The following is a 71,389-nucleotide window of genomic DNA, read 5'->3' as shown; positions in this document are numbered from 1 at the left end:
CTGCCCCCCCCCCACACACACACACAACTGCAGCTCGGGAGGAGGAGTTACCACGGAGAGGGGTCCTGTTTAAATGCATTTTTAAAAGGCATAACACCAGACAATTGCTGCAAGCCACAAATGGAGAGGGGGTGGCCAGGGAAGAGCCGGAGTTCTGCTTAATGCAAGAAGCGGAAGTTGGGGTAGCAAGTAGAATGGAAATTGTGGAAGCAAGCCAAAACCCCTCTTTGCCCAGGATTACAGCATTTCCTAGGGGACACCACTCAAGTTCCATTCCCAGCCACAGACATTTACTGAGAATCTGCCTTGAAGTCAAGGTCACACAGGCGGCTGCCGGGATTCCCTTGCAGCTTTGAGGGTCAAATGACATTAAGTCTGACCCATCTCACCTTGCAGGTCAGAGACCTAAAGTCCCCCCAGCCTCCCTCTGGGCTTCCTGAACGTGGAATTTCAATTTCCTCCAGTCTGCTCTGGCTCCCAGGGTGCTTTTCCGCTGCAGTGACCATGCCTATCACCTGTAAGCACTGTCCCTTTTCCACGCTGCCTCACCCGCAGTGGACACAGCCCACCAGCACCCTTGCCCCCAAGATAACAGGAAAGGCAGACTTTGCTGCAGATGTCTTGGCACCTGGCAGAATTCCTAATACCCTTCTGCAGCCACATGTCCATCCAAGGGACCATCTTAGTCCCAGGAACCCTCTTGTCTTCCCGCGTGGTCTGACTCTTGCCTCTCCCTTTAGCTTCGACTCCGTCACCCGCCTTCTTGCGCCCCGAGATCTCATAGTCTTCACTTTATTGAATGTACCACACTCCTTCCTGCCTCGGGCCCTTTGCACAAGCTGTGTGCTCTGTCTGCAATCCTCCTTCTCTGTCCTTTCCCAGGGGAAGTAGGAGAGGACCCCTACTCAGGTCTCAGCACAAATGTCCCTTACTCGGTGAGTGCTCCCATGACTCCTCAAGCTAACTATCCACCAGTACATTCTATTCTTCATTATTCTTTGACTTTTATTGCACAGATCACAGTTTGCAAGAGTGTTACATGTCAAACTCTCCTACCAGATTGCAAGCTTTAGGAGGGCAGGGATCAAATGTTTAGCAGATAGTCAACAAATATTAGTTGAGAAAACGTATATATGAGTTGAATTAATGAATGACTGGTGTTTCTGATAGAGAAGTAGTTTAAGAGGAATGGTCAATATCTCTGTCGTGTTGAGGGAGAGCTTCAAAGAGAAGGCAATACCTAAGTAGGATTTTGAGGTACAAAAAGTGTTCACCAGAGGGCTCAGATCAGGGACAGGGCCCACATTCTTCAGAAAGAGCACAGCCTGGGTTTACTGAACAGAATGGGTGTCTGGGGAAATCACACATGGTTTCATCTGAACTGGGAGTTAAATGCAAGAGAAAAGGGGGTTAGGGATGCAGCTGGAAGGATGGGCAGGAGACGGAGTTAGAATTTAATAAAAAGGTAGCAGGGAGCCACTGAAGGACTACGAGCAGGAACGATGTGGTCAGAGCTGATTTCAGAGCCAGGACGTGGGTGCTAGTGGGGAGGGAAGTGCCAGGTTAGGGGAGGGGGTGGAGAGCAATCAGATGGCTGTCGCGGTGGCAGGGGCAGTGGGTGGTTGGGGGACTGGGGTGTGTGCAGTGAAACGTGGACTCACCCAGGAGGACTGTGGGTGGAAAGAGTCTGGGACATACTGAGTGGGAAGGGCCTGCAGTCGCCCAGATGGAAGTGTCCGTGGGGCTGCGGGATCTGTGATCAGCAGCACCTAGGTTGAAGGTGCCAGTCTTGGAGGCCAGCTTGGAGGTGGCACCTGAGGCCAAGGGCATGGATGAGAGAGCCCAGGAAGACTAGCTGGAGGGAGAAGAGCTCCTAGCTCCTTGCAGTCCTGGCGTCGTGGTTTCACGGGAGAGGGAACCTTCATTTGCTGGGTGAGGCGGGGCGGGCGGCGCTGGAGTTCAGGCTTCAGCCCCAGATGCAGGAGGTGGGAATCAGAGGCAGCGGGAGAGACGGAAGGGCTCATCATCCTCTGCGCCCTGCCATCGGGCGTCCCTCAGGTTGGCCTCTGACTGCCGGCACTGATGAAACGGCGGGCTGTCGGCTGGCAGCTGTCATCAGGGGCTCGCGAGGCTGGGCTGAGCTGCCCAAGGCTGTGTCCCTTCCCCCCCCAGCCCCCGGAGCCCAGTGTGTCCTCAGGGGCACACAGCTGGTCTTTGGCACCGTGGATTTCCGCCCTAGATGCCGGCCTTGCAGAGGGATGTGGACCAGCGGAGTGGTCACTAGCAAAGGTCAGAATCCGTTTCTCGGGGGGACAAGCAAGGGACTGGAGAAAGGAAAGCCACAAATCCCAGGATGGAAGCTGCCCTGGGCCAGGCAAAGTATGCGATCTGGGGGTGATGGTAGTGAGCTCTCTGTCCCAGGGAGCACAGTCTGAACATCCCTGCAGAGCTCACGTTATAGAGAGAGCTCAAATCTCAAAGAACGGGTCAAGCAAGGTGACTCTGACCTTAACAATTCACATGCAAGCTCTTCTCTGGGTGCTCCTTCTCACGTCTCACAGGCCCCAAGTCTAGAGAGTTCTACCGAGCATCTCACCTCAAACCCTCTGGCTGCGGTCTCAGCTACATTTGCCCGTATTAAGTAGCTACAAGCATTCTGGAGCCACGTCTTCCCTTGGACCAGATCCCGCCAGCGCCTCCCCCTCTGCCAAAGACCAGCCTCCCCACCTCCTCACGCAGCCCTGCCGGGGGTCCTGTGAGCGCCGGATACAGACGCCAGCAAGAGGGGAGGTGAGAGCCGGGTGTCAACAGTGGGCACATGGAAATCCAGCTTCCGGCCATGGTTTTCAGCTCACTGTTGTCAGCAACCCTCTGGGAAGATCGCTTAGCCGTGACTGCACTCCTTCCAGCCATCTTGAAGGATCTTTACTGGGGGGAGCTTTGTGGAGCCTCATCCCCGCCTTCCCGAGGGGGATCCTGTCACCGCAGTGCTCCACCTACACGGCTGGAGGGGTGTCTTGTGTTGCTTGTGGGTTTGACCCGACAGCACCACTCACCCCCGTCCCCTCCCCGTGGCCACGGACGTACTGATGAGACGTGCTCAGGGACCTCACAGGAGCACCGGCTCACCCCCCCCCCAGGACCCCAGCTGCGGGATGCACAGACAGGGGGAGCGCGCTGCCGGCTCATGTCCACTCACTGGCCCTCCTAGGGTTTAGCTCCCCAGGGGCCACTGATGGGGTACAGTTGTAACAACCTGGACATACAGGGGAGCTGACAGCTCCTAAGAGCCAAGGTGGCCCGGTAGGAAAAGGGAGCCACTAGCCACATTCCCCCGCCTTCCTCCCTTGGACAGACTGGAGACACAGCACCTTCCACAGCCCCTGCCGCACAAGATGGTCACCTCAGCCACGGGCTGCCTTGGGTCTGCACAACTTCTTCCCGGCCGCACTGCCCCCGACCCCACGCTTGCTTCCTTGGGACTGTCTTCTCCAGGACCGATCACCTGGGAGGCTGTGCCTCAGGTCCTATTTTCTGGGGAACATGAGCTGATCAATCACAACGTGGCCCTGAGTTCGTGAAGCCTCCGGTTGCAGGCCCGCGAAGACCCGGCGCTTCTCCTCCTCGCCTCCCTGGGCTGCTCCACCAGGGGGCGCTGCGGAGGCGCGCTTTCCTGACCTCACGGGACCACCCCGGGACGTCCTGGGCCCCGGTCTGCGTGCTCGGAAGGGCAGAGGACAGGGACAGCGCTTGCCAGCAGGGCAGCAGCAACAACTCCTGGGCTGCAGAGGTCCTCGGAGCGGGGTTGGCAAGCAGGGGACGAGGCCCGCCCCGGGCAGGTGCAGCCCACCCCGGAGGAGCCAGGGGCTCCTGGGGTCTTCAGACCTCCCTGCAAGGGGCGCGCTCGGTCCTGGTGTCCCCGAGGCAGCTGTAACGGAAGTCCCCAGGATTCGGGAACTTCTTAGCTGGCCAAGGCGGGGCGCAGGACTGCCGGTCCGCCCGTTTGGGCCGCGGAGAAGCGACGCGGCTCCAGCCTCCGCAGCGGCCGGGACGTCCCGGTTTAGCAGGTACCTTCCTGGTCCACCGCATCATCGTAGCTGCGGCCGGAGCTCCCGGTTCTGGCTGTGGTTCTGGGAGACGCCGCTGACATTCCAACCTAGCATCTGTTTCTTCGGTGCCACCAGGGATTCCGCAAGCACGAGATACTCTGCAGTAAAACCCCTGGGGACGTGGCCCCTGACCCCCAGCCAGTACAAACGCCAACATCTCTCCCGATGCCCTCCTCCAACCTGGGGAGACCCACCCCGAGAGGGCGAGGGACTAAGTCAAGGTCACCGGAGGGTCGGTAAGTCTCAGGCCTTCTGATTCCAACCCCGTGCCCTTCTCACCCGACTCCAGTAACAGAGAGAGGGTAAAAGCTGGGGAACGTTGAGCCGGGAACCAGGGTTCCCTTCAAACAATGGTCCTGTTGGTCTGGAGGTGTTTTTTCTTAATTTAGGAAACAGTGTGCCATTTGGCCTGACCCTCCAAGGAAGGTGTCAGGCCTCAGCCACTTCCTCCCCAGGAAGTCCCTACCAGCCCCCAGCTTACCTGCCTCAAAAACCCCTGTTCGCTGTGCCAAAAACAGGCATTAGTAAAGAAAAACAGTAAAAGTCTGACATACCATTTAAATAAAATAAATGCAAGTTCTAGAAGACGCACACTCCCCAAAAGAAACCAGATTTGTCAAAATTAAAAACCATCCCAGTGAGGATGAGAAGTGTTTGCCCTTGGTGAGACGCATCGTGGGGGTCCTACTGTTTCTCTTTTTCAGTCCTATCATTTCATTTTTAAAGCCTGGGCATGTATTATGTTTATTAAGCAATGTTTAGTTATTAAAATGGTGACTAATACATATAGAAATGATTATGTATTATTATGCATTAAATATTATATGCTTGGACATATATATTAGATACTGTTTTCTATATGTTATGTATTATATACATTCGGAAAGTCCTAGTTTCATGACACAGGGTAGTCATATGTGTTGAACAAATTCAGCTTTAATGAAAAATTGAGTTTTTAAAAATGCCTGCTACGGGAGGTAACTTTGCTCCTGAATTATACTCGTCAGGATTCAAAAACACATTTTCTCTTACGCCAATGATATCCCTTTGTAAGTTTTTATGCTAGCCCTGGTTTACAACGTGATGTCCTTTTCCCCCCTTAATATCCTCCTTTGTTTTATTTTTGCAAGACTTGGTAAAGTGTTTGTGCAGTGGCCTTTCCATAGATTATCATGACTTTAAAGGCACATTTTTCTCGGTCTGTTCTAAGGAACGCTGCACTAAACAGAGCTCTTTTGTCCCACAAATTTTGACTTTTTGGAGTATAACTGTCAAGCTCCCATTTCACTAAATATGGCAAATGCCACCACAGTTGCTGAGATGCATGTGCATCCAACTATGAGAGAGCACACCTACCCTCCTCTCATCCCATGATCTTGGTGACATCCACCCCAAGACTGGTGTTGGCATTCAAGGCCCCACTGAAAGTAGGGCATCCTCAGACCTCTGAAGTCTGGCCCTCACCAGCTCCTGAAAACGTATCACATACCTCATTGCAGCCAAATGCACCTTCCCTGTGCACTCCTCCACCACACCTTTATGCACTCCACCGTCTCCCCCAGAATGCCATCCCCTGATAGCCTCACATGTCCACATCCCTGCAGGTAAGCTGCAACAGTACAAAGAGCCAAGAAGTCGGGCAGTGACTATGTGCATGAGAATACATTCCAGCATCCTAAAGTAGCCAGCACTTCCTGAATGACTCCTACGTACAAAGTCCTTCGTACCCATTTCCGTGTAATCTGCACAGCCATCCTACAAAACCCACCTCAGGAAAATGAGCACCGGAGTTCAGTAACTTGCCCGGGGTCCTCCAGATGGCGTGAAGGCAGGATGTGGGCCGGGCAGTTCGTCACCAGAGTCAAACTGTCCACTACAACACGACACCAGGCTCTGGGGAGGCAGGAGGCACGCCGTAAATACTTGTGGTCACAGAAAAAGGCTATAAACACGTCCAAAAGTTAACCATTGGGTTTCCATACGACCCAGCCATTCCACCCACAGGTGTCTATCCCAGAGAAATGAAAACATATATCCACACAGAAACGTGTACTCAGGAGCTGAAAGGTGGGGGCAACATAAATGTCCATCCACACGTGGACAAACTATGAGGCAGCCATGCGATGGAATATTCTCCCACCATAAAAAGAACAGAAGTGGCCTCTGCCTCTCCCGCCTCCATGTTGCTGGTCGGAGGGAGAAGGCAGCAAACAAAGCCCCGATCTCCAGGAAAGGTGCTCCAGGCTCCGGGCCCACGACACCCACGGATCACAGCCAGAAAAGGCGCTAGAGCCGGAGTGTGGCGGCCGAAGAGCAGCACTGCAGGTGGACCTCTCAACTTTTACTGAAACGATATCTGAATGATGTCATGCCTTTGGGGGAAGTCACACCCATTTCATGTAAAATCAGCTACAATAGAGTCCGAGGATGGTGTAATGGTTAAAAGGGTATTCTGGAATCAGACCTCCTGGATTTGATCCCATTTCTACAACACTGCTACCTTGAGAAGTTTCTTCACACTGCTGTGCCTCAGTTTCCTCATCTATAACATCTTCAATTTTTATGTCAGTATTTTGAGTTTTAAAAATATAGGTCTTGGGAGCAAGATGGTGGAGGAGTAGGAGACCTGGATTTCATCTGGTCCCAGGAATTCACCTGGATAGGGATCAAACCATTCTGAACACCTACAAACTCAACAGGAGATCGAAGAAAAGAAGAGCAACAACTCTCTCATCAGAAAAGCGACCACTTTCTGGAAGGTAGGACGTGCGGAGAAGTGAATCGGAAGCGATATTCGGGAGGATAGACGGCGGGGGAGGGGCCTCCGTCGGCCGCTTCTGGCAAGTGATAGAACCACGGAGCACAAAATCGGAACTTTTAAAAGTCTGCTCCGCCGAGAGACGTCGCTCTGGTGGCTAAGCGGGGGGTGGAAACCTCCGGGACAGTGTGGTCTCAGGACCCTCGGGGTCACAGAAAGACGGGGGGTGCCTGAGGGCGGCAGAGCTCCCAGGTATCGGAGCGGGGAAGCCGGCTGCAGAGGCGGAGCCCAGGCGCGGGCTCTCAGCTCGGGGTGGCCCTAAACCGTGATCCGCGGCACAGTCGGGCCACTGCTCCTCCAGCAGGGACCCGACAAGCGGCAGATCCGGGGAGACTCACCTTCCTCCCCTGGGAGGAGCCGCGCGGGAGCGCACCGCAGGGATCTGCTGGGTTTGGAGACTCCACCCGGGGTCGGGTGCCAGAGATGGAAACGCGCGGTCACAGGCTGGGTGAGCACGGAGTGCAGCTGCAGACCGGGGAGACGGGAGTGACTGACGGCCTTTCTCTGGGGGCGCACTGAGGAGCGGGGCCCCGAGTTCTCGGCTCCTCCGGGGCGGAGATTGGGAGGCCGCCATTTTCACTCTCCACCTCCAAAGCTGTACGGAAAGCTCGCAGGGAACAAAAGCCCGGAGAGCAAACCCGAGCAGATTACTCAGCCGGGAGGGGGCAAGGGCGGGGCAATTCCGCCTCCGGCAGAGACATTTGGAAACCACAGCAACAGGCCCCTCCCCAGAAGATCAGCGAGAACAGCCAGCCAAGACCAAGTTTACCGATCAATGAGAACGGCAGAACTCCAGCGCTAGGGGAATAATGCACATAGAATTCATGGCTTTTTTACCATGATTCTTTAGTCTTTCAAAGTTAATTTTTTTAACTGTCTTTTTTTCTCTTTTTTTCTTTTTGAATTTTTCTTTTTCCCTTTTTCAACCAACATCTTATCAATCCCTTTTTTTAAAAAAAACATTTTTATTTTTCATTTTTAGAGTCATATTCTATCCCTTCATAGTAGTTACCCGTATTTTTGGCTTATATATATAAGTTGTTCTCTCTTTAAAATTTTGAGATAGTTTCTTCTAACAGATTAAAATATACTCTAAATCTCTAGTATATGGTGTTTTCTATTCCCCTGCCTGATCACATCTTCTCCCTTTTTTTTTTCTTTTTTCTTTTTTTAAATCCTCTTCTTTCTTTTTTCAAACAACTTCTTATCAATTCCTTTTATAAAATTTTTTATAATTTCCATCTTTACAGTCATATTCCATCCCTTCATCATATCAACCCTTATTTTTGTACATATATAAGTTTTTCTTTCTTTAAAATTTTGGGAGGCACTTTCTTCTAAAAGACCAAAATACACCCCAAATCTAGTGTGTGGCACTGACCTATATACCAGCCTGATCATATTTGATCACATTCTGGTTTTTTTGTTGTTGTTGTTGTTTTGTTTTGTTTGTTTTTGTTTTTATCTTTCTCTTTTTCTTTTTTTTCTTTTTCTTTTTTCTTTCTTTCCCTTTCTTTTTCCCCCAGCTTCCGGTCTTTTCTGATTTGTTTAGAGTATATTTTCTGGGGACGTTGTTACTCTGCTAGCATTTTGTTCTCTCATTAATCTATTCTCCTCTGCACAAAATGACAAGACGGAAAAAATCACCTCAACAAAAGAACAAGAGGTAGTACCGACTGCCAGGGACCTACTCAATACGGACATTAGTACGATGTCAGATCTAGAGTTCAGAATCATCACTTTAAAGATACTAGCTGGGCTTGAAAAAAATATGGAAGTTATTAGAGAAACCCTTTCTGGAGAAGTAAAAGAGCTAAAATCGAACCAAGTAGAAATCAAAAAGGCTATTAATGAGGTGCAATAAAAAAATGGGGGCGCTAACTGCTAGAATAAATGAGGCAGAAGAGAGAATCAGTAATATAGAAGATGAAATGATGGAAAATAAAGAAGCTGAGAAAAAGAGAGATAAACAACTACTGGATCACGAGGGCAGAATTCGAGAGATAGGCGATACCATAAGACGAAACAACATTAGAATAATTGGGATCCCAGAAGAAGAAGAAAGAGAGAGAGGGGCAGAAGGTATAATGGAGCAAATTATAGCAGAGAACTTCCCTAATTTGGGGAAGGAAACAGGCATGAAAATCCAGGAAGCACAGAGAACCCCTCTCAAAATCAATAAAAATAGGTCAACACCCCAACATCTAATAGTAAAACTTACGAGTCTCATACACAAAGAGAAAATCCTGAAAGCAGCTCGGGAGAAGAGATATGTAACCTACAAGGGTAGAAACATTAGACTGGCAACAGACCTATCCACAGAGACCTGGCAGGCCAGAAAGGACTGGCAGGATATATTCAGAGCACTAAATGAGAAAAATATGCAGCCAAGAATACTCTATCCAGCTAGGCTGTCATTGAAAATTGAAGGAGAGATAAAAAGCTTCCAGGACAAACAAAAACTAAAGGAATTTGCAAACACAAAACCAGCCCTACAGGAAATCTTGAAAGGGGTCCTCTAAGCAAAGAGAGACCCTAAAAGCAACATAGACCAGAAAGGAACACAGACAATATACGGTAACAGTCACCTTACAGGCAATACAATGGCACTAAATTCCTATCTTTAAATAGTTACTCTGAATGTAAATGGGCTAAATGCCCCAATCAAAAGACACAGGCTATCAGACTGGATTAAAAAACAAGACCCATCGATATGCTGTCTGCAAGAGACTCATTTTAGAACCAAACACACCCCCAGATTGAAAGTGAGGGGGTGGAAAACCATTTACCATGCTAATGGACACCAAAAGAAAGCTGGGGTGGCAATCCTTATATCAGACAAATTAGATTTTAAACCAAAGACTGTAATAAGAGATGAGGAAGGACATTATATCCTACTTAAAGGATCTATCCAACAAGAAGATCTAACAATTGTAAATATCTATGCCCCTAACATGGGAGCAGCCAATTATATAGGGCAATTAATAACAAAAGCAAAGAAACACATCGACAACAATACAATAATAGTGGGGGACTTTAACACCCCCCTCACTGAAATGGACAGATCGTCTAAGCAAAAGATCAACAAGGAAATAAAGACTTTAAATGACACACTGGACCAAATGGACTTCACAGACTTATTCAGAACATTCCACCCCAAAGCAACAGAATACACATTCTTCTCTAGCGCCCATGGAACATTCTCCAGAATAGATCACATCCTAGGTCATAAATCAGGTCTCAACCGGTACCAAAAGATTGGGATCATTCCCTGCCTATTTTCAGACCACAATGCTTTGAAACTAGAACTCAATCACAAGAGGAAAGTCGGAAAGAACTCAAATACATGGAGGCTAAAGAGCATCCTACTGAAGAACGAATGGGTCAACCAGGAAATTAAAGAAGAATTAAAAAAATACATGGAAACCAATGAAAATGAAAACACAACTGTTCAAAATCTTTGGGATGCAGCAAAGGCAGTCCTAAGAGGAAAGTATATAGCAATACAAGCCTTTCTCAAGAAACAAGAAAGGTCTCAAGTACACAACCTAACCCTCCACCTAAAGGAGCTGGAGAATGAACAGCAAATAAAGCCTAAACCCAGCAGGAGAAGAGAAATCATAAAGATCAGAGCAGAAATCAATGAAATAGAAACTAAAAGAACAGTAGAACAGATCAACGAAACTAGGAGATGGTTCTTTGAAAGAATTAAGAAGATTGATAAACCCCTGGCCAGACTTATCAAAAAGAGAAGAGAAATGACCCAAATCAACAAAATCATGAATGAAAGAGGAGAGATTACAACCAACACCAAAGAAATACAAACAATTATAAGAACATATTATGAGCAACTCTATGCCAGCAAATTAGATAACCTGGAAGAAATGGAGGCATTCCTAGAGATGTATCAACTACCAAAACGGAACCAGGATGAAATAGAAAACCTGAACAGACCTATAACCACTAAGGAAGTTGAAGCAGTCATCAAAAATCTCCCAAAAAACAAAAACCCAGGGCCAGATGGCTTCCCAGGGGAATTCTACCAAACATTTCAAGAAGAATTAATACCTATTCTTCTGAAACTGTTCCAAAAAATAGAAATGGAAGGAAAACTTCCAGACTCATTTTATGAGGCCAGCATTACCTTGATCCCCAAACCAGACAAAGACCCCATCAAAAAGGAGAATTACAGACCAATATCCCTGATGAACATGGATGCAAAAATTCTCACCAAAATACTAGCCAATAGGATCCACAGTACATTAAAAGGATTATTCACCATGACCAAGTGGGATTTATCCCTGGGCTGCAAGGTTGGTTCAACATCCGCAAATCAATCAATGTGATACAATACATTAACAAAAGAAAGAACAAGAATCATATGATCCTCTCCATAGATGCAGAAAAAGCTTTTGACAAAGTACAGCATCCTTTCTTGATCAAAACTCTTCAGAGTATAGGGATTGAGGGTACATACCTCAATATCATAAAAGCCATCTATGAAAAACCTACAGCGAATATCATTCTCAATGGGGAAAAACTGAGAGCTTTCCCCCTAAGGTCAGGAACGCGGCAGGGATATCCACTATCACCACTGCTATTCAACATAGTATTGGAAGTCCTAGCCACAGCAATCAGACAACAAAAAGAAATCAAAGGCATCCAAATTGTCAAAGAAGAAGTCAAACTCTCACTCTTTGCAGATGATATGATACTTTATGTGGAAAACCCAAAAGACTCCACCCCAAAACTGCTAGAACTCATACAGGAATTCAGTAAAGTGGCAGGATATAAAATCAATGCACAGAAGTCAGTGGCATTCCTATACACCAACAACAAGACAGAAGAAAGAGAAATTAAGGAGTCCATCCCATTTACAATTGCACCCAAAACCATAAGATACCTAGGAATAAATCTAACCAAAGAGACAAAGGATCTTTACTCAGAAAACTATAAAATACTCATGAAAGAAATTGAGGAAGACACAAAGAAATGGAAAAACATTCCATGCTCATGGATTGGAAGAACAAATATTGTGAAGATGTCAATGCTACCTAGAGCAATCTACACATTCAATGCAATCCCCATCAAAATACCATCCACTTTTTTCAAAGAAATGGAACAAATCATCCTAAAATTTGTATGGAACCAGAAAAGACCCCACATAGCCGGAGGAATGTTGAAAAAGAAAAGCAAAGCCGGCGGCATCACAATTCCGGACTTCCAGCTCTATTACAAAGCTGTCATCATCAAGACAGCATGGTACTGGCACAAAAACAGACACATACACATAGATCAATGGAACAGAATAGAGAGCCCAGAAATGGACCCTCAACTCTATGGTCAACTCATCTTCGACAAAGCAGGAAAGAATGTCCAATGGAACAAAGACAGTCTCTTCAACAAATGGTGTTGGGAAAATTGGATAGCCACATGCAGAAGAATGAAACTGGACCATTTCCTTACACCACACACAAAAATAGACTCCAAATGGTTGAAAGACCTCAGTGTGAGACAGGAGTCCATCAAAATCCTAAAGGAGAACACACGCAGCAACCTCTTTGACCTCAGCCGAAGCAACTTCTTCCTAGAAACATCGCCAAAGGCAAGGGAAGCAAGGGCAAAAGTGAACTATTGGGTCTTCATCAAGATAAAAAGCTTTTGCAAAGCAAAGGAAACAGTCAACAAAACCAAAAGACAACTGACAGAATGGGAGAAGATATTTGCAAATGACATATCAGATAAAGGGCTAGTATCCAAAATCTATAAAGAACTCATCAAACTCAACACCCAAAGAACAAAGAATCCAATCAAGAAATGGGCAGAAGACATGAACAGACATTTTTCCAAAGAAGACATCCAAATGGCCAACAGACACATGAAAAAGTGCTCAATATCGCTCGACATCAGGGAAATCCAAATCAAAACCTCAATGAGATACCACCTCACACCAGTCAGAATGGCTAAAATTAACAAGTCAGGAAACGACAGATGTTGGCGGGGATGCGGAGAAAGGGGAACCCTCCTACACTGTTGGTGGGAATGCAAGCTGGTGCAGCCACTCTGGAAAACTGTATGGAGGTTCCTCAAAAAGTTGAAAATAGAGCTACCATATGATCCAGCAATTGCACTACTGGGTATTTACCCCAAAGATACAAAAGTAGGGATCCGAAGGGGTACGTGCACCCCGATGTTTATAGCAGCAATGTCCACAATAGCCAAACTGTGGAAAGAGCCAAGATGTCCATCGACAGATGAATGGATAAAGAAGAAGTGGTATATATATACAATGGAATATTATGCAGCCATCAAAAGGAATGAGATCTTGCCATTTGCAACGACGTGGATGGAACTGGAGGGTATTATGTTGAGTGAAATAAGTCAAACAGAGAAAGACATGTATCATATGATCTCACTGATATGAGGAATTCTTAATTGTAGGAAACAAACTGAGGGTTGCTGGAGTGGGGGGTGGGGTGGGAGGGATGGGGTGACTGGGTGATAGACACTGGGGAGGGTATGTGCTATGGTGAGCGCTGTGAATTGTGTGAGACTGTTGAATCACAGATCTGTACCTCTGAAACAAATAATGCAATATATGTTAAGAGAAAAAAAAGAAGAAGAAGAAGGTAGCAGGAGGGGAAGAATGAAGCAGGGGAAATCGGAGGGGGAGATGAACCATGAGAGACGATGGACTCTGAAAAACAAACTGAGGGTTCTAGAGGGGAGGGGGGTGGGAGGATGGGTTAGCCTGGTGGTGGGTATTGAGGAGGGCACATTCTGCATGGAGCACTGGGTGTTATGCACAAACAATGAATCATGGAACACTTCATCTAAAACTAATGTAATGTATGGGGATTAACATAAGAATAAAAAAAATAAAAATAAAAAAAAAAAGAAGTAATGACACTTGCTGCTACGTGGATGAACCTCGAAAACACTGTGCTAAGCGAAAGAAGCCAAGCACAGAAAGCTACCGCAAGACGTCAATAGTGACAAAGGCCTTGTGCGTGCCTAAGTGGGGCCCGGGGGGCGTACAGGAACCCTGTGCCTTCTGCTCAATCTTGCTATGAACCTAAATCTGCCCTAAAAAAGAAAGCCTATTTTTTTTTAAAAAAGGATCTCTGTGTTGGTTTGCTAAAGCTACTGTAACAAAATAGGACAGACTAGATGATACTTTACAGCAGAAATCTTAAACAGCAGAAATTTATCCTCGTACCATTCAGGAGACCGGGAGTCTTGAGATCAAGGGATCAGGGGGTGGGTTTCTTCAGACGCCTCTCTCCTTGGTTTGGAGATGGCCATCTTCTTCCTGAGACTTTGCATGGTCTTCCCTGTGTGAGTGCCCGTGTCCTAAGCTCCTCTTCTTATAAGAAGACCAATTCTATCAGATGAGAGCCCACCCTAAGGACCTCAGTTTAACTTAATGACCTCTGTAAAGACCCCACCTCCAAATACAGTCACAGTCCGAGGGGCTGGGGGTTAGGACACCAGCACGTGAATTTTGAGGGACATATTTCAGCCCCTAACAGTCACATATTGCACGATCCCTTTTATATGCAATATGCAGGGTAGACAAATCCATAGAGACAGAAAGAGAGGAGTGGTTGCCAGGGCCAGGGGGAGGGAGAATGGGGCATGATTAGTTCATGGGTACAGGGTTTGCTTTCGGGGCGAGGAGAATGTTTTGAAAGCAGAAAGAGGTGGTGTCTGCCTCCATGCAGTGCATGAATGTACTACAAGGCACAGCATCATGTGCTTGAAATGGTTAACTGTATGCTACATGAATTTCATCTCAATTTTTTTTAAAGCTTAAAAAGAAGGCTATAAACATAGGCCTCCCTCAGGATTCCCGTCCCCCTCTCTTCCCTCCCAGCCACGCTTTGCGATCTCTGCCTCTTTTTACCCAGGGGAGAGTAGGACTGGGGGCTGATGGGCCCCTGCGTTTTCCTAAGTATGACATAAGATGAAGTCAAGTTTGCCAAAGGAAGAAGAGAATGGCCCCCATTTCAGGTGAATGTAAATGAACCAATGCTCCAAGCAAAATATCAATCCCAAGAACCCACCGCCACGTGTCTGAGACAGGCCAGGTGTGAAGTTTATTGCTCTGCTCTGGGCCCCGCGCCAACACGCTCTGTAGAAACTCCACAAATGCTATTTGCTGGGAGCGACGTCCCAGACTGGGCCTGAGGATGTGGAGTCAGAACGACGGGACAGCTAAATCGGGGGACAGCGGCAGGCTGTATTGATACCTCCCTGCGGCTGAGACCTGGGCCCCACCTCTTCTGGGGGGCCCCTGGGACTCCCCAGGTCTCTGGGTCGGCCCTGGGTTTCCTCCACCCCAGGCCTTCCCATGGTACCTCGTAGGTGTCTCCCACTGGGGACTGGGAGGGCAGGGACAGTGTTGCATCCCAGTCCAGACGCTCATTATACCGGGCGTAGGGCCCGAACCAAAAGAGCATTTCGGCTGAAGCTGGGGACAAGAGCGAGGGAAGGAGGGACGAGGGGAGCCACAGCCCGGCTCAAAACAACTTATCTCATCTTGGGATCTGATCACTTCTGGCCTCGCTTTCACCAAAGAGACCTGTCTCCAGACAACCAAAGAAAAACTATTCTGGAAATGCTATAGGTTCAAACAAGCACAGATTTTGAAGACTCCACGTTGAACAAGACTCGTCCTTGCTCTGTCTCTGCCAAGTCCAAGTCCAGACCAACAGCCCCAACAGCATCACCCACCATCTCAGAAACTGAAGATCTGTGGCCTAAACCCCTGGGCACGATGACGGTGTCACGTCATTCTGGGCTCCTGGGCAACACCCATCACTCGAGCTACAGGTTTCTTTGCTATCTGAAAGCATCACGTTCCTCTGAAAGCTTCCTACACCGAAATGTCGTAAGGCGAAGTAGCAATTACCAGCAACTTACGTGGAAAAAATGTGCGCGTGCCCAGACCCCAAAAATCACCTCTTTTAGGCTTTTAAGATACCAGGGGACACATCTTGCTGACAGAGGCACAAGCTCCATGACAATGAAGCAAATGCTCACGCGGCTCAGAGCTCCGGTGGCAGATGCTGAGATACTGTGACTTAGGGAGACCTAAATCACCTCCACTCCCAGCCACTAACTAGCGTTGAGAGGTAGCTGAACACATCCTCTGTGTTGTACAGTTTCCAAACCTGTGTTTGTACCCACACTTAAGTGCCGCGTCCAAATACCCGTTATTTTTTTTTTCTTTAAAGATTTTACTTATTTATTTGACAGAGAGAGCTAGAGAGCACAAGCAGGGAGAACAGTAGAGGGAGAAGGAGAAGCAGGCTCCCCGCCAAGCAGGGAGCCTGATGTGGGGCTCGATCCCAGGACCCTGAGATCATGACCTGAGCTGAAGGCAGACGCTTAACCACCTGAGCCACCCAGGCACCCCCCAAATACCCATTATTAACTAACGCATAATCATTCATATGGGTGTGCTTTCCACATTCTGACGCACTGAATCCACACAAGATTGAAGGACTCCTCCTAACTGGAAGGAAGAGAAATCTCTTTAAGGTCAGTTACTTTTGTTTGCTGTGTGTGAGCTCAAATGCTTTTCAACGGCGACTCTGTTTTCTCTCGGTGGTGGCTTTGCAAACACCTTAGTTTGTAAAATGATGGGGGCGGGCCTGCTGTGTGTTAATTCGTGCTCATCTTTAGATTGTTTGCACTAAAATTTCCGATGCCTATTACCTGTTGAATCTGTGCTTTTATGTTGGAGTAAAAAAAAAAAAATCTGGGAATGGGCCAAAAATATCTAGGAATTACTTGGTCTTTGGAGATATCTAAACATAATGTGAAAATGGAATTGGATCTGGAATGTGCCATAATCCAGTTGTACTTTGATCTTTTATGGCTGGTTCATGGAGAGCCCAGCTCATCTGATAGCATGGCAGCTCCGTGGCATCATGAGTATTGCTCTTTCTGGATGGGAGTTTGTAGGCTTTCATGTCTTAGGCCAATCTTTGTGAATAACTTTGGTAAAAATGGGAACATAGAACCCGGATTTTAAAAGTTATGTACCAGAGGGCCATAAAAAATTGGAGGGTGAGAAGCAATGGGGTTAACAAGGGAAGGGGAGGGGTGCCTTGGTGTCTCAGTTGATTGAGCATCTGCCTTGGCTCAGGTTATGATCCCAGGGTCCCAGGATCAAGCCCCACATTCTTTCTCTCCTTCTGCCCCACACTCGTGCTTGCTCTCTCTCTAGTGCTCTCTCTCTCTCAAATAAATAAATAAATTCCTTAAAATAAAAAAATAAAACAATGGAAGGGGGAAGGAAACAGATCAAAAAGGAAGCACCCACCTTGTATACTGCAGGTGGAAATGCAAAATGGCACCACCATCATGGAACATAGAGTTACCCTAGAGCCAGGTGTTCCGGTCCTGGGAGTCTAGCCAAAAGAACTTGGAAAAGACTCAGCCCCTGGCGTTCCAATGTTGACTGCAGCATTATCACAACAGCCGAAAAGTGCGAACAACCCAAGTGCCCATCAATAGATGAATAGATAAATAAAATGTGGTATATTCAGGACAAAGGATTACTGTGCAGCCATAAACAGTACAAATTTTGTATGATTCCACTTACATGACTACCTGGAATAGGCCAATTCATAGGGACCGAAAGGAGATTAAAAGTTACCAAGGAGGGGCGCCTGGGTGGCTCAGTCGGTGAAGCATCTGCCTTCGGCTCAGGTCATGAGCCCAGGGTCCTGGGATCGAGCCCCGCATCGGGCTCCCTGCTCAGCGGGGAACCTGCTTCTCCCCCACATTCATGCTTGCTCTTGACTTTTTCTTCCAACTCTCTAAAAAAATGCGTTAAGTGGGGTTCCAGTGGGAGCCCCCGAGTTTCCAAAAAAAAGATTTTTTTAAAAATTCTTATTTATTTATTTGAGAGAGAGAAAGAGCATGAGCTGGGGCGGGGGGGAAGGGCAGAGAGGGAGGGAGAGAGAGAGGGGAAGAATCTCAAGCAGACTCCACAATGAGCACAGAGCCCAACTTGGGGCTCAGTCTCACAACCCTGAGATCATGACCTGAGCAGAAACCAAGAGTCACATGCCTAACTGACTGAGTCACCCAGGCGTCTCCCGACCCCAGCAAAGGATTTTAAATAAAACTTTCAGCCTCAGTACATGTCAGTGGGCAGCCCGTGATTGTCATCTTTCTTAGGCATGTGGAGTTTCCGCCTGTGATATTGAAGGTGCCCATTCCGCATGTGAACTTCAACCTGAGGGCAATTTGCAACAATCACCCCCCACCTCGGGAATGCAGCATTTGGTGAAACTACACAGGAAAAGAATGTTCTGTACTGGAGGAGCAGAAAGTAGAATTAAAAGAGCCAGGGCAGGTGGGTTCTCCTCCCTCCCAGGATACAGACCCTCTTTAATGGTTTTGGTCTGAACTTTACTCTTGATCTTCCAGAAGGCAGTGAAATGAAATAGAAACAAAGGAGTTTGTCAGCTTCCAGGTAGCCAAGTGGTGAGAAAGTTTAAATTCAGAGGATGTGACAGGATAGTTAAAAATACACTGAGAGCTGGCAACACCCAGAATGAGATGATAACAAAGTAGGTCAGGGCTATTCGCAGTGGTCAGAGGATGCTGCTCTGCATCCGACAGAGAGGGAGCCCATACGGGATACTGGAAGAGTTAATATTGTCTGTTGCTTAACATACGGAATTATGTATTTCACAGTATTGTCACTCATCCATAGCAAATAGCAAAGGAATAAGGAAGGAAGAAAGGAAGAGAAATAGGGAGAGAAGGAGGTAGAGAGAGGGAGAGAAGAGAAAGGAAAGAGGAAGGAAGGAAGGAAGGAAGGAAGGAAGGAAGGAAGGAAGGAAGGAAGGAAGGAAGGAAGGAAGGAAGGGAGGGAGGGAGGGAGGGAGGGAGGGAGGGAGGGAGGGAGGGGGAGGGAGGGGGAAGGAAGAGCGGAGGGGAGGGGGGGAGGAAGGAAGGGGGAGGGAGGAAGGAGGAAAGGGAGGGAAGAAAGGAAGATGCTAGATGAGGAAACTCACAAATGAATTCCTATTAATAGGGAGATAAAAATATAAAGCAACACTTGGGGAAAGTGGAGGAATATTAAATGTAAGGTATTGATCAGAGAAAATCTATGGTTTGGGGGGATGGGAAAGTATCAGAGCAGCTAAGAAAGAGCCAGAACAGTACTTGGTAAATTCCAGAGAAATGCAGAGCTGCCAGACCTTGATGGAGCAGGGAGGGGAAACAAGGAGGGAGAACAGACAGACTGTGTGATAGTTACCCTTTTTTTCAATCTCAAGAGGAGAGCCCACTTGGGAAAGACAAAAATCTCCATCAAAGCCACCTGCTTCTAGGCCATTCCAAGGTGCCTTGAAAGCAGAAAGTCTAGGGGGCACCTGGGTGGCTCAGTCGTTAAGCGTCTGCCTTCAGCTCAGGTCATGATCCCAGGGTCCTGGGATCGAACCCCGCATCGGGCTCCCTGCTCAGCGGGAAGCCTGCTTCTCCTTCTCCCACTCCCCCTGCTTGTGTTTCCTCTCTGCTGTGTCTCTCTCCGTCAAATAAATAAATAAAATCTTAAAAAAAAAAAAAAAAAGAAAGCAGAAAGTCTACTTTATGTTACTGACATGATAATAAGGGGGAAGACACAGAAGGGAAGAAACAGCAAGTGTGTGGTATATGAATTTCCTTCGGCCTCTAATAAATTACCACGAACTCAGTGGCTTAGAACAACAGAATTATCTTACAGTTCTGGATGAAAGAGGTCCAAAATGGGTGTCCCTGGGCTAAAATCGAAGCGTCTGCAGGGCAGCCTTTCTTCTGGAGGCTCTAGGGGAGAATCCATGTCCTTGCCTTTCCCAGATGCTGGAGGCCAGCAGTCCTGTGCTCCCCGCAGCCCCTTCCTCTGCCCGCAGAGCCCACCGCACCACCTCTTTCCCTCTGTCACCAACTTCTCTTATGCCCTCTTCCTGCACTTGTGAGGACCCTGTGCTTATCAGGGGGCCAGCTGAGTAGCCTGCCTCTTTAAAGGTCATCTGAATAACAGCATTAATTCCATGGGCAACCTGAACTCCTCTTTGCCCTGTAACGTGACATACTCCCAGGTTAGGACAAAAACGTGTCTTTGGCGGGGGCCGTTACTCGGCTTCCCACAGACTGGAACCACCACGATACAGTTAATGCCATCCCAAGAGAAGGTCTGAAGAGAGGTCTGGGATGGGCTGTGCCACAGACTGAAAGTGATATCTAGGGAGAGACTTGTGGCCAACTTGAACCTCCAGCGCAAGGAGAGAGACCTTCCAAGTCTGGCCCCCTGTGTCTCTCCGCAGTTCTAGTCAGAGTCCGTGTCGAAGGATCAACCACGCAGCTGCGTATCCCAGGTATCTCGCCAGGCCGACTCATCAGCATCACTGCCCAGAAGCAAATCCCAAAATCTCCTCAGCCAAGACTGGAGAAAGGCAGATGTCTGTTCATCATCTGGAGTTCCTTTCAGGAAGAAGTGGGGAAGCCCCCTGCTTAGATCACTCCCCTGTCCTCCCCATCTCCCTGGCAGGTTGGACGCACACAGACAAGTCCACAGTAGGCTTCATTCTTAGATCCATGCTACAGGTGAAAAACTAAAGCCTAGAGACGTTAAGTGGCTTGTCCATGGCTTGTCTTGACTAGTAAACAGTGGAACCGGGATTCAGCTCCTGATCCATCTGACCCCCAAAGCTCGGCTGTCCCTTCAACAAGCACGAGTATGCCATTATATTGGATTGTAGGTACACAGATGCAAGACACAGTACCTATTTTCAGTGCATTTGATTTAAAGGACAAACTGACATGGGTGCCTGGGTGGCTCAGTTGGTTGGGCGACTGCCTTCAGCTCAGGTCTCAGGTCATGATCCTGGGGTCCCGGGATCGAGTCCCACATCGGGCTCCCTGTTCGGCGGGGAGTCTGCTTCTCCCTCTGACCCTTCCCCCTCTCATGCTCTCCCTATCTCATTCTCTCTCTCAAATAAATAAATAAAAAATCTTAAAAAAAAAAGGACAAGCTGACAAAATATATTATAAATAGATGAATATATATATGATATATATTCCATTCTGAATATAATCGTATTCATATGATTATGATTATATGATTATATTACATAATCATATGATATATCATGTATATAATGGAATATTATTCGGCCATAAAAAAGAATGAAACCTTGCCCTTTGCAACAGTGTGGATGGATCTAGAAAGTATAATGCGAAGTCAGTCAGAGAAAGACAAATACATGACTTCACTCATATGTGTAACTTAAGAAACAAAACAAACAAACAAAAAGAGAGGCCAAAAAACAGACTCTTAACAGGCAGAGTGGGTGCCCAGGTGAGGAGCGCTGCGGCCTGTACAGACCTGCTGAATCACCTGCAACTAATATCACACTGTATGGTAACTATCCTGGCATTATTTTTTTTTAAAGGACACACTGGCATTTATTCCGTTAGCGATAACGGCCCTGGGGTCTGCAGACCAGAAAGCCAGGGAGGCTGTGGGAGCTCACAGGCCTGACAACTCACCCCACCATGCTGGCCAGGGGATGGTTTCCGCAGAAAGGGACGGCTAAGCCGAGTCACAAGAATCGGGGAGGATTTATCCGGGTGAAGATGTCATTAATAGGAGACCTTACCAGCAGCTGTGGCTCTGCTCCCCACTGTCTTACTCCGGGTCCCAGAGCAGCCTCTGTCTGCCTGGGTTATTGTCAGTCAGAACAGCAGAGAAGATCACGCAAACCATGTGCTGCCTCTGGAAGCTTCTTCCTTGAAGTCGCACACATCATTTTCCCTCCGTTTATTGGCTCGAGAAGGTCACATGGCCAGCGCTGGCGGAAATGGGGAAGACCAGCAAGGGGTGATCCGTAGACGTGAGTAAGATGTAATCCGTCGTACACGGGTGCAAGCTCAAAGCCTGCATTTCACACGCCTCCCCAGTCACGAAGGACTGGATCTTTCTTTCCCCGAGGCGTGAAGTCATCAAAGGCAGGGAAAATTTGGGAGTCCACCACACCGCATCACATGGACCAGTTCCTGGCTGTGGGAGCAAGCATCCCTCCCAAGGTTTTCCTAATAGATGAATAATAAACATTCCACTGAAATCTTTAAACGGATAGAGGAGTTTAATTATAAGAACTTAATTTTTCAGAAGCAAAAGCTGCTTTTATACAATTACAGTGAGACAACTTTTAATTAACCTTGGAAACTTTCTTTTGCTTGGGAAATCTAATTTAAAATACTTAGGGAACTATTAACATAACACAAGATTCAGGAGGGGTTGGAAATAATATTAAGAAGGCATGGGAAAGAGACTTGGGAGAGGTGTCCCCGGGAGGTTAGCAGGTGAGCGTCACCTAATTTCCCTGAGCGTTCAACATTTCCTGGCCCTCCCCAAGCTCTGGGGACATCAGGGAGGGATTTTGCCAGCAGTGGTTCTCTGGGATTCCTCTCAGCAATGGAGTCTGACCAGACTTCTTTCTTTCTTCTACTTTCGGGGGTCCCCCACCTCTGATGTATGGAATACAGAAGAAGGGGCTACAGGGTCCCCTGGGAGGGGGCAGCCGAGTGGATGTTGTTGACTTTGCAACCTCTCTACCCCTGGTGTGTGCCCAGGGGGATGAGTGCACGGTCTCAACCACAGTGGGTCTCCGAGAGGGGTCCCCGATCCCACAGCAGCAATATCAGCAGGAAGCTGGTTAGATAGAGCATCCTACAGACCCTCGGGCCCCCCCTGAGAGCCACTGGATCTGAATGGGCGTTGGAACACAATGCCCAGGTAGGATATGTATATGCATCAAAGTCCTAGAAGCCCTGAACTTGGCCACAGGGATCTCCAAGGGTAAGCTGCCAACAGTCTGCTTCAGAACTCCTTGGGGGAGTTTGTTTAGAAAGGTCCTGCCCCAAATCTCACGTATCAGAATGCCTGGAAGTGGGGTTCAGGAATTCATATTTCAAAGAAGCTCTCCCAAGAATTTCTGATGTTCATGGAGTTTGGGGAGCATTGGCATACTCTACAGAACCCCAAGTTCGAGACCAGGAAGTCTGACCTCCACCTGCTCGCTGAGGCGCCCCTCAACCGTCCTGGCTTCTCTCCTCACCTGTGACTTGAAGAGAGCAATGCCCACCCTTGCAGGTTGGCCGAGAACATGGCTGGGGAGCGCTGAGCCAGTGACAGCCGCCGCTAGTCCCAGAGTTCTTGGCCAATGACGTCATCACCCGAGGCTGGTCCCATGAAATCAGAGAGCCCCTTGGGGGTGAGCCCACCGAGAGTCCAACCTGGCTCTGCCGCTAAGTCACCAAAGACCTGGGGCAAATCAGACCACCTCTCTGGTCTCCGTTTCTCGACATTCTCAACAACCAAGCAGAAAGTCGCAAAATGTGCAGGCTCAGCTGAGATCTAAGGTCATCTCTGAGACTCTGGAGGGCTCTGGCACCTGTCATTTGAATAGAGCTGCCCTGTAGGCGGACCCCACCTTCCCAGGCGAAAGCCGACTGAGGCAGAAGGTGTTTCTGGCAAGGGCGGCTGCCGGCCCCCTGGGGGCTTCAGGAGGGAAGGGATAGGACCTCTGCGTGTTACAGAAACGTGGCTTTCTCCGGAAGTTCCCTCTGCAACTCTGAAGTCAAAACCAAAAAGGAAACAAACAAACAAAACTGATTCTCAAGTGGCTCTGCAGCCCCCAGCCCACCTGGCCTCGCACCTGCCCACCAGGGGTTCCAAATATAACCAGCTGACCCAGATTCCTGAACCCAAGGGCCTCTGTCAGGTAGTGCAGGCCAGCGCAGTCAGGAGGAACTTTAATGTTACACTGACCCCCTGTGGAAGTCAGAGGCGGCAGACATGGCTCCCACCTCCAGCATCCCCCCACCCGGGCCCCCACCCCATCCGCCCAGCAGGACCCTCCCGAGGGCAGTCCCGGACGCTCTCAAGGAGGGCCATCCACCAGCTGGACTTCTGAGGCAGAGACCACTGGCAAACCTGATTGCATCCGGGGGGAGCCCGCCAAGGTCAGACAGAGGACAACGGGAGGGGGCGTGCCCTCTGCCCCAGCCTGAGGTCACCCACCAGCCCCCCTCCACCACCTCCTGTCTGGATCTGGCTACAATCTTCTCGGTGGCTTCCCCGCCCCCACATTCACCCTTCTCTGCAGTGAAACCTCTTCCCTGCTCCCAAGCCTTTGCCAGCTCCTTGCAGCATCCGGGATGGGGTTCATTCCTTGGTCTGGCTCCCAGAGGTCCGCGTGATCTAGCGCAGCCTGCCTCAGTGAGCCCAGGAGCATAGAACTCCTTTTCCCTTTGCTCAGGCTGTTCCCTCCACCTGGAAGCCTCCCCAGCCTCCTCAAATGACCGAGTCTTGCCCAGAAGCACAGCAGAAACTCCCCCTCCTCACGAAGCCTTCCCTACTGGGGTTGCACCTGCTCCTGCCTCGACCCAGACGTGTGGCAGGTCACATGCCCTCTTTGTGCCTCTGTTTTCTCAAATATAAGATAGAGGTACTAACTCCAGCCAGCGTCACTTGCAGGAGAGGCACGGGGGTGTGACGAGATCACAGAGGCCGTGGAGACTGGTAGGTCTGTGACCGGGTCACGTTGCAGTCTGGCGGTTTCTGCCACACTGTGTCTTGCATCGCATCGAGGTTTTGTCTCACACGCTAACCCCGGAATGACGGAGATGGGCCATCGGAACCAGTGGGTGGCAGAGTCGGGCCTGGAACCCCGAGGTCCAACTCTGTGCTGAATGCCAAAGACACCAAGAGGCCCTCAAAGAGCCCCTGGCTAGTGAAGGGGTCAGCCGGGAGGATTACAGTTCAGGCTGATGAGGGCTGATTCAGAGGCGGCACATAGTAGGGCCCTTGACCCAGTCCTGAAGGTCAGGGAAGGCTTCCTGAAGGAGGTGACATGTGAATTGAAACCTGGCCAATGTGTGCTAGCCAGACAGATCATGAGGGTGGGCAGGGAAGTGCGGCGGGTGTGGGCGATGACCCCCGCGGGGGAGGGACTGTGAGAGGCCAGTGTGGCTGGCATAGAGATTGGGAGGGAAAAGCAGCAAGACTGGAGGGGCCACATCAGGCAAAAGACTCTAAATGTGAGCACAGTGGAAAGCTTCTGCCAGTGTTAAGCATCTGACGTGGTCAGATTATTACCGGAAAACCGTTCCTCTGACTTCAGGGTGTAGAATAAAGAGAATTCGGGGGGAGATTAGGGACGGGGAGGAGGCAGAGAGGGTCAGGCAGTCACTCCAGCAGACCCATCCCCTATCTTTGGACTCTGCCCAGCAAAAGAAAGCCCCACATAAAGCTGCAAGCATAAGGGTCTGTAAAACTGAGGGGACCACAGGTACACCCATGAGGACCGTAGACCCACGTCACTGCTTCCAGACTGAACCCCCAGCACATGACTCTCGGGTTCATCTTTCCACTTGGTCTCGCCTAGTGTCAGCGAGCTCACTATGTGCCAGTGTGAACCATTTCCCAGGGAAAAAAATGGAAATCTCGCGGTATCAGTGACCCGGGCTCTATGAGCCTGATTTGGACCCCAAAAGGCCAGAGGGCATTTTCTGGGCCAGGGTCCTGGGAAGGTGGCAGTTATGAGAGCCCAGAGCCCAGAGCCCAGAACAGAGAGTACACACTGCTTGCCCAGCCACTGCTCCGTCTTGCTTGGTTACTCTCCGGGTGAGAGTCGCTGGCGTGAAACGTCAATGAGAAGGAAGAATAAAACCCACCAGGGTGAGGACCCAAGCCAAAGGCCATGGCACCTGCCAGGGGTCAGCCCCTGATAGGACAGGCACTTGGGGGGCAGGAATGGGACATCCTAGGGGCAGCTTCCCTGCTTCCTTCACCCACCTCCCCCCGAGGGATTTCTTTCTACTTGTGACTTTCTGGGAGGTGGGGGAGGGTGCGCACGGTGGATGCAGGATTTCATGCATACGTTCGAGACCCTCTGCATGTCTGTGTTGGAGTATTCTGTGCGCTTGCGTGGAAGTGCTCTGTGGGTGATTTTGTTTGTTTCCTTATGGGTACACTCCATCTCAGCATTCAGATGTGTGGGGTTCCATCTGCCCCTTGGGGGGTGTTTGTGGAGGAACCCATGCATGCATGCTGCAAGGTGTGTGGAGGTGTGAGTTCAGTCAGGCATCTGTTACCTACACCCCAGGCACCAAGTAAATTTCCGAAAATGTCGATCTCATCCCCATATCCTCCCTCACCTTCCTCTCACTTTGGTTTCTATGACGGCCCATCTGTCCCTCTCCCAACACAGAAGCAGGAAGGGCTCCTGGGGGTTCCCACGACCTGGTGTCAGACACCTGGGTGCAACGGCCGGCCCACCTCTCGCTAGCTGGTGAGCTCAGGCAGGTGACATAACCAACTCTCAAGTGCTGGGAATAGTCTAGCCCACGGCCTGGATTAAACAGTGTGTGTGCTGTACCCTCAGAGGGGTGCATGGTCAGCCCTCATTCTGTGCCCCGAGCATGCCGGGCCTTTGCCAGCCTGGCCTTCTCCCACCACCAAGCCCTACTCTATCTCCAGCCACTCACCAGATATTCCCCTGGCCCCTGTGTGTCAAACACTCCGTGAGTCACAGACAAGCTGCCCTCCACATGCAAGGCAGTAGGAGATGCCGGACGGGAGCAGACCACACCCAGGCCATGTGGGAGGAGCATGGGCGCACAGCAGAGGGCTGGGGAATCAGGGAAGGCTTCCTGGAGGAGGTAACATCTAAGCCATAACCCGAAAGATAAGAAGGCATCGGCTGAGTGAAGGGAGGAAGGAGAGAGAGCCAAGCAGAGGGCACAGCCGAGGGAGGTGAGAAAGAGGCATAGGAAAGACACAGGAAGACCAGGGAGTGTTGGCTGTGGCCTCGGTGCTGCCCTCAGCCCCTTCCACATCTACCAACGCATTCCTTCTCACCGGGACGAGGAAGGCTGGCGTCCCCACTTTCCAAATGAAGAAGTCGAGGCCCAGAGACAGTGAGTAACTTGTCCCAGGTCACACGACTGTAAGGCTGCAGAGGGAGGGGAGAAGAGCCAGGCCAGCCTCGAGAAGCAGAGGCAGGGCACGCCAGGGCCTCGGGGACGGGCTGCTGGGGTCCCGGTGTAGGGTCCCAAGAGCCCCGGCTTTGGGACAGCAAGACCAGGGAACACTCTCCTGCTCTGCTCACTCAGCTGGGGCCACTGGTGTCCCCTCCTGGCTTCCTGGGCTGCAGAATGAGCAGGAGGAGCCCCCTCAGGCTAATGTCTCATAAGTCGGAGGAAGAGAAAGAGTGCCTGACCCAGAGCAGGCACCCAGGAGGGCTCCTTTCTCCTCTCCCTCCCCTGCAGGGCAGCATGCTGAGCCCCACAGGCTCACACTGCAAACATTAGGAGCTGCCAGTGGAGAACAACTCCCCTGCCCTGCTTCCTTTCACCTCTGCCCCTCGGAGGCTCACTTCTCAGCCTGCACAAGGCAGACACGGTGGCCAGCATTTAGGAGTCTCTCTCTTGCGCATACTGAGAGGGGACATCCTGGAGAGTGTGTTGTTCGTCCCAGCGGGGAGCCGTAGCTCCCTGAGACTCACGAAGAGAGGCTCTGTCAGCCTTTCTCAGAAATAGCTATGGCTTCTCTAGGCAACAACAAACAAGCTGTAGATGCTGCTTTCCCTCTTTGCTTTGGCTGCTGGGGAGCTCCGAGCCAAACATAAGTCTGATCATCCAGCCTTAGCAGTTTCCTAGTGCTCATTGAGAGGGAGCAACGGGGGCCCTTTCCACAAATGCAGACAACTTCCCGGCATACAGTAGGGGATCAAACATTCTCTGAGGTGTGTGTTTGATATGCCTTAAGGTATATCTTATATTGCTACTTTGTTTAGTCCTAGCCTCAACTTCCTTACTCCTTTTCCCCCCAAAATAAAAATGCACACATCCCATTGGAAATTCCACCCCTCAGAGATAATGCTCATGTGTATATTGTGGTGACCATCCTTCCAGACAGGCGGTGAAACGAAAGTATAATTTTCATAAAAATGGCATCGTACAATTGACTCAACTATATGTTGCAGATGCTTTTCACATCAATGGATGTAAGCCCACAGGGCTGCACCGTGGGCCCTAACATGGATTACCCCGATTTATTTAGCCAGATCCCGATTTCTGTGCACTGAGGCTCTTTCTCATTTTGGCAATTATAAAACAGCCTTGAAGTTGCTGGGGCATCATTTCTCCCATTTGTGTAATCTTTCTCTAATGAAAACTTCTCAGAAATTGTCTCTTACTTTTGTTTTTAACCTGTCAGTATTCCCTGAGTTGTGTGACTGGTAAATCCTTTTGGGAACTAGAAAAAATATATAGATTTATAAAGTGAAATAAATGATGGTATATTATCCAATTAGCAAAATAAAATAAAACAAAATAAAACAAACACTGTGAACGGATCCCAGGAGCCTGAGAGGAGACAAGAGGTCTTTTGGAGAACAGGGAGCAAAGGAGTTGACATCATGGGGCTCCTTATCTGGAGAAGAAACCAGGAGGCAGTGTCTCACCCCGACCCCAGGCCGGGAGATGGTGGCAAAAGACTCCCCGAGGTTTGGGGGCACACAGGAGATGTTCTCAGACCTGCAGGGCCTCCAGGCAGCTGGCTCCCACCAGCTAAGAAGGTCGGGAACTGGAGCCTCCTCGGGGCTCACGTCCTCAACATGATGGCGCGAAGCTCTCTGATTACAACCACCTCTTATCATTTGCCAAGCAAACCTACTCCCTTGAAGTTTGCTAATAAAAGACAAGAAGCAGCAAACTGAGAAGAAGAAGAGAGAAAGAGCCCTCAGAGTCCAAGCAGCTGGGAAGGGCTGGAGAAGGAAGTGGCCCCTCGGGGCCCATTTCTTCCCTTTCTTTCTTTTTCTTTAAGGATTTATTTATTTATTTTAGAGAGAAAGAGAGGGCATGAGCAGGAAGGGCAGAGGCAGAGGGAGAGGGAGAGTGAACGTGGAGCAGGTTCCACGCTGAGTGTGGAGCTTGATGTGGGGCTCGATCTCAGGACCCGGAGATTATGACCTGAGCCGAAACCAAGAGTCAGGCGCTTAACTGACTGAGCCACCCAGGCGCCCCTCTGGGCCCATTTCTTGCCCCATTTTATTGGGCTGGATCGTTGGGGTCGTCTGGGGGACCGTGGGTATGGCACGAGTCCCACCACGGCGCCACGTGACATCAGCCTCCAGGCGCCTGGCAGAGAACGCGCCATGGGGACACTCCCAGAGGCTGAGGGCACAGCTGGTGGCCACAAGCTACCAGGTGGCCTCGGACTCTTCAGGAATATTCCTCCTTTCCTGTCACCCTCCCCCGAGGGCCCTGCCAGTCCGCTCAGTGGGGCACTGGAGTGGCACAGGGGCTCAGAGTCAGACCGAGGCTTCAATACCACTCCCTAGTTCCAGGACCCTGAGCAAGTGACCTCCTCCTCTGAGCCTCCGTTTCCTTATCTGTAAAATGGGGATGATGGCCACAGTCTCCATTTTTGTCTCCTTCCCTGGGTGGTGTGAAGATCATGTGACCCACTGGACAAGGATGAAGGGACTTAGGGCAGCAGATCCTGAATACCAGACTGACTGCCCCCGGATCCCTGTGGACACGTATGAAAATACGGATTCCCATGTCCCCTCTCAGGAGAGAAATGGTTCGTTGGATATGGGGTGGGGCCCAGGCATCTGTATTTGGAAAAAGCCCCTTGGCACTTTCAGTGGGTGGCCAGGCCCGGGGAACCTCTGCTTTACAAACCAACGTGGTGCAGCCTCTCAGTTTGAGGGCAGGTGCCGGACGGCAAAGACAGGCGGCTCGCCGACCCCGGGGAGCTGCTCTCAGCTGGCCAGTTACTTTTCTATTCTGGGCCTCAGTTTCCTCCCCTGGGAAATGGGGGATCCCACCCATCTTTCAGGTATGGTAGATGCAGGAGGTGAAGTATTCAGCACATAATGAGTCCTCGATGAAGAGTGGCTATTACCATTTTTATATTAGTTTATACTTTGTATTGTTTTTAGAAGCTATTAGCAAGTTCTTCAGATGACTTAAAACCTAAAAGCCATCATTTTTTTATGTTCTTTGCCTAAAATTTTTTTGTTTTTTGTTTTTTTCTTGTTCCATTCCACAAGTAATGTATGTTCATTGTAAAGATTCAAACAGTCAAGAAGGATTGAATGCTATTACTTATAGTTTGGGGCATAGCTTTCCAAACATTTCTTTTTTTTTTTTTTTTTTAAGATTTTATTTATTTATTTGACAGAGAGAGACACAGCGAGAGAGGGAACACAAGCAGGGGGAGTGGGAGAGGGAGAAGCAGGCTTCCTGCAGAGCAGGGAGCCCGATGCGGGGCTTAGTCCCAGGACCCTGGGATCATGACCTGAGCCGAAGGCAGATGCCTAACAACTGAGCCACCCAGGGGCCCCTTTCCAGACATTTCTATAAACGGGAACAAACCTCCGGCTGCCATGTCATTCACACACACACACACACACACACACACACAATGGTATCATACATTGTAAGTTGTGCTGAAATGTGCTTTTTTTTTCTCCACTCAGCAATCTATCATGAACTTCCTTCCATGCCAGTATATTGATCTATTGACCTAAGGTCTAAAAAAAACGTTTTATTAAGTGGGTGTGCCATGATTTATTTAACTAGGCACCTTCTAATGGACATTTGGGTAGGTAGTATTTTTCTGATTTTCCATTCTTACAAACAAACCCACAGTGCTCATCTTTGGACGTTTATCCTTGAACCTTCGTAAGCCTTCATAGCAGCCACCATGGATCCGGTACCAAATACTTAAAATGCATTTATCTCATTTAAACTTCACTGCATCTCTGCCCGATTTGACAGGTGAAGAGGCTGAGATGGAGAGTTTCAAGTCCTGTGCCTCTGTTCCCAGACCTAGTAAGTGGCAGGGCCAGGATGAAGCCCATGGTAGACTGCTTGCATCACTGGCCCTAACTTTTGCTGCCTCCCTGTATCCGTCCCCGGAGGTGGTGCCCCCCACATTGACTCTAGGCGTGGCTGCATCCACGACTTTGGCCAATGACACACCAGCAAACCAGATGCAAGGAGAAGCCTGAAAAGGCATTTGCATATTTCTGCAAACTCAACTCCTTTTCTCAAACTCCTGTTCTGCCATGAGAACAAGCCTGGGTGAGTTGGCCAGAGAATGAGCAAATCCACGAAGCATCCCACTCAAGGCCATTCTAGACTAGCAAGCCCCCAGCCCACTTGCCAGCTGACCTAAGATCTGTGAACAAGCCCAGCCAAGACTAGTCAATCCAGCCCAGATCAGCAGAATAACATAGGTGAGCTGCAGAGTTTGAAAAAGAATAGACAGTTCTCATTTTAAGCCACTAAGTTTTGGTAAGACTTGCTATGATTTGTTATGCAGCAGTAACTAACTGATACAAAGCCAAACTCTGACTCACAATCCCTACTATCCCCAAGAGCCCACTGCCCTTGTTAGGGGTCAAAGCCCTACCCATAGCCTGTATGTAGCAGATGCTGTACTGACCAGTCTAGAGGTCAAGACTACGTAAGAAAGGCCCTGCTACTGAGGAGCTGACAGTCCAGTGAGAAAGAACCTAGTGAGTGACTACTGTTCGCAGATCAGAACTGGGGCTCAGAAGGGACCTGTAATTGGTCACGATCACACAGCACTTTAGTGACAAAGAGAAACCTCAGGCTCCTGACCCTAAATCAAGAGTTCCTGGGGCCACTCAGAACTTGCAGCATCCTTGAGTGCCAATAAAAATTACCTTATTGGCCGAGATGCCACCGATGACGACAGCAGGCAGCCACCCCAGGGACAGCCTTTTCCCTATTTGGTGAGTCAAGTAAAAGAGCTCCAGTTTCCATCTGAAGGCATTAACTGCAAATTTATATTTGAGGTCCTGTGTGCAGTTTTTTATGCATCTTTAAATACCAAAACATAATTACCAATGTCAATACATAATGTTTATTTCTTTCAGTTCCGACATTTTAATTTTCCCGAGCAGGCGGGAAAAATGATATGCATAAAAATAATGACAAATAGTAAAAGTCTCCCAAATAAGGGACCGGGATCACCCGCGTAATCCTAAATTTAAATGCATTCACGATCACAGCCATATTAAAGGTCTGATAAGCCAAATTAGGTTCCATGTAAGCATAATTAATCTTCCTTTTCGATGAAGATATTACAAGGGCGTTAATTTGAATCCCAAAGGCCTTTGGGAAATTGAATTATATAGATAAAGCAAATATTTGACCTTTTATAGATAATTACTACTCAAAAAAAAAATTCACAATGCAAATGAACAGCAGCAAGTAAACCTTGGGTGTTCCTGGGCCCTACCGAAATAAAGTTCTTTCTAAATATTCAGCAAAAGAAAAGGCAGCTAGTGTGCTCTCTTCGGCCTCCCGGTTTTTTCATTTCAAATTTGGAAGCATAAAACTCCAGCCAGGGGTCCTCGTGTTTATTAACAAATAATTGAACGCAATTGGCCAGTGCTGATTATGTCAAATTTGCAAATTATCTGTTGTCGGACATAGGTCATTAAATTTCAAAAGACACAGCAATGAAGCTACAGCGATGATCCCAGGGCCAGCACTCAGCGGGGTTAATGCTCATCCCCAGGAATGACTCGGCACTGGAACGGTGCTCCTGACACCTCTGAGTCAGGTCCCCAGGTCCCCAGGGAGAGTGGGAAGGAGGAGCCTGCGTCAACACCCTGCACTTCCCTGCAGAAAGAAAGAACAGGTGCCTAGGGCCATGCGAGGAGCTGAATGACACGACCCCCTCTAGCCTCCGGTTCCTCAACAGTAAATGAGTAGAAGGGCACCTGCAGTCACGGCCCCTTGGGATCTGAAAGGAGATCGTGGAGCGCTAATGCCCGAGGCACTTTGCCCTTGGACAGGCCTGCCTTTGCGTCCTGGTCCCACCCCCCTGCCGCCCCATCCCCTCCCATTGGGTGCCCTGAGTTTCCCAATCTGCAAAAGGGGTCTCTAGCACTCCCTCAATATCCTGAGGTTCTAGCGAAGAGGAAGTAAGGAAGGGCTTACAGGCACCTTGCAGAGAGTAAGCACTCCTGGATGTCACCTTGGCTTCAACATGCTGAGTCCGTCCCCCATACTCCCAAACAGCAGTCCCCTCCCCGACTCCAGAGCATTTCTCGTCTCTGGGCCCAGGATCTCACACATTCCCTGCAGCTTCTGGCTCTAGAACCTTCGCAGAATGAGGCCCGAACAACCATGGCTGCTCATGGCCAACCTCACTAAGCACCAGGTGCTCGCCTCACCCCTGGACCCACAGCGGCTGGCTGGATGCAAAGCCGTACCAGCTCAGAGCGGAGCAGACGGATGAGTGTCCCCATCAACACTATTCACCATCGTGTTCTAAGCTCGCCCAAGGCACCATTCAGAGGCCTCACAAGGGCTCTACAGGAAAGGAGGGTATTGACATATGGAGATCAGATAAGGAAGCTCCATCAAACCCTCACCCTTCCCACAGCCCCAGCAGAGCAAGTCGAGAGGCCTCAGCATCCCCGGGAAATGTTTGCAAGGGGACACACTGAAATAGCCAGAAACAAAGTCATGTCCCCTCCACTGTCATACTGGAGTCTTCTCTCTGTCTCTCTGATTAGAGCAGAATTGAATCTGGCCAGGCAAAATTGAATTTGTACATTTCCCTAATCATACAATCTCCAAACACTGAACGTCCTAGTCCCAATTAGTCTGCCTTCATCTGGAAGGAGAGGGGAGTCGTCCTTATTGACAAGAGGGGAGTGAAAAATCAAGAGCCTGGAGTTATTGGTGATTGATCAGCTGAGTCCCCAGTAAAAGTCAGGGCCCAAGCCCATGCTCCCAGGCAGGGGATGGGCTTACAGGGAGGTCTGTCTGCAGTAGGCAATTTGGTACCCCCACGATTTGGGGCAGTTTCTGGGCTTTTCCGGAAAAGGAGATATTTGATTGCCAGGTGGGCTCCACAGCCAAGAACAGAATCCCCATTAAACCTCAGATTGGAGGGGCGCCTGGGTGGCTCAGTTGGTTAAGCGACTGCCTTCGGCTCAGGTCATGATCCTGGAGTCCCTGGATCGAGTCCCGCATCGGGCTCCCTGCTCGGCAGGGAGCCTGCTTCTCCCTCTCCCACTCCCCCCTGCTTGTGTTCCCTCTCTCGCTGTGTCTTTCTCTGTCAAATAAATAAATAAAATCTTTAAAAAAAAAACCTCAGATTGGGCTCAGACCCTCCCCAGGTCCCCCTCCGTCCACTTCCCAATGGTGGTCTCCTCCTGCAATCTCTTCTTGCACTGAACACACTTTCCTGGTGGTTTAATCAATCCCCTTGGCTTTGGTCACCATCTCCACCCTAGACCTCTCTCTTGAGCTCCAAATGCAGAGATCCAGAAGCCCTCTGGGCCCCTCCACTCAATGTGGCCCAAATGAGGTTGACATCTTCATTTATCAAAAGCCCCAAAGCCATCAGAATGAACGGAAACCCCAATGCCAGGGAATATTCTAAAGATTGAAACACATGCATATTTCATTTAGCTCTCTCATAATCCTGTAAGGAAGTACTCTTCTTAGCCCTATCTCACAGACACAAACAGTTTGCCTATCTATGTTGTAAGAGTCTTTGGAAGAACAGAAAAGAACTTGGCCGCGACTCTGTAGACATTGGTCTGTTGCTGCAAAGGAAGGAAGTCTGAAGCCAAGCCTGACTTGTTCCTTGCTGGGTCACCTGTTAGATACTTTGCTTTTTCCTTCCTGGATCCTTGCAGGTTATTTGGTTTGCTCTTTTCCCGTGTAATTCAACACATTATCCAGAATTTATTGAAGTCACCACTTAGATAGTCTTCCATTGGCTTGGTCAGGAAGGAAGGGGCCTTTGGACCTACACAGTGTGGCTTTAATTTCTGCCTTGGTGCCAACTGTTTCCCTCTCTCTTCAAGACCCACCATCGTGTCCACTATTGTCCCATATTTTCTGTCTTTATCCTTTTCTTCTGCCTTCTGAGGAAGCTTTTTAAGATTGTCCTCCCTATGGCTGATTTGATTTTCCATAAAGTCAGTTCCACCATGGAGGCTTCCAGAGACATTGTAATGATTCTATTGTCTTCTAGGTCCCTTGTCAATCTTCCTTGTCTCCTCCATCTCTCTTAATATTTCATCGAGATATCCATTCATCTCCACTTCCTCTCCTCATAGCTTTCTTGTGTTTTTTTTTTTAACTTTTTTTTAAAGATTTTATTTATTTATTAGAGAGAGAGCACAAGCAGGGAAAGTGGCAGGCAGAGGGGGAAACAGGATCCCTGCTGAGCGGGAAGCCTGATGCAGGACTGGATCCCAGGCCCCTGGGATCATGACCTGAGCTGAAGGCAGATGCTTAACCATCTGAGCCACCCAGGCGCCCCCATAGCTTTCTGCTCTAATTTCAGAAAAGCCACCATCTCCTTGCATTCACTCCAGAGTCCAAATGAAATTCTCACATTTCTTTCTGGACCCAGAGAAAACACTCCTCAGAGGTCTAATCATCCTCTGAGTTTTGAACAATAGTCTCTTTTAATTATTCAGCAATATTTTTTCACAAGTCCCAAACCATTTCTTGAAGAAGAATGTGAAACCACACTGGTTTATTCACCAAATATTTACTAAGCATCATTATGTCTCCAGCACTGCAGAGAAGGCCACAGAGGCCGCCGGGAGCTCCTGGCTGCCCACGGGTGCAGAGAAACTTAGAATCTGTTTCTCCTCAGGCCGGGTGGCAGCTCTGCAAGGTCAGGGAACATTCCTGTCTTCTGCACCTGCCAGGGGCCTGGCAGAGCTCTGTGGATGGGCCATTAAATCCTGAGTAGGACCCAACGATGCTCATCATTCGGGGGAAGATATTCTTGCTGTGCCTTCTCAGGGCTGGATTTGCACAGCCCGTTCCCAGGAGATGGGTTCAGCTCCTTTGTGATGGAGGCAGCTCTCTCCCTGAGCCCGAGCCCCACCTGTTGAAAGGAGACCAACCACGGAGTTGTTGGATCTTGGATCTTGCAGTGTGGAGGGGAACCTGAGGGCAGCTGGCTCCCAAGTTGGGTAGATGAGAAACCAAAGCAATCGTGGCTAACAGAAGGGGCTCCTGAGAGCCTCGCCCAGGTCCCCTGCTGCCTAAACCCTGCTCCCGCCACTGTCCAGGGCCACAGCGCTGGGGAATCCGAGCAGAGCGAGCCGGTGGCTTGAGCAAGGCAGTCAGAAGAGAAGTAGCTCTTTTTTTAACACTTGCATTGAGGTATGCCTGCTACACAAAAACCTGCACGTTTTTAGGGTATACAATTTGACAAGTTTGGACATGTGTATACACCCATGAAACTATCATCGTAAAAGTTTCCTTCTGTCCCTTTTGTTTTTTGTTTTGGGTTTTGGGTTTTTTAGGTAAGAACACTTAACAGGAGATCTACCCTCTTGACAAATCTTTTGGTGCACGATACAGTATTGATGATTAGAGGCAGTATGTTGTACAGCCGATCTTTGGAACTTACTCCTCTTGCATAACTGTAACTTTATACCAATGGAATAATGATCCCCCATTCCGCCCTCCTCCCGGCCATGGCAACCACCACTCCCTTCTCTGCTTCTATGTGCTTGGCTATTTTAGATCATCTCATGGAAGTGCAACCACGCACTGCTTGTCCTGTCACCAGCTTATTTCACTTAGCACGATGCCCTCCAGTTTCACCATGTCACAAATGGCAGGATGCCCTTCTTTTTGAAGGCTGAATAATACTGCATTTTACGGATAGAGCACAGTTTCTTCATCCGTTCGTCTGTTGGCTGCCATGTGGGTTATTTCCACATCTTGGCCACTGTGAATAATACTGCAGTGAATGTAGGAGTACAGATAAAGAGAAGAATTTCTTAATCTCAGGTCAGTGGGAAGGTCCTGTAGTAAAAAGATAGGAGAAGAAGCTCCATACAAGAAAGTTATGATTCACGGGAAAGAGCTGAAACTGTCCTTGCCTTTAAGGAACAGATATAATTTCAGGAGAAGAAAAAAGTTAGAACTCCATGTAAACCAGGAAAATACACTCATGCATTTTTGATTCTTTCAGAGGTGCACCGATCCCGCACATCCCACGCCATGTGCTCAGGTGGATAGGGATGAAATCCACCATGTCTGCGATCTGCCGCTCAGGTGTGGCCCCCGGGACCAGCAGCATCAGCTTCACCTGGGAACTTGTCCACGATGCCAGTTCTCAGGCCCCATCACAGACCTGCTACATCAAAATCTGGCATTTAACAAGATCCCCAGGCGATCTGCTAGCATATTAACTATTGAGAAGAATTGATTTTAAAAAGAAACGGTGCTGACTTAACAAAGGGGAGGGTGGGGAAGGGAGAGCAAAGCAAAGAGAGGAAAAGAAAAACCCTGACAGCTGTTGCATCCAGATCATGGACGTATGGGAGCTCTCGGCACTAGTCTCTACTGTCACAGTGATTCGAAATGTCCGAAGTAAAAAAGAGAGAGAGAGAAAAATGCACCAGTGAATGGACAGATATTGTGGTCCGAGACAGCAGAGGTCACCACTTCCAGGGACTTCCTGGGAGGCTGAAAGAAGCTCCAGGCTCCGTGTCACAGACGCCATGCCAGCCCCAGGGACAGGAACGTCACCAGGTGGTTTATCAAAGGGCTGCATTTAGGGTGCTGGGGGTGGGTAGCCATGACCTCAAAGACTAGAGAGTTCCAATGCCACACAAGATGAGTGAAGAAAACCTACCGAGACACTTCCTGGTGAGATTTCAGCCTTCTGCAGATAAAGGGCAAACGTGAAAGGCTTCTAGAGAGCAGAAAATCCAGCAGGGTCAGCCACTGCGGGATGCTGTAGATGGAGCCGGGCTTCTGTATCAGCTTCCTGTGGCCGCTGTAACAAATCACTACAAACTCGGGGACTTACATCAACACAGAAGTATTCTCTTGCAGTTCGGGAGGTCAGAACCCTAAAATCAGCTTCACCAGGTGCAAGTCAAGGCGTCTGACGACCTCCGTCCAGGAGCCCTAGCAGAGAACCGGTTCCTTTGCCCGGCATCCTCCAGCTTCTAGAAATGCATTCCATGATTCCTTGGCTCCTGGTGCCTTCCTCCATCTTCTAAGCCAGCGGTGTGGTATCTTGTCTCAGCAGCCACCTGGCCTTCTTCCTCTGTAGACAAAACCCTCTCCCCCGCCACTGCCTCCCTCTTGTAAGGACACTTGTGATTACTTTTAGGGCCTGCCTGGACGGTCCCCATCTCAAGAGCCTTCATCACATCTGCCAGTCAAGGTAGCATTCGCAGGGTCCAGGGATTAGGACCTGGATATTTTGGAGGGGCCATTATTCAGCCTGCCACAGCTTTTAAGTTCCAAGGAAAAGTCGTGTTCATTGCAGGGTTCTATACAAAGCCAACCCATCAAACAAGTTCCCGAAAATGCAGAATATCTACCCCTCTGCACCTGAACTTAAAAAGTTGTATATGGAGATGTTTCTGTAACAAAATAATAACTTTTAAAAATTTTGAAACAACAGAAAGACGAGCAATCCAATTCAAAGATGTGCAAAGGACTTGAATAGATATTACTCCAAAGAAAATGCACGATGACCAGCAAGCACATGCAAAGATGCTCCAGCATCATTAGTCACGAGGGAAATGCTACTGCTTCACACCACATACAGTGGCTGTCATCAAAAACCAGAGAATAGGGGCACCTGGGTGGCTCAGTCGTTTAAGCATCTGACTTTGGCTCAGGTCATGATCTCAGGGTCCTAGGATCGAGTCTAGCACTGGGCTTCCTGCTCAGTGGGGAGTCTGCTTCTCCTTCTCCCCCCCCACTCTCAAATAAATAAATAAAATCTTAAAAAAAAAAACAATAAAAAGTTATTGGCAGGGGGGCGCCTGGGTGGCTCCGTCGTTAAGTGTCTGCCTTCGGCTCAGGTCATGATCCCAGGGTCCTGGGATCGAGCCCCGCATTGGGCTCCCTGCTCCGTGGGAAGCCTGCTTCTCCCTCTCCCACTCCCCCTGCCTGTGTTCCCTCTCTCGCTGTGTCTCTCTCTGTCAAATAAATAAATAAAATCTTAAAAAAAAAAAAAGTTATTGGCAGGGACAGAGGATATGGAAAAATTGGAACCCTCCTGCATCACTGGTGGGAATGCCAACTGGTGTAGCCACTGTGGGAAACAGTGTGGCAGTTCCTGGACGAGTGAAACATAGAATTACCACCTGACCCAGCAATTCCACTCCAAGGTATGCGCCCAAAGAAGTGAAGGTAGGGACTCAAAGCGATACTTGTTTGCAAAGGTTCATAGCAACACTCTTCACAACAGCTAAAGGTAGAAACCACCCAGCTGTCTGTCAATGGCTTAGTAGATAAAAGGTGCTATATCCACACGACGGAGTATCATTCATCCAAGAAATGAGGTACTTACTGTTGCATGCTTGGAAACATTATGTTAAGTGAAAGAAGCCCGACACAAATGCCCACATACTGGATGATTCCATTTATTCAAGCGTCTGCAATAAATACACAAAGACAGAAAGAAGATTCGCCGTTGCCAGGGGCTGATGGGAGGGAGGAATGAGGACTGACTGCTTCAAGGGGACAGGGTTTCCTTTGGGGATGACCGAGTTCTGGAACCAGATCGTGGTGATGGATGCGTAACACTGTGAATGTACTTAATGCACTGTGTAGTACCTCTAAAATCGCTCCATTGGTCAATGTTATGTTTAAAAAACTTAGGGAAGAGGAAAAGAGTAGACACAGGAAACAATAGCCACTCGAGATAAGTAAGAACCAAGGAAAGCGCAAGCCAACTTACAAGAGAATCCGCAGGTCCGGTGTTTAGAACATTCCCTGTGAGCACGGAGGGTTTCCAGACATAGGATCACCTTCTTCTTTCTATAGATAGAATCACATCGCCTTGGTTCTGCAGTGAATATTTCCACGATCTAACATGTATAAATGGTATCTCATTGGGTTTAAAGTTTTAGAGCCAACCTACGGAGAAATCATGAGAGAGCATTATGGTAACAGAGAGAATGCAAATGTTATGAACCTGGACAATGCAAGAATAATTATTTAACAAGAATCGGGGGGGGGGGGCGCTGGTGAGCAGGAGACACAGAAGGAAGTGTAAGTATACCGATTTCTTTATTTTTCAGCGCAGAGATCAATACTTACCATCCAAAAGGAATAAATCAAGAAATAGAGACTAAGTATGGTCTTAAAAGTTACAAAGGCAATCTGTACGAAAACTCAGATTAATACCAGAACTAAATTCAGTAAGGGAAAGGAGAAGTGGAAGACAGTAAAATATGCTTGGTTTCTCATCTTTCTTCACAAGGAGGAAACAGATACTGGCTAAAGGAGGTAAGTGAAGAAATAGAATTAGAGGGCGCCTGGGTGGCTCAGTTGGTTAAGCGACTGCCTTCGGCTCAGGTCATGATCCCGGAGTCCTGGGATCGAGTCCCGCATCGGGCTCCCGGCTCGTCGGGGAGCCTGCTTCTCCCTCTAACCCTATCCCCTCTCATGCTGTTTCTCTCTCTCTCTCTCTCTCTCTCTCTCTCAAATAAATAAATAAATAAAATCTTTAAAAAAAATAGAATTAGATTTAAAACTTCGATTGTTGGTACACATGAGTTTTTGTCTGGCTACAGATACCTTCTTTCCCTGGGGATTACCCATTCATGTGACTAAGGGGGGGGCGGACCCGGCTCTGTGGCGCTGGGAAGGGTCACCCGCCCCAGCCTGGCCAATCAGAACCTCCCCTGGGACTTGCTGGCCAGTGCTCTTGGGGAAGATACTGACTTTCAGCCGGTGTTGTCAAGTTGGAGGAATGTGAATCCGGGCCTTTCTGTGTCCATCTTCATGCTGCAGGGCATGCACCTGTGGAGAGACTGAAGCAAATCAGAGCCATGACAGTGATGAGTCCCTAGATGTGCCTGGAGCCCCTATCGCCCTTCGGATTCCTGTCATCTTACCCGGTAAATTCCCCTTTTGCTTTAAAAATAAATAAAGTGGCCTGGGACAGCCCTTTGGCTTCTATGCTGTGCCGATGAGTGGTACTGACCCAGGGAAGAATCCTCCAGAAGGAAGGTGAGTTCACCAGCATTGAAAAGGGGTCAGAACAACAGCCCACGGGACAACCCTCAGGCTTTCAGGACCAGGACACAGACAGAGTTCAGGGGCCAGAACATCACTCCGTGTAGGAATAATGATCGTGGCAAGAACTTGACTTTGGGAAAGCCAGACCGGAGTGCAGATCCCGCCATCCAGGATCTGTGCAAGTCAGACACAATTCTGACGTTAGCACCCTCATTACTGAAAGAGAGCTAATACTATAATGTCTGTCCCACGGGGTCACTGAGACAGCGAAATAATGAATGAAAAGGTACTTTATCAACAACACTAGGTTTTCTTTTTTATGACCCTTAGTCCCTGAGTTGGTCAGTTAAGCTGATTCTGTTGTCTGACTACGGCTGTCCCCTTAATTTGATCCCAACCACCCACAAATGTATGCTGTGGTTTCCAGGGGGTGTGAGAGTGTGAATGGTGCATTGCAGCCCCTTCCAACCACTCGGGGTGGGGGTGGGGGGACAAACCACCCCAGAGGTCACAAGTCACTCACCTGAGGTTGTCGTCCATCTGCGCCACTTCCCACCGGGCACCTCACCCTTCTGGCCACTTCTTCTCTTAATTCTATTGTGCTTTTGTAAATGCCATCCTCATGAAGGGGCAAAGGGGATGTTGTTAGAGTAACTGGTATGGTTCGGATGATCTGTGCATCTGGAGATAGAGACACCACTGTGGGGGGCTTGGGATGGCTTGGCACTAAGATGGTGGCACTTACAAATTATGTAGTGTTAGATTCTTTTTGTAAACTTTTATGTTTTCTCTTATTCTAAACGTAATATTGTGTCTTGTAATCTTTTATTGTAAGTAATATAAGTAATATTATTTATTGCAGGAAACATAGAAAGATAAAGAAGAAAATAAAAGTGACCTACAATCCCACAATCCAGATTTAAACCCTGTTTAGCCTTGTTTAACATTTTGGTAGACTTTCTTTTTTTTTTTAATACTTTATTTATTTACTTGAGAGAGAGAGAGCAAGCGAGAAAGAGAGAGAGTATGAGTGGGGAGGAGGAGCAGAGGGAGAGAGAGAAGCAGACTCGGGGCTCGATCCCAGGACCCTGAGATCACGACCTGAGCCGAAGGCAGACACTCACCAACTGAGCCACCCAGGCGCCCTGGTAGACTTTCTTCCACTCTGTTTTACTAACACTCCTGAAATCATATTCTATATTCTACCCTGCTTTTTCCATTCAGCATTATATTGTGAGCATATTCCCATTTCATTAAAAACTCTTTAAAAAATATATTTTTTACCAGCATAATGCTCCAGGGCATCAAAATCTATTTAATCAAATTCCCATTATTAAATATTTTAGATGCTTCTGGTTTTTTACTACTGATCATGCGCCCTATTTTTTTTTTACCTACTCAATAAGAGGCTTCAACCACGTGTATGTGTTGTAACTGACAGGCTCAGCCCTGCAGCCCCCGGGTTCATGGTAATACACTCAGGATTCCAGGTCCAGCCTGAGGTCCATCGCCGCCCACACAGGGGGCAGTGACCCTGCCCCAAAGGCCCTCTGTCCTCCCTTGCCTCCTGACCCTCCAGGGGGGCACACCAGTTCCCCCCAGCACCCCCAGTTTGTATCTCTGGAAGCAGAGACTGTGGCCTCGGCCACGTCCTTCAAGAAGGCTCTGGGCTCCCTATACAAGCAAATCCCTCCCCCTCAGCCCCCAGGCCCAGAAGGTAAATGTGCCGTTTTCTAAACCCCCCAAAGAGATGGCCCCTTGAGGCGCTAGCCCCAGAGCATCGGGTGCCTACAGACTGCATCTGTGTCATTGAGACCCCTGCATCTGTCCTTGCCAGGGGAGGGGGCACCACAGGAGGTAAGGCCCGAGAGGACCAGCCAGGAAGATCCTGAGCCAGGATCCTACAAGCCAGGAAATGGAGCTCACAGCATTGCTCCTCATTCTCGACCCTTGTCGCCATCTGCTGTCCCCATCCAGCTGCACATATTCCCTACATCCCATCATTCCAGGGTCTGGGCTAGGACAGAGGACATCTGGGGTCCAGCTCTAGCCCTGCCGCTTACATGCTGTGTGTCATCGGGCAAGTGCCTTCCCCTCCCTGGGCTGTGGGGAAGGTGGAAATGGGACATGACCAGGTGATCTTCAAAGCCCTCCTGGGTCTGATGATTGCGTCTGAGCCCCACAGACAGGACTCCATCTGCAGGACACAGTGGGAAGGGAGGCCAGCCGTCTTCCCGGGGCCTCACGGACACAGACACTGAGCCGGGGCGCACCGGCTTCTTCGGCCTCAGACCTTTCCCTCGCGGGCTCTGCAGAAGAGCTTCAGCAAGCACCTTGGCAAAGGCTGGAGGCCAGACGTGAAGGAGAGCAAACAGTCTCCACTTCTTGAAGCAAACGACAGGTGCCTTGAGTCCCAGGGCTGCTGAGGGCAAGTGTCCTTGTCGGGGAGACCGGAGCCGGCATGGGGGGGCTCCTGGCGGCCAGCCCTGCAAGGTGTGAGCATCGGTAGGTAACGGGAGTGACAGCTTGCGGTCCACTGGGCAAAAGAGGAAGCCGTGCGTCTATCCAGATATAAATAGTGAACAAGGTTGACGAGGAAGGGGACATTTGCATAGTTTTAAAAACCCTTCCCACATATAATCACTAATTTCAAAGGTAAAATAAGTGACTTACTGTGACAGGAGCTTACAGACGCCACCTTGATGGAGCTGCCAGGAGTGGGACATTCGGAAACTCGCACACCCTGACAGGAGGTACTGAGGAGACCACCGTGTCGCTGCTGGGATAGTCCTTCAAAAACCTGCGTCTCACCTTTAGGAGACATCAGACAAACCCACACGGAGCAACGTTCAAGAAACAACTTCAACAATGTCAAAGTCACTGAAGTCAAAGGGAGAAAGACAAAGAGAAACTGTTCCAGGTTGAAGGAGAAACGGCCATGAGGATGAAGTGCAGGACACAGGATACGAATCCTGGGTCCTTTTCCTGAGAAGGACAGCACTGGGGCGTCCGGTGGATCTCTGCGGTCTGAGGCTAGATGGTAGAGCGCATCCATGTGAATTTCCTAATGGTGACGGTGGCAGCCTCTAAGAGGGTCCCCAGTGGTCGCCCCTCCCCTGGAGTGAGAACATGGCAGAAGAGATGAGATGTCACTTCTGAGGTTAGGTCTTAAAAAGACTATGGCCTCGGGCGCCTGGGTGGCTCAGTTGGTTAAGCGACTGCCTTCGGCTCAGGTCATGATCCTGGAGTCCCGGGATCGAGTCCCGCATCGGGCTCCCTGCTCGGCGGGGGGTCTGCTTCTCCCTCTGACCCTCTTCCCTCTCGTGCTCTCTGTCTCTCATTCTCTCTCTCTCAAATAAATAAATAAAATCTTAAAAAAAAAAAAAAGACTATGGCCTCTCTCTCTCTCTCCCCCCTTCCCTGCCCGCCCCTCTATCTCTCGTAACCCACTCTGCTGCAAGCGAGCTGCCATATTGTGTGCAGCCCCATGGAGAGGCTCTCCTCTCCCAGTGATAAACTGAGGGCCCCCGTCCAATGGCCTGTGAGGACCTGAAGCCTCCAACAATCACCTGAGTGAGCTTACAAGTGGGTCCTTGAGACCCAGTCAGGTCTGAGGATGGATGTAACCCTGGCCAACAGCTCGACTCCACCTCATGAGTCAAAAGCATCCAGAATGCTTGAGCCAGAAACATCCAGCTAAGCTGCACCTGTGAGACCGTATATGTTCGTTGTCTTAAGCCACTGACTTTGGGGGTGATCTGTTAGGAGGCAGCAGATAACTCGGCCATATTGTGGTTATGAGGAGAATGTCCGTGTTTACAAAAATATACGCCAGCGTGTGGGGACATCGGATGGGGCATTATTCTCAAATGGTTCAGGAATGAAGAGTGCTTCGTACCGACAACTCTTCTGTACATTTAAGATGGTTTTCAGCTTAAGACGTTTGTTTTATTTTTTTAAAGATTTTATTTATTTATTTGACAGAGAGAGATACAGCGAGAGAGGGAACACAAGCAGGGGGAGTGGGAGAGGGAGAAGCAGGCTTCCCGCCGAGCAGAGAGCCTGAAAAGGGGCTCGATCCCAGGACCCGGGGACCATGACCTGAGCCGAAGGCAAACGCTTAACGACTGAGCCACCCAGGCGCCCCAAGACATTTATTTTAAAAAGAAGTAATGTGGGGGCGCCTGGGTGGCTCAGTTGGTTAAGCGACTGCCTTCGGCTCAGGTCATGATCCTGGAGTCCCGGGATCGAGTCCCGCATCGGGCTCCCTGCTCAGCGGGGAGTCTGCTTCTCCCTCTGACCCTCCTCCCTCTCATGCTCTCTGTCTCTCATTCTCTCTCTCTCAAATAAATAAATAAAATCTTTAAAAAAAAAAAAAAAAAAAAGAAGTAATGTGCCCTGTGGACACAAGCGTGGCTCCAGAAGGGCCGTACTCAGGACACAAAGAAGTAAGTATAATGTGGGACTTCAGCCATCGGGATCTCTCTCTAAAACAGGATGGAGCTGCCCCTACTTTAGACCCTTCCATGACTTTCTGTTGCCCTCAGGATAAAATCCACGCTCCCGGGTCTGGCATTCGAGGCCACCTCCCCATGCCCACTCCACCTGCGTCTTGCATGCCTTTTATACCCTCCTCCAGACAGGGCACTTTCTAGCAGCTCCTGGAGCCCTGCTGTTTCACACACACACACACACACACACACACACGCACGCACGCACACACGCACCCCCGTGCTTTCTGTGCCTGGAATGCCCCACTCCCCTTTTTCCCCGGATGGTCCCTCCATAATCCCCTAAGACTTGTTTCAGAGCCCCCCTCCCTCTCTGTGCACCCCCCAGTCCCTTCTCCCTCCCCAGTCCCAGCACAGCATGCAGAACGTGTTCCCGAGGGCTCAGGGCTCGGTCAGGGAGGGCGGAGGCTCGGCCTGGTTCCCTGTGGGGACTCAGCGCCCACGCCCTCAGGGCACGGTGGCAGCTCCCTTCCAAGGTCCCCTGTGCCTGACGGAGACGTGACCAGGGAGGGAGCCCCCCAGCCACCCCTCACGGGGACTGTCAGTCAGAGCAATACATTCAGGACTCAGTCTTGGGGGGCGGAGGGCCCGGATTCTGGCCCCTAGAAGTGACCTCCCTGTGACAGGCCCTCGGTCCCCCGCGGAGCCCTGAGGAGGCCCCCAGGGAATTTCAGGCGCTGCAAAGGAGCAATTTGTACTTCGGGCCGTTCATGAATCCCTAAACGGGGGAATTAATTACTGTCTGTCAAAATTAGACTTCTCCTTTCCTTCGAGATGCATCTTCTTTTTATTCTTAATTAATTTTTAAAATTACGACGCCAGTGCGAAGTCTGATTTATTTTACTTTCAGCATTATTTCTCTGATAAGCAATTTCACTTCATGCCAGGCGCCTGCCTCGGCACCAGCTTGCCGCCCGGGCCCTCACTCCCGCTAACCCACTTCTGGGGGCCCTTGTGGCCTCGCCGTTGAGCTTATCCCTCCCTCCATCCCCAGAGGAAGGGGCCTGGCAAGTTCGGGGTTTGTAAGGTGCTCCTGCGTGGCTGACCCCCACAGAAACCCTTCTGAAGCAGAGCCGGTCATCCCCCCATTTGACAGGGGAGGAAACTGAGTCTCACGGAGGAGAAACGACCAGAACATGTTGGAAGAAAGAGTCCCGAGCCAGGCTCAGACTCCAACTCTGACAACTCTTCCCCCCCACCCTGGTCCTCAGATGGGGCCTGTCTTGACTCAGAGACCTTTGATTTCGCGCCAGGTGCTGACAGGACAGGGCCTGCAGGACGCGAGCTTTTGTCTGCCCCGGAGCCCCCCGCTCCTGTCGGGGTGAATGCCCTCCTGGCGCGGGGGCCCACCGCCCTGCCCAGCACCCCACCTGCCCCCCCACTCCAGCCCCGAGTCCCACGAGAGGCTCCCGCTTGGCTCTGGCTCAGCTCACACAGCCTGCCTCCGCCCTGGGACTCGGCCCACGGCCGCTGCTGAGCTGAGCGGACCCCGCTCCCGGGCCCCCGGGGAAGGGGGACAGCGGCCCAGACAGGGCAGGGGAGACAGAGGTGTGGCGAGCCCCCTGCCCCCGTTCCAGTTCCTTCCGTGGCCGGCTCCAGCCTTGCTCCTCCCAGCCGGGTCCGCAAGACCGGGAGCCCCCTCCGTGGTCTAAATCGGTCTGAAGGGGACGGGCCCCTTTCCGCCCCGCGGGTTCTGACCAGCAGGTGGGCGTGCAGAGCTGGAAGGATGTGGTCGCTCAGCCCAACGTGCCTCGGGCACAGTCAGGTGACACCAAGCGGCGAGGGTTAGGGGCTGACAAGTGGACATTCCGAACCCCAGAAATGGTCTGTCCCTGCTTGCTTGTCCCCTCCTGCCTCCTCAGGCAGAGCCCTCGTGGGGGAGGCTGACACGCAGGCCGCCCGCCCACCTCCCAGCCCGTGACTGTCACGACAGCCTCGGGGCGGGAGGAGGGGGACGGGAGCTTGCTGCCCTTGCTTCTTGCCACCACGCTTTTGCCAGGCCCTCCTACCACGGCCTGCCTACTCACTTATGACCACCCCTCCTCCAGAAGGCCCCGGAGCAGAGCTGCTGGGTTGTGACATTGGTGAGCCATTTAAAGTCCCTGGATCAGCCTCCCTGGTGCCTAGCCCGGGCCGGCTCCGGGGAGCGTCATTTATCCAGCAAAGAGGGATGGAGGGTCTACTAGGTGCCAGGCGAGAGAGATGAGGTCCCCGCTCTCCCCGAGGGTGCCGTCTACCCATGCAGTGCACAGGGGCATAGCATGGGTAAAAATTATACGACGGCAGGCCTGCTAAGTGGGAGCAGGAGCGTGGGGGTGGGGCGTGCAGGTCGTGCTTGCAAACAGGGGTCCGCATGGGCCTCACTGAGAAGGTGACATCCGAGAAAGTGTCCAGGGGGGAGAGGGAGTGAGCCCTGTGGACGGATGTCTGTGGGGAACGCATTCCAGGCAGAGGGAGAACCCAGGCTCTGAGGCAACAGCACTCGGAGCATGTTCGGGGTTGTGGGGGGGTGGGGAGCAAGGGAGCGGGGGAGGCTGGGCTGGAAGGAGAGATGGGAGAGAGGGCAGGGGCGAAGGCAGAGGGTGACCCCAGGGGAGGCCAGGAGGGGCAGGCATATTTGGTCAGGAAACTCGAGAACTGAATCCGAATTTGGGAAGGTTCCTACAATCTAGGTAGCGAGAACCACAGACATTGTTCACGTTGGGGAAGGCCAATGACATCCGGCTATGTGGGGATCAGGGCACAGCGGGGTGGAATCAGTCCAGGGGAGTCCCCAGGGGGAGTGTCTGGAGCTGGGCTGTGCTGGCTTCCGCCATAACAAAATGCCACCACCTGGGGGGCACTTAAACCAACAGAAACGTATTCTGGAGGCCAGACGTCCAAAATCCAGGGGTGGGCAGGGCCACGTTCCATCCCAGGCTCTGGGCGGAACCCTTCCTCGCCTCTTCCTCCCTTCTTTCTGCTGGCGGGTTCCTTGGCTCGCAGCAATGTCCCTCCAATCTCTGCCTCCCCCCTGTGTGTCCCCATGTCTTCACCTGGGGCTTCCCCGCCACGGGTCTCTCTCCTCTTACAAGGACACCCCTTACGTGGGGTTGAGGGCCCACCCTCTCTCCAGGATGACCTCATCTTCCCCAGCGACGTCTGCAACAATCCTATTTCCAATAAGGTCCCACTCTGGGGTGCCAGGGGTTAGGACTCAAAGGCCTCTTTAAGGAGGAATACGTACAGTTTCAACCCAAACCAGACTTCTAACCTCCCAGGGGCTCAACGTGTGACCTTGGCTGTGCCACGCCGCCTCTCTGGGCCTCTGTCCTCCTATAGGACAGAAGGGCTGGCAGGCCAATGCCCCCGGCCGCCCGGCTGGTGCCTTTCCAGGTCCTTTTGCAGAAACTCCGCTCCTTTTCTCGCTGTGCCGCAGGGACAGGAGCTTAGACGCTTCCAAACTGTATCTTCATCATAAAACAAATATTTTGAAAAGCCTTTTGATGTCGCTTTAATGGAGTGCGGAAAACACCGTTCAACAACCCCCCCACCACATTTTTAATTCCATCCTTTTTGCTGGTTTTTTCCCTCCTTTAAACCTTATGTTTGCTTTCATGTTACGCGTTATTTATTTAGTTACATGTCAGTTAGTGTCTATTCTCCAAGCGACAAGCACATTAGCAGCAGCAGAGGCTGGGATTAAAATTGCAGCCCAGTCGGTGCTCCACAAGCCGCGCCTACCCGACTGAGAAAACAGCACCTCTTTGTCATTTCAAAAGATGACCTTCCTCTCCCTTCTTCCCGTTCCTGGCTCCTGATTTAATTCCAACTGACTCTTCCACGGTCCCTGCACTGACGTGATGGCTTTGAGATGAACTTTTTCAAATGCACAAAGGAAGATGCCGCTCCTGTTAAGGGTGGCCTTTGATGACAGTTAGTGGAAGACAGGAGTCAGCTGGATTTGAATAACATGCTCTAAATTGTCAGTGCAGGGGTTCTAACTCAGCTAGCCTAATCCGACACACCTCCGTTCGGCGGTTCAGCAAACACTTAACGAGGTGACGCGATGTGGTGGGGACACGGTCCCAGCTCCGGGGCCGGCTCCTTGATTTACAGGGCACCGCCCCCGAGCAAGTGAATGAATCACACTGAGATTTATTCCCTTGTCTGCAAAATGGGAGAATTAATGCAGAGGATGTTGCAAGGATGGAGACTGAGTGTGTGGAGCTTTGCAAACCAGGCTTCAGCCCCCAACTATGCCAGCAAACCCAAGGCGTTTATTTGTGCACATTAATCACGTGGCCAGAAGGTCTCCGGGGACAGGAGATGGAGGATGGGAGTCCCTAGGGCAGAGACAGGGGTCTGTCCCCAGCCCAGCCCAGGACAGGATCTGACCACAGTGCACAAGGCTGCAGGCAGAAGGTGGAGGGACCATGAGACCCCAGCCTAAGCAGGGGGAGCTTCAGAGCACAACCACAAGGCAAACAACCAAGGAAGTGGGAGGGCAGCATTTTTGCTTTTTCTGTTCCCAACATGCTACTGCACAGATCCAGGCAATGGAGGAATCAGGATGGCTGAGCAACACCTGCGGCCACCGCATGCCTTTGAAAGGCGCCTTTCTCTGCCCTTGGTCTCCTGGGAGCAGGAGAGATTCTCCTGGTGGCTCCAGTGGGAAGGCAGGTGCCCCCAGGGGACGTGACTGAGTGTGATTCTTCCCAGATCACATTATAACACAGTGCCTTGCCCGGGACTTCTGTTCTGCCACTGCTAGGACCCAAGTGGCCTGAGGGGGACCATCCAAACGGTTCCCCCTTTGGCGAGAGGCAGGACAAGGAGCCCGCTTGAGCCTTGGCTCCCCCTGGCCCTCTCTGTGACCTCGGGCAGTTGTCTTTACCTCTCTGAAAAGTTCCTTCAAGTATAAAAGAAAAGGAGATGAAGCATAATTTACACCACTGTTCGCTGAGAGATTAACAGTGAGAAAATATACGTAAAACACCTTAAAAGGGGGTTCCCTCTTTTCTCCAGCCTTCTTCGTGTGTGGCCACACCCTGGCCACCGGGAAACCAGATGGTTGGCTGGAGGCAGGAGAGGGAGGTAGCGGTTCCTCACCAGGATATGAACCATGCCTCCTGGCTCAGGAGCCAGAGCGATGCTCCCAGAACCCATCAGGCCACCCCTCCTCAGCTCCAGAACCCCCCAGCGTCCGCCCATGTTCCTCAGAGTCACACGTACCCTCCGAGGACCCTGGTATCCTCTGAGCCTTTGTCCCCCCACTCACTGGCCTCCTCCCTGCCCCCAGGCTCCTGGCTCCCTCCTGCCTCCCGGTGTTACTCCCACAGCTGTCCCCTCCCTTGGCCTGGGACACGCTTACCTCACCTCCTCCCGCTCTGCTCCCCTGTCCTGGGGGCCGAAGCACCTTCACTCCTAACAGAGGAGATCCTTCCCTCCTCCGTTCTGCTCCCGTGCTGCTAGAATCGAGGCCAGGGTCCAGGGATGTGTCTCCAGGGCCCAGAACAGTGGCCGCCACCTGGTGGGAGCCCTAAATATCTGTGCAATGGGGACAGTGGCCCAGGTGGCCAGGCCTGGATCAGGGCGGGCCAGTGAGGTCCAGGGAGGAAGCCCGTCTAACTCACTGTGCCACAGGGTCCCTGGGGCATCTGTTCAAACGAGGGACACCACGGAGCCACCGCACCTCACTCGAGGGCTAGGAACTCCCACCGGGGCAATGGAGAAGCCTCCAGGACCCCCATGCAGCTAGGCTGGAGAGGGCTCTGAGTCCCGGCCCTGGCCCCAACTTGGGGTACGACCTCGGGCAAGCACTTTCCACCCGGACGAATAAAGCGTCAGGCCACTGGTCTGCAAAGGGGGCCCCTCGGAGCCCCAGTATTCTGTGGAGGGGCCTCAGAGAGGGGTTGGAGGTGTGGTGGGCTGGCTAGTGCTCAGGACCCCTTCTGGCTGCCTGGTCTACTGGGCTTCCACATGACATTCTTCGTGACAATCGGCTGGATTGCAGCTCCCAGCGATGACTGAGACTTGGGGGACGCCGGCTAGCCAGTCCCGGGCCTCGGGCTCCCGGCTTCACAGTCCCCAGCTATCGGCGGGGGGGGCGGACCAAGTGACCCCGACGTGCCCTCCCAACTCAGATGCTCAGGCGCTCGGGGTGCCCCGCAGCAGGAACGTCGTGAGGAAGCGTGGGAACCGGGTGAGGAGCGGGCGACGGTGCCTGCAGACGGACAAGTAGCATCACACAATATAACACTCTAACGGCAGAATCTTTTATATTAGAATAGACATTATGGAGCACGGTTCCATCAAATGAATATAATAGACTTGTTTTATATTACAATGCACACTGTAATTACACATTTCAATAATTCCTTCAACACGCTACATAGAAGCATTCTGAAGTAACGGAGTCCTGTAACCATATATAATAACCCGCCTAAGGGGAGGACGCTGCGCGTGGAGACGGGTGACAGAGAGCCAGCAGAGAGAACCCTAATCTCCTCTCACCTGGGGCCACTTGGCTTCTGACTCCGACCTCTGGACGTTCTTCAGAGGGGCACCTGCCTGCCCATCTAGACAGGAATCCCCTCTACATCTCCAACTGCACTCCTGCAATCACACCTCTGTGGACGGGGAGCTCACTAACCCCAGACTACCTATCTGATGGGCCCTGTCATTAAGAACTTACTCTACACTGCTATAGACACGTGGCTTCCGGTCTCTCAATTCATACAATCGTATTTATATTGACGATCTAAGGCATTATCACAGATTTCTATTGCAGCCATCACAAATCACCACACACTTGGGAGCTTCAAACAACACAAATTTATTCTGCAGTTCTGTAGGTCGGAAGTCTGACATGGGCCTCGCCGAGCTAAAATCATAGAGTTGGCAGGACTGTGTTCTTTTCTGGAGTTTCGAGGGAAGAATCTGTTTCCTTGCCTTTTCCAGCTTCCCAGGCCATCTGCATCCTTGACTTGTGGCCCCTTCCTCCACCCTCAAAGCCTGACCCTTTTTCTGCTGTTACAGCTCTCTCGGACCACTGGTGGGAAAGATTCTCCTCTTTTCAGGACCAGTGTAATTACAGGGTCCCACCTGGATAATCCAGGATGATCTCCCCCTCTCAAGGTCTTTAACAGTAAGCACATCTGTAAATTTCCTTTTGCCATGCAATGTAAATATTCACAAGTTCCAGGGACCCAAGAATGGGCATCTCCGGGGGACAATGCTCGGTCTACTGCAGGCATTATTTTCTTACTACAATACCAAACAGGCTGTGAGTTCCTCTTCACCTATATAAAGGACATGATTGTTTATAGGATTAAATGTGATGACGTGTTGTGTAGTGTTTGGCATACGCATGTTTGATGAATGAAAAACACATTCAATGAGCCCGGGTGGAAGGATCAGTGATGGAATCCCCTTTGTCAATATCCCTCCTAAAGTGAGGTACAGGAAAAGATCACAAGGCTCACCACGCATTATGACAGGTCACAGACAGAACAAGCCTATTCACCTCTCTTGTTTGGACTCTCTCTCTACTAATGCAGCCAAGAGAACATTAGCATTTGAGGCCCTTTCTTTGGACAGTCCGTTAACTTAGCTGCTCGTAAATCCGTTAAAACCCTAAGTCTGTCTCTAGTTACAAGGGGACAAATAGGATCATGCCCATTTTCTAGGGGGATAAACTGAGGCTTAAAGGTTGGGAGCTGATGCGTGGAGTCAGGCTGAGGGGGTGGGAGACGGGCACTTCAGACCAGGAGACACACACAGAGCCTGGCACAGCAGGGGAACAGGTGCCTTGGGGGCCCTGAGGGGTGTGGCAGGACAGGCCCCTCTGGGTGGGAGCAGAGTTCCCACCAGTGAGGAGCTCAGAGAGATGGGAGCTGAAGGCCGGGGTCAGACCGGGGAGGGCCTGCGTGCCACGGAGGAACGGGCGCTCGGTCTTGGGAGGTGTGCAACTTTCGGGCTCCTGGCTGATAAGCTGACTCTGCCTTGTCCGCAGAGACCGGATGGATGCAGGAGGCGGGGAGGCCCACGGGGAGGCTGCAGCCCTCACCCCGGCCAGTAAGGAGGAAGAGGAGGGATGGAGAGGAGAGGACAGAGAGGTTAAGCGGGGAGCAGGGCAGACTCGCCTGTGAAGAGGCAGAGAGAGGTCAAGGACAGCCCTGGGGAGACTGGAAGCAGCAGGGGGCTGGGGGACAGGAAACTCCCAAGGGAGGAGGAGAAAGGATGGCTTATTACCCTCATCTCAGAGATGAGAAACGGAGGCTGGGAGAGCTCAGATCCCCTCCCCGAGGTCAGGCAGCCAGAAGGCCATGGAGCCGAAACACAGGCCGTTTCTGCAAAGCTGCCTGGACACCATCCTGGTGGCCCACAGCCAGGGCACCAGATCGCTCCGGGGCGGGACCCAGAGTCGGCAGACCAAACAGGAGTCCCAGCAGGTCCCCAGGAGGCCACCTCAGGCCGCTGTCCCCCTTCTGCCCCAGCCATCAGCCTTCCTACAGCAGCAGCGAGAAGAGAGCAGGGTCGTGTGTCCACAGGCCGGGCCCACCTGCCATGGACCTGCTCCGAGTCCTCACTTCCAGCCTTTCCCCACCTCCCCTCTTCTCTGGCTTTCTCCTTCATCTTCCTTCAGGCACCACTGGTTCCCAACGCTAAAACTGGGCCCGAATCCTGAGAACTTTGTATCCAACTTCACGCTTGGCACCTCGACTGCACTTTACTACCAGGGGGCCCTGGTGGCCTCTGTGCCTTTTGCACGGGCTCTTCCCCCCCAAATGGAGCCTTTCCCCTCCCGGAACTGTAACATCCTGTCTCCTTTGCAGGACAAAGTCAGCATCAACACCCTTGCGTGCTGTCACTTCTCCATGAACGTGGCCCAGGGGAGGCCGACCCTCCATGGCCTCAGCGAGACCCGGCGGGCCTGACCCTCCTGTCCCTCCCCCTCACCCGCGTGTCTGCACACACAGCCCCACTCAGCCAACGCACCGGTCCCCGGGTCCCCCTAAGTGGCTCAGATCCACCCCACCTCTCTGTGCCCGGCCTTGCCCAAGTGAGCACACTCTGGCCTGGACATGCTCCTCAGCCTGCCCCCCATCTGGCCCCCCGGCCCCCTGGCTGTCCCTCTCCTCGGCTGGCTCCACCCTCCCCAAACAGAGATCTCTCCGCGTCTCCTCACTGCGCGACACCCTCTTCCAACGAAGCCTGCCCACCTCCCGCCTGTCCTCCCCATCCTCCCGCTGCCGCTGACTGGATCCCAAGCTCTGGCCGGGCCAGCGGACCACGCACACGCCTTTGCCAGGCTGTTTGCTCTGCCTAGAACCCCCTCCTCCCCACCCGCCCACCTCACAAACCCCCGGCACCGCAGGGCCCCCTCCCGGCCCCCTCCCGAGGCCTGTGGGGAGCCTCTTTCCCGGGGGGCCGGGCTCTTGTCACTTATCGCCACCTCGCAGAGTTAATCGTGTGCTAGAAGGTGAGTGTCTCCCACTCCCCCGGCCGCTCAGGAGTCACACATACGTTGCGGGTGGGCCGGCGGCCAGTGGCTTCCACCACCACCACCGAGCCTTGTCAGCTGGTCTCCCCACGTCCGTGACCCCGGAGCCCATGGTCACGTTGGAGAACCAGGGCAGGCTGCTCTCTGTCCCCCCCGCCATCTGCCATCAACCAGCCGGAGCCACACGTTTTTCTGTTTGGCAGAAGAAAGCGGCGTCAATAGAAATAGAGGGTCTTCCCAAGCCTGAAAAACCTGTAATTAAGCCCTCCTGTGAACGCCTGTTAACAAGGATGTGATTACGGCGGGAGAGGCGAGTGTGGGAAGGTGCTTGGTTGCCACTGTGCGTTTACTAAGGTGACGATCGGGTAGGAGAGGGGCCCACCTTGCCCAGTGCGGCGGCCCTCTGGGCGGGGGCAGGGCAGCGGCCTCCCCAGGGTTCGGTCAGATGGACAGAGCTGGAAGGGCAGGAGGACAGAAGTCCAAGAGGGGTGAGCGAGAGGCAGCCCCCACTGCCTGTCTCCTGCTGAGGATGGAGAGACAAAGACCAAGCCAGGGATGGAGCTGGACTTCGGATATGGTGGCAGGAACCTTCTGGACACTGCCAGTGTGGATCACACCGGGGCCACCCGAACCATCTCGGCACTTACCATGCTGAGCATGCTCACACGCACCACGGTGGCTAAGGGGGCCTGAGCTCCCCGGCCTGCTGGCCTGCGTTTGAATCCAGCTGCACCGACCCTGGGCCACGTGACCTTGGGCGGGCCGCTCTGTGACCCAGGTTCTCTTCTGGAAAAAGCAGCATCTCCCCCACAGGGCTGTCACATGATTGCATGTGATAGTTATGAAGACTGCCCGGCCCACAGGCCCCCGTGAACAAGTCTTTCCTATTGGCATTCTTAACTTGTCTGTTCTCCCCACCAGACTGGTTTCTTCCAAAAGGACACTGGAGAAGCCCTGGGAATGTTTGCTGAGTGAGTATATCGGCTGCCACGTGGCTGGTACTAGGGCCAGAGCGGGGAGCAAATCACACTGGTCTGTTGCCTCACGGACCTTCTAGCTATCGACGGGGAGAGGCATAACCCAAAAAATGACACTCATACAATCCAGTCACAACAATGGCCATGTGCCTGTGACGGGGAACCACGTTGAGACTGTGTAACAGTCTTCCTGGTGGGGAAGGATGCCCTGATGAGGCTCTGAGGCATGAGTAGGAGCCAACTGGCCAGAGAGACAAGAGAAGCCAGGGAAGCTGATGGAAGCGTGCTAGGCAGGTGGGAGCATGTGCAAAGGCCCTGTGGCTGGAGAGAGGGAAGCCCTATGAGGCTGCAGCATGGGGAGCTGAGAGGGTGGGCAGCTGGAGGGGAATGAGGACTGGACAGGACTCAGTCCACCAAGGGCCTACAGGTCATGCTAAGTGCAGTGGGAAGCATTCAACATTTTAAATGGAGATAATATGATCAGCTTTGCATTTTAAAGAATCCCTCTAGCTGGGATATGGAGACATTTGGAGAGGGTAGGGCTGGATGTGGGCAGTCCGACTGGGAAGGCAGCAAGTGATCCAGGTGAGAGATGATGGTCACCTGGACCAAGATGGTGATGGAGATAAATGGAGAGAAAGTAGACAGCGTGGTCATGGCCACGGATGGAATGTGGAGGGTGAGGAAGAAGGAGGTGTCAGGGTGACTCCAGCATGTGCTGTACCACAAGGCAGAATCTTCGCTGAGACAAAGAACAAGCAAACCCCAGGGATTTGGCCAATATCTGGGACTTACGGTTAGCTATTATCTATCTTTATCTTTCTGCATCATCATCTTGCAGATGAGCAAACGGAGGCCGAGTCCTACTAGGACCCCCTGAGGGCCAGGACAAGATCCTGGGTCTCTGGATCTGCCCATACCCAGCCCACCTGGTGCCAACAGAGTGAGTCGGGAAGGCTTCATCAGTGGCAAGAGGTACACATGTCTGGCCCCTAAGGCAGAGTCCTGGGCTTCTCAGAAGACGGGATGAGTAATTTTGATAATTGAATTTTTGAGTTAGACTTAAAATATGGCCAAGATTGAAGAGGCAATTTGGCAGGGTCGGCAGCCCCCAGGCAGGTCTGCCTCCATAATGCTGAGAGCTTATTAACAAGATCACTCTTCCATTCCCAGCCCCTTTACAAGTGGTTCTCGGGGCTGCTGTGTCGAGGAATTCAATTGTGGGTCGCCGGGGCCAGAGTCACCCAGAGACGTGTTGTTGGAAAGGATAGTGAGAATACTTTGGTTTGTAAGGAAGGGCCGCAGTTTTTTGAATAGATAGCATTCTGGGGAGACAGGATAATCCAGAGGACAGGACAGAGAATAGGTTTTGACAGACTCAGGCTCAAATCCTGGCTCCCGCATTTACTAAGGGGACTCTCCCCCTGTCTTCTCCTATTGTTCAGCGAGTTCCAAAGTTTGAGGCTCACGACTATAACCGGGACTGGACAGAGGGGCAGAGAGACTGGTAAGGGAAGCATGCCACCTGGGACGAGGCGCCAAACCTCCTGCTGCCTCCGCGGGAGCACGCTGAGCCACCTCGTGTGCAGATGGGAGCTTCCATGGAGGAATCCATTTGTTGAACTTCTCGAAAAAGGGGCTGCCGCGTTATTTTATGCGCATATCAGTTTTCACACACTGGCATGTATTAAAATAAGGTACATCTGTGCAAATATTTCTCATGAAGAAAGCTCAGATGACAGGAACCCAAGCAGAGCAGGTCCCCACTGACCCCCTGCCCCACCCCCGCACTTCATGGGAAACCAAGGCCAAGAGGCAGGGAGCCCGGCATGGGAGGCCTGCCCCTCCACTCCCAATGTCTCTGGCTCACAGTCACCTCAAATCATCCTTGTGTCCGCGGAGCTGCGGGGACAGCAGCGAGAATACAACGTGGGGTTTGGCAGGACAAAAGGGATCAGGGCCTTGGACAAGTCACACTGGGCAGAGCAGGGCCTGGTACACCTTGTTAGGGACTTGGGCTTGGAGCCGAGAGTCAAACTGTCTCAGGCGGGGCAGCATCCTGGGGCAGATGGTGCTTTCTCGCCATACCTCGGCTGCTACAGGGCACAAAAGGAATTCAGATGTGGCAGGCAAGATTCGAGAAACCTGGCGGGAGAGGAACTAAAGACAAGGAGCGCAGGGGTAGGGAAAGAGGCAAAGGGACCAGAGACTAGGACCTCCAAGAGGTCAAAGCAGAGGAGGGGACAAGGAGCGAGCAAGCTGACGGACATGAGGCGATGGTACAAGGGCAAAGTGTCAGAATGAGTGATTGCAGAGGAAAAGCAAACTGAAGTGTCCCCCACACAGACGCCGAAGTCCCCAGAATGATGGCCGGCATGGGCACAGAGGGAGGTGGAGTCAGGATTCGCTGTGCTCCCCGATGATGGGCTGCTCAGCGGACGCCTGCTCCTTGGCACTGAGGTGAGCATGGGGCCATGAGGCAGAAGGAGCAGAGCTGAGCACAGAGCATGGGCTGGGGGAGCCCGGTCTGCCAGTGCCTCTGTGGGGTACGGTGGGCTTCTGCAAAGGGGGCTGAGCCCTACCCCGTTGACTTCTCAGCCATCAGGAAGCTCATGACAAAGACAAAGGATGATTAAACACAAAGGTCAATGACAAGGGCGTAGCAAACCACCAGGCAATGTTATGGGACAGACGGGACAGTGGAATGGAAAGAGCACCATCATCCTGGGGTCACTGCATGACAAGTCCCTGCTCCGGGCCTTACTCGGACCTCTCCTCCCTGGGAACGGCACCCCTCAGGGGATGGCTCTGGGACATGACCACACACTGCCCAGTGCAGGCCAGATGCAGATACCGGGGCCCGGCCATGCCGCACGTTGTCCTTCCTCTCTGGACACCTGAGTGACCTTAGCAGAGACCTTGGGAGGTATCCAAGGGCCGTGCCACCCCCAAGACCCTGGCCTGTCCCGCTTTGGAGTTCAGGCCCTGGGCTTCCAGGCTCTGCACGAAGTAACTGAATCACCAAGTTGACATGCACCATTCAGTGAGGAGCCTCCCACCACGGAGCTGGCTGAGCACGAAGCCAATCTACGGTGGCCACGAAGGCCGCCGTGTGTTCAGCAATGACACCACAGCCCAGAGGCAAAGCGCCCAGCGCCCTAGAGCTCGGGGCCTGTTAGGAGCCTCACTGCTGGGCACCCAAACGCTGTCTGACGACAACCCTTAAACCGACTTTAGGAGAGAAAACATAAAGGGAAAAGCAGATTTCCTTCAGCCAGACAGTCCTTTTCTTCCCTCCATAAATCGAAACCACACTTGTAACAAAGCCACAGCGGGAGCTCAGTGGGAACCACAAGCTTTATTGGCTGGAAAGTTCTCCTCAGGAGCCTGGTCGGCTGGGGCTGGATGTTCCTGGATGGGCACCCCCAGGCCTAAGCTAGGAAAAGGGAGGGAGAAAAGGAGAATTTTAGGTCCCATGGAGGGCCTCCAAGTAATAAGATCCCCAGCAGAGTTCAAGGCGAAACTGTTACACTGAAACTACTTTCAAGGACACACTGTTTACTCAGTAAATATTTACAGAACCCAGTGAGGTAAGATCGTATTGTATTCATTCCTTCTACAGATGTTTATCAAACACCTACTACGCGCCAGGCACTGTTTGCTGTATTTCTCACTCGGAAAAATAGCCAACAAATGTAATAATTAGAACAAGCCCTGAAAACACACGATAATAAAACAAAACTTTTTATGTGCTGCTGGTGGAAAAATGCAATTGTTTGTGGAAGACGTGTGTCCTGGTTTCACCTTCAGCTTCGTTTTTCAAAAGAAGTCACTTCCTGCCCGGCGCCCATTCCCCATGCCCCAAATGGGCTTCCAATAACAGAACTCAAAGGGGCATTACCTCCAGGTTTCCTCTGGCCTTCCGAAGGATTTTGTGGGTTACGACCACTGAGAAGAAAGAAAGAATGGGATTGTTAGACACAGATGCTCAGGGAGACAGTGTAAAAGCTGGCTGCTGGGAGGAAGCACCCCCTGAACCCCAAATGGGTCAGGTAGACATGTGGACAAGCCAGAAGCATCCAGACCCAAGAGAGGTGTGGAAGGCTCCAGCTGCCCATCACACACCCCAAGACCAAAGAGTCCATGGTGGGCCAGAGTCACCTCCTCGAGGTCATGCTAAGCCACAACCTCACAGCGATACCAGCCCGTGTTTCAGGCTCGGCAAAGCCTGTGCATGCCCAGGCAACCCTGGGGCTCACCTCTATGGGTCCGAAGGGCGAGGGCAATGGTGCAGGGCAGGGGAGAGTCCCGTGCCTAGCCCCCACACACTTTGGTCTCCTAGGCCCTCCTGAGGCACAGCTCTGGGAAGGGGGTGTGTCCAACCCCAAGCAAGCCCATGTGCCAAGGCCCAAGGCAAGGGTCACAGGCAGTTCTGCAAAGTCAATTTTTACCCTCAGAGCAGGCGTTCAAATCAATTGGGGGAAAGCATGAACTCTGGGCATTTTTTTCTCCTTAGATGTCCTTAGCTGGGAGAAGAACCCGACGTGATTCCCTGGATGGGACGAGTCCAGAGGTCCCACCGATCAGATGCTCTAAACTGTGTGCAGGGCAGATGCTCAGTGAATCAGGAGCCCTGGGAGGAAGCAGGGTGCCTGCCTTTCAGGGCAGCAACTGTAAAGTGAGGCCGCTTCCTCCCTGAATCCTTTTTCTTGTCCAACACAAACACCAGCAGCGGTGGGAATGCCACCACTGAAGAGATTTCTGGCCCTATCAGGGGTCCGTTCTAAACATGCCTCGGTGAGGATCATGGAATCCGCTTACTCCCTGGGGAAGACAGAGTCAAGGCTTCTGGAACTGGGCCTTTGGCCAATGGTGCCCAAGTATGAAACAGACTCCCCATCAATGCACACACAGTCCAACTCCCCAATGCCTCCTTCAGAAGAGGAGCCATGTGGTGGCCTTGGGAAAATATTTATTTCTTGCCTCACAAAATATTTCCAACGAAGTAACAAAGTCTGTTTGCAATCTGTGATACCCGGGGGGTGGGTGGGGGAGATAGCCAGTGTGGGCTGTTTTTAACTGGCCAAACTGGATTTCAGAGGTGCCCACTGTCTCTCTGCGCCCTCCACCCCCATGCCACAGGGCAGGAGTTCTGCACCTGGGTCCGGGGTTATGCTTTAGGAGGGGTCCTAAATCCCTGGAAACTATGTGCAAATCTTTGCACGTATCTGGGTGGATGCGTTCTTCTGGAAAGACCTCCTACCTCTTCTGAGACTTGCCAAAGGGCCTGTGACCCAGAAAAGATTAGGTACCCCAGGTGTAGAGGTTTAAAATCATACTGAAAGGAGACCAGAGGTACCAAAAGCACAAGACTCCCCGTGAAGAACGAGGGCTCACCTGCCCCAAGCATGAAAGGGCCTCACATCTGCACAGTACTGCTCACCTTCCAGAGCCCGGAAATCCCTGCTGCCAGGAGAAGCCCGAGAGACAGAGCAGTAACAAGCTCGTCCCAAATCCAGGCTTGCCCAGTGCTGAGGCATGACTCGAACCCAGGACTGCCCAACTCCACGCAGGGTTCCTCCCACCTCAGCAGAGGGCTGACAAAGAAGCCACCAGCTTCGGTGTCTAGCTCGTGACAGGCAGCTTGCCGACTGTGACCTCAGTGAATACCCCCAAGTCTGTCCGGGCGGCATCCCTAGGTCAGAGGCTGGAGGTGAGGCCGTGGTTCCAGGTCACGTGACAAGGAAATGGCAGGGGCCCTTGGGTCTCCCCGTGACAGCTTTCCCTCCTTTCCCCTGCAGACTCTGGGAGCAGACGAGGTGTTCAGCTTGGTCAAGACCAGCCCCGGGCCCTTGCTCTTCCCGGTCACCATGGTGGGGGAGGGGGGCAGAGGAGGGGACACTACACCAACTTTCGCTTCATCCTTCAGAGCCAGGAGCAGACCTGAGGCTGGCAGGTTCGGGGACTCTCCAAGGACCTGGCTCACTGGGCGGAGCTACACAGCCTGGCACTGGAGTCATCACAGGCCAGGGCTGGCCACCAGCTGGGCCACCTTGGGAAACCCCTCACCCGGCTCTGAGCCGAGCCCTGCAGACACGGAGATGGGTGACACCGCTTTAGCGGGGGCAGTGGTATGAGACATCTGTGGTTTTTCTATTAACGGTCTGCCTGCCACCTGTACTCATAGAATCCAGTCTGAACTCATGGGAAAAAGGAGGCAGAGAACTAGTGTTTGTTGAGCACATGCTCTGTTCCTGAAAAAAGCACAATAAAGTTGAGGTATCATTACCATCCCATTTTACAGATACGAAAACTGAGGCACTTCTAACTAAGTTGTGATTAGAACCCAGGCCTGTCTGGCCAACCTGAGTCCATTGGAATTACTGTGTCTGGTTAGAGATGAGGAATTAGAAGCTCAGGGAGTTAAAGTCATTTATTCCAGGTCACACAGGGGTGTGGAAATCTGAACTGTGCTCAGTAATGACTCCAGGATCACTGACGTGGGGCTCAGAGGCTGGATCGACCATAGTAACTTGCCCATCTGAACCTACTGCCCACTTCCAAAATCTCCTCACCAGCAAGTGAGGTGAATTTCATGAGCCCTGTGACTGTTCGGGGCTGCCACGGAGAGATGCCACTGCAGAGTCCTACTGTCCCTGGATTGGGGGCTGCGCAAAATCGCCACCTCCCACCCCCTGCTGCCCTGGGGGTCTTACCCGAGTGCTCCACAGCTGCCTCACACATGACCACGACTGGCGCTGTCCCCCAGAGGTGCCGCCAGTGCTTTTACTCTATGTGTGACGGGAAGCCCGGGCCAGAGCCCTGCGACAGCCACCACTCGGCCAGGGTTGCCTCCTGACAATCTGCCAAAACCATCCCCTCCCCTCCATGGCCCTGCCCCAGCCCTGCCAGGCCTCCCTGCTGTCATCAGGGGGACCGCCATAGCCCCCAAAAGGTCTCTCTGCCTCCTGCCACACACACCCCCCCACACACTGCTCAGCCACAAGGACCTTCTAAGACTCGATGGGCCACACTGACTCCTGTCACTCATTCTTGAGTCCGTCCACAGGCCCCTGGGGACCCTACTTAGCTCTTTCGCTTTGTCCCTCAGACCAAATCCCTTGGCATATCCCAAGTAGGTTCCTGAATACTGAGTTCCCACCCTTGAGGCCACCTGCCATAATCCTGTCCCTACCCCTTCTCTAACTCCTACTCATCCCTCAAGACCCCATCAGTCCAGAGCCCTGAACCACCTGAGGCTGCTGGGGACGTGCTGCCCTGCAGCTAACTTTTGCTTCTGCCCCGTTAAGCCAAAGCTCTGTGCTGGCAGGAACTGTCTCGCTCACCTCTGTGCCCAGAGCCTGGCACGGGGGCATGGAGCACAAAGTCAGCACCTGCCCCACGACTGAGCATCTTTCTTCCACACTTCCAACTGTGCCAATCTCACGGAGTCTGCTTCAGAAGGTTCCTTGGGGGGTAGCTAAGAACTCCTACCCGACAACAATCTACGTTCTGTGCTTCTCAGAAATGCCCCAACGACGCTGGCCTTGGAGAAGACAGCAGCATGGAGCAGGCAGGTAGCTCCAGAGGAAAGCCCCAGTCGGCAGCCCTCCCAGAACGGGGACAGGGACAGGCAGACAGCGAGGCTGGGCCAGGGCTGTGACACCCACAGGCACCGGCAGAAACTCGGCGGTGCACCCATGCTGTGGGTTTCTACTGGGGCCAGAGACCTGTTCCCCACCATCTCTGAAGCTCCCGGATCAGGACGAGCAGTGACGTTACAAATGCTATTTAGCCTGAGTTTCTGTATCTGCCCTGAGAAGTAATTCTCAAAACCATCCCCTCCCCCTGGATCTTCACGGCCCGGCCGAGGCCTCCTTCTGGCCTGCCCGGACCAGGGCAGCAATCACCAGCAAGGCTTTCCCATACACACAGCAACAGGTCCGTGCTCTGCCCTGCACACGACCGGCCCGGGGCCTGCACCCTGAGGCCTTTCACGATGCAGTCCCAGTCCCAGCGACCCCTCCAGCCTCAACCTGCCACTTGCAGTCTTACTCCAGCCACGTGAACTGGCATAGGCTTCTCACATCCAAAACCTTCTTTCTTACCACTCTGCCTTTGTCCACGCTGCCCCCTTTCCATCTGACCCACACCTGCTCCTTCCTGCAGACTCAGCTGTCCGTGTGTCCAAGAAGCCGACCTTCTAGGACAGAATGACGCCCTCCCCATCCCCCTCTCGGTGTTGCCTAAGGCCCTACCCCACACATGTTCCTGTCAAAGCACACGCCATGCACCTGTCTCCCCAAAGAGATGACAGTCGCTGGCAGCACGTGGCCTCTCCACTGAGGTCTGTTAAGTGAATTTATTTGTGCAGGTCAGAAAGGACGAAGTATGAAAGGAAACCCATAAATAGGAGGCATGATGACAGGTGATCTGGAATCCCAAGTGGGTGTCCAGGAGGGGGTTTTTAGTCCTCAGAGGCATGAAGTGGTCAGACACAGCGGCCCGCCCCCAACCGCTCACTTACACTGATCAAAGATGATTTTTTCCTGGTGCTTGCTCAGCTGCAAAAGCTTCACAGAGTTTTGCAACTTCTTTTCTTGTTCAAACAGCTTTTTGTGTAGTTTGGTGATCTCTGCCTTCATTTTTCCAGTCTCGAGAGAAAAGGAATTGGAAAAATGAACAAAGAATACAAAACACCCTAACACATAGGAAAGAATTAAAACACATACAAAAAGATGCTCAACCTTACTAACAGCAATATTTGAATGAAAACTAGAAGCCATTTTCTGCTGGTCAGATTGGCAAAACCAGGAAAATCCAGCGGGGCCAGGGTGTGGGGCGAGCACTCTTGGGAGCACTAGCGGGACTGCGAGTTGGCACAGTCCGGGTGGAACGCCCTGGCAAGATTTACCAAACCGTAAAATGCGCTCAACCCTTTGATCCAGCAAGTCTATACTTAGGCATGTACCCCCACCAATAAGCACATAAGCACAAGAAGATACCTATGTTCCTGGATGTTCATCTCAGCATTGTTCATAGTAGGAGCCAATAAACAACCTGGTTTGTTTCAACAGGGGTCTGCATAAGTAAATCATGGTACTCATATACGATGGCATAATTCTGCAGCTATTAAAAATGATGTTGTAGGGGCGCCTGGGTGGCTCAGTCGGTTAAGGGGCTGCCTTTGGCTCAGGTCATGATCTTGGGGGTCCTGGGATGGAGTCCCACATCAGGCTCCCTGCTCAGTAGGGAATCTGCTTGTCCTTCTCCCTCTGCCCCTCCCCCCGCTTGTGCTCTCTCCCTCCCCCCCTCTCTCTCAAAGAAATAAAGAAAATCTTAAAAGAAAATCTTGTAGAACTCTATTTATTGATGTTGAAAGATCATAATTAGTGACAAAAAGAGCCCAGAACTGCTATTGTATACCAGGCATTCCTGTTTAATAAAAGTGAATACATAGATTTATATCCATAGACGTATATGTGATGTCTAAAAAATGTGATGAACAAAGAGACAACATCAAAACGTTCATAGTGATTTATCTCTGAGAGATGTGATTTGGAAGTTTTATTTTTCATTTTTAAAAATTTATCAGAATTGTTTGAGGTTTTTTCTTTTTAACAAAAACTATAATGATCATTAAAACAAAAAATTTTAATGATAAATTTTAAAAAGAGAATATAAAATTATGATTAGGAGAGTATGATCCTCAGGAGAGCTTTCATCTTTGAGAGGTGTGGGGAACTCTGGCTCGCCACCCACTGGCAGCCAGAGTTCCCAGACCTCGAATGTGAAATGTGCACAGTCTACAGGCTCTCTTAACCAGTCTCCGCTGAGCTGGTTCACAGAGTTAAGGACACTCCTTTCTCATCAACCTCCCCCCTCCAGCCACCCCCCCTAAGGCATGCTGGCACAGGGCACCCTCTGCGACGGGGAAACACCTCTGCTCCCCAGAGGGGAGACATCAGGCTGCCAACTTACAAGGAACCCCACTTAACTTTGTTCCCAAACTTGTTTATGGCAGTTTACTTGCAATCAGTTATGGGATTTAATTAAGTATTAAGTAAACCCATGAAATGTGTATATGAAAAGAGAGAATTGGTTGTATGAAAACTAACATATGTCTCAGGAAAGACTTGATAAAGTCAAGTCACTAAAAACCACATTTCTGGCAAATTAGGTGTGGGTGAATCAACTATGAAAGATGTGGGAGGAACGTAATCTAGAAGAATTCTATATTCAAGTTGCTTTACAAGTGTCTACATTTTTTCTTCATCTTAAAAATACAGAAATTGGAAGTGACACACATACATTATGGATGTGGTTTATGAAAGAAAGGAGATGTGAAATCCTCATCAGCAGACCTACATTCAAAGAAAAGGTCCTGGCCCTACATCAAAAGAATGGCAAATGAATGTACATTTAACTGTTTTCAGTTAAACTATGATGTTTAAGGTATGTATCATCTCTTGATTCCCTGCTTTAACCTACTTTCAAGATTAACCAACTGTGTCAGCTACAAGGACGTCAACTGTTCTTCCAAAACAGATCCTAATTTAAACCTCAGGTTTTCTCCGATTCTCTTCCTCACGCTAAGAGCCCACAAAGATTTGTGTCAGGTCATGGTTTCCCAGACCACACATTCTGGGACAAAGTCATTCTCCACGGCTGTAGAACTGGGATAATCCCTGACCCCATCCATCTAGAGTGAGATACAAAGGGGATGATGCCTGAGGATGGACCATGGTTTCCTCATCCCTGCCTGGCTAACCTCTAGTCCTCTTTCAAAAGTCAGCTTGGGCAACACCTCCTCCAGGAAGCCTTCCTTGAGACTCCTCCCCAGCGGAAGTCTAGGTTGGTTACTGCTCCTTTGGATACTCACTACGCCTAGTCCTTCCCTCGTCATTGCCCATTTCATGTTGAATTTAACTGATCATTTATTTGTTTGCTTCTTCTCCCGAGACTCAATTCTTCCTTCTGACCCCCAGCACCTGGCACAGAGTAGGTGCTGTGAGACCCTTTGCCAACTGGAAGGTTAAATTTTCACTTGCACTCCCAAAATATCCTATCCATCTTCTATCCAGAACTTAAAACAAGGCATTTTAATTCTGCATGTCTGCTATTCCTCTGAACTAAAGTCTTCATTTTTACAGGATGAATGTGCCATGGCAAAAACAACAGGGCTAGAAGACCCAGCTCGGTCCATTCCAGCTGTGATGATAAAGCAAGGAATTTTGGTTCTCACGTCTGGAAAATGGTAACATAATACCTACCTCTCTGGAGGTTCCCATAAGGGATGAAAGGAGATGCTGCGTGTAGGGCAGAGTGCCTGCCACCTAGGAGAGCTCAACAGAGCAGCTCTTCCTTCAGGCCACAGAGCCCAGCTCAGAGCTGGGACACACGCCCCTCCCAGGAGGCCACCCGCTGACTCAGAAGTGTTGGGCCTGACTCCCGGAGCTGGCTTTTTGAATGGTTTTTTCTTTTTTATAATGAAAAACCTCAAACACTCACAAAAGTAGAAAGAATGGGATAATGAACTGCCAGCTTCAGTGATTATCAAATAATGGCCAAACCTGCTTCATCTACGTCCCTACCCACCCACACACTAAAAGTATTTTTAAACTCAACCCCAGAAGGCAATCATATTTCATGTCCATAAAATATTTCATATATAGTTCTAGAAAAAAGATTCTTTAGAAAGAAAAACAACATTGTCACCACACCTAGAACAACAATAAAAGAAGATGTGATGTATATACACACAATAGAATATTACGCAGCCATCAAAAAAATGAAATCTTGCCATTTGCAATGATGTGGATGGAACTAGAGGGTATTATGCTAAGTGAAATAAGTCAGTCAGTGAAAGACAATTATCATATGATCTCACTGATATGTGGAATTTAGGAAACAAGGCAGAAGATCATAGGGGAAGAGAGGAAAAAAATGAAACAAGACGAAACCAGAGAGGGAGACAAACCATAAGAGACTCTTAATCATAGGAAACAAACTGAGGGTTGCTGGAGGGGAGGGAGTGGGGGGATGAGGTAACTGGGATGATGGACATTGGGGAGGGCACGTGATGTAATGAGTCCTGGGTGTTATTTAAGACTGATGAATCATAGACCTGTACCCCAGAAACGAACATTATATGTTAATTAATTGAATTTAAATAAAAAATTATTTTAAAAAAAATAATTGCTTAGTATCACCATGTACGTCAGGAGACATTTCCCTGAGCCCATCATAATTTCATTTTTTTGAACAACTGGTCCAATTCATCGGCATCCAAATAAACTCCATGTTTTGCAGTTGATATGTCTCAAGTTTCTTTCAATCCAGTGGTTCTCAGGGCTACTAAGAAGACTTGTAAAAACAGACCACTGGGGCCCACTCCCAGACTTTCCGATTATAGATCTGGGGTGAGGCCCCAAAATTTGCCTTTCCAACAAGTTTCCAGATGACACTGATGTTGCTGACCCAGGGACCATAATTTGAGAACCACTGTAAATCTGTTTTACTCCCTCTTTCCCCTCTTTTCCAGTAGGATGAAAAGATGTTCTAAGCTCATATTGTACATTTCCTGCCCCAGACCTAGAATCAAACCATTTCTCCAAGGAGTCCTGGTTCCTGTTAGTGGGAAAAGGTATTTAGAAACCACAATTTGGCAGTAGAGGTGCTCACTGGTACTGGAGTGGACATTTTTAAAGCCTAAAAGTAAATGTTTTTAATAAGAAATGTAACACAAGTTCATACTGATATTTCCAAATCAAGGATGGCAGGATTTTTGCTTCTTTGTCTTTAAATTTATATCTCTTCTCTGGCAGTAAAAATCTTAACCTAATTAGCTATTTGTTTTATCCTACAATACAAATATAACAGTTTTTAAACATCAGTACCAATATTACTATTAACAGTACCATCACTGAAAACCACATTTTTTTTTTCAGTCCTTTTTTGCCCTTAGAGTATTTCTACTAGGGATATAGTCAAAATGCTGTGTTTTAGTCTTGAAATGTTCCCTCTTTGTTGGGTATACCTTCAATACTACATATATAGTAAGGTTTGTTCATCTTACTATCAATTTTAAGAAATTGCTCTTTTTCCATTTTGATTTATTTTCAATTATTTAAAGCACTTGTACAGTTCCAATGTCAAATTTACAAAACAAGATCTTTGCAGAGAAATCTACCTCTATTCCTGCCCTTCCCTCCTCTTCCTTCCCACCCCTCCAAGTAGCCTGTTCCCTTGTTATTGTTTATACTTCCAGTTAAAGAAAATTTTTATAAGCAAATATGTGTATATATTTGTATCTCTCCCCACAACCTTCTTAGATAAACTGATGTATATGATACACACTTTCCAGAGTAGTCCTAGGGACTGCAGGGGACGGTATATTAAATGCAAAAGGCAAATTAATGACACTCAAAAAACCCAGGAGGTCGTAAAAAAAAAAAAAAAAAAAACAACTGGGGCCACTGGGGTTGATGGCAAAAACTTGGAAATCTGCTTTACACACATTTCACACTAAGAAAAAGGCACTGTATGAAACACAGGCAGGGACAAAAAGTGGCTTGAGGCAATTTAACACCACGCGGGGGGTCTGTGTGCACCAGCAACCATATCAGAGCAACTCTAAGGTCCTTTTTCTGGCTCTAAAATTCTATGATGCTAAAGTCAGCATAACCAATTATATGAGAAACGCTTGGAAAGAAGGGTGAGTCATCACAAGCGCCGGCCAGTCCCTGGACTAGTTTGCTGGTGGGGGGGGATCGATGTGACTATAATTTACATTTACACACACACACACACACACACACACGAAAGAAGATCTACATTCCTTCTGTCTATTTAACAGACACTACTGTGTACTGAGGACAAAAACATTGCATCGAGTTTCATTCAGCACATTTTATGTGCTTTAAAAATCATATGGGCAAGTACTCGTTTGGGAATAGGAAAAAAAAATTATTCACTCAAAAATATGAACAAAATAAACATGGCCCCTTCTGGGACACAGACATTAAACAAACAAATATATAATTTGCGACGAGGGCTATGATGAAGCAGAAGAGGGCGCTATGACTGAGTGACTGGGAAGCCCCTCCAACCCTGACGTAAGATGGAAGCTGAGACGGGAAAGGTGCGAAGAAGCCTGGCAGCCAAGAGGGGGGAGCCCAGGCACTCAGGCAGTCGGAGCATCTGTGTCACCGAGCCGAAGATGGGAAGAGCTCGGTGGGTGAGCAGAAAACGCAAGGCCAATGTGGGTCTGGAGCCCAGTGGGCCCTCTTCCTCTCCATGGCCCCACTGGCTAAAAGTGGCCAAAACATGATTTCCCTGCGAAATGACTGGTTACCTACCTCCCCGAGCTTAGTGCACCCAAACTTCCTCCCTAGGATCCCAAGAGGGAAATCACAGGGCAGGCTCATTAGAACCTTCCGAGGCTTCACTGCTGCCTCTTTGCCACGGCTGACAGATCTGAGAGCTGTCAGAAGGGGTTTAACTAGATGAGTAACGACATGGAATGCCAATTTCCCTCTGCCTTTCTCCTGGCCTTTGGCAAAAACTGATAGCTTAGATAAATGCAGGGTAGATACCTATCAGAGCACCAAGCAAAGTTCTAACTCTTCCTTCATCTGCATGCTCGTCCTTCCGGGAGGCTCCTTGAACGACCAGAGTGGCAGCTCGCCGTGTCACGATACCAGCTGTTTCCCACCGACGAAAACCTAGGGAGGGCCTCTGCACTGCCTGACTCCTGGTTTGTGCCATGAAAGATGGGGATGAGGATGGTTGTGGGATCAACCATTCTGAATTCGGTCACAATCAAGTTGCTGCAAAGTCAAGCTTTATGCTTTCGAGGGAAATTTCAATGGTTTTGCAATAAATGATTTTCATTGGTTAAAAAAAAAAAACTTTCGAAGGAGTTAAAACAGATTGCAACTAGAATCCCTATAATCTGACTCTGAAAGCTATCAAAAGGAATCAGAGAGTCCAGAGAAAGGCACCTAAAATGAAAGAGATTTAGAGTGGAAGGGAATGAGCTAGTCCATGAGGACAAACTAGGACTTAAAATCTATAAAATGAAAGCATACCCTTTGGATTCAGATACTTGTGCTGCCAAAACCATCTCTGTAACCTTGGTCGGGCCTCACTCCCAGACCCTCAGCTTCCCCATGTGTAAGACGCAGACAGGATTTCCCTCCACAAAGACACGCTGCGAGTGGGGACGTGGTCAGGTCAGGACCACAGGCCGAGCCCACGGGGATGCTGGGGGAGCAGGCAAGGTCACACCTGAAGCAGCCAGCACGGTGCCTGACACGACACCCTTACCAAACACGGCACCTCCCCCGTCCTCTGACGTGTTCCCCAAACTG

General features: G+C 50.5%; 1 protein-coding gene and 1 long non-coding RNA gene across 8 annotated transcripts in view; both read right to left on the bottom strand.

Moving 5' to 3' along the window:
- Positions 1-21,382: 21,382 nt before the first annotated feature.
- On the bottom strand, positions 21,383-41,494 carry LOC118017759. Its single transcript, XR_004681234.1, has 4 exons — positions 40,744-41,494; positions 39,755-39,933; positions 39,365-39,449; positions 21,383-21,785 (listed from the first exon to the last, which is right to left on the bottom strand). It is a non-coding gene; the product is annotated as an uncharacterized LOC118017759 (long non-coding RNA).
- Positions 41,495-58,818: 17,324 nt separating this feature from the next.
- Positions 58,819-71,389, bottom strand: part of CDK5RAP2 (CDK5 regulatory subunit associated protein 2) — a 183,592-nt gene continuing 171,021 nt past the window's right edge. For 2 of the 7 annotated variants that reach the window (XM_035015953.1, XM_035015955.1), the window contains exons 36-38: positions 64,543-64,669; positions 59,917-59,963; positions 58,819-59,451 (exon numbers count right to left, since the gene is read on the bottom strand). In XM_035015953.1, coding sequence (XP_034871844.1) covers positions 59,395-59,451; positions 59,917-59,963; positions 64,543-64,669 — 231 coding nt within the window. In that variant the 3' untranslated portion in view covers positions 58,819-59,394. The remainder of the gene's footprint in view (positions 59,452-59,916; positions 59,964-64,542; positions 64,670-71,389) is intronic. The other 5 variants (XM_035015950.1, XM_035015956.1, XM_035015951.1 and 2 more) reach the window with 3 other exon arrangements.

The sequence above is a fragment of the Mirounga leonina genome, unplaced genomic scaffold, assembly GCF_011800145.1.
Source record: "Mirounga leonina isolate KUSES-001 unplaced genomic scaffold, KU_Mleo_1.0 Mir_170, whole genome shotgun sequence".
NCBI lineage: Eukaryota > Metazoa > Chordata > Mammalia > Carnivora > Phocidae > Mirounga > Mirounga leonina.
Note: the sequence above shows the minus strand (reverse complement) of the source record. Positions and strands in the feature narration are given on the sequence as shown.